This window comes from Podarcis gaigeae, assembly GCF_964106915.1.
Source record: "Podarcis gaigeae genome assembly, chromosome: 3".
NCBI lineage: Eukaryota > Metazoa > Chordata > Lepidosauria > Squamata > Lacertidae > Podarcis > Podarcis gaigeae.
The window spans coordinates 6612463-6684551 of record NC_139680.1 but is presented as its reverse complement, the minus strand read 5'-3'; positions in this window follow the sequence as shown (position 1 = coordinate 6684551).

Sequence of the window (72089 nt, the reverse complement as noted above, 5' to 3'; positions counted from 1 at the left end):
CAAGTTTCCATCAATTAATCTACCTTAATTTTCTTGTTTTGATGTGAGAATCTCTGTACTGGAGTCATTACATGAAAGTAAGGTTGCAATCTTTTGCACACTTCCTTGGGAGTCTATCTAATTAAATTAAGTGGGAGTTACTTCTGAATAACTCTACCTTGCTTAAATAATTCAATTCATATCAGACTTAAGCACTTATAGGTTTCATCAATGGGTCCAATGCAGTTAAATTATGCAAACTTAAAGCTGCAATCCAATACACACTTACTTGGAAGTAAATCCTACTGAAATCAGTGACATTTACCTCAGAGTAGACATGCGTTGGCTGGCATGTTATTTATTTCAGTGTAAGGCAGAGTTGTGTTTGTAAATGAGCAATTTTCTTCAACAAAGGTTAGAAGGAAACTGTGATCTCCTATCTAGCCCTTCTAAGCTCTACCTCCCCTCATTCCAAGAATGGCCGTGAAATAGACACTTCTCTCTGTAGCACACCCCCCCCCCCAATATTTGATGTGTTTCCTATTTTATTAGGTAGGTGTAGTGACAGCATCTTAAAAAGCAGAGACATCACCTTGCCAACAAAGGTCCGTATAGTTAAAGCTATGGTTTTCCCAGTAGTGATGTATGGAAGTGAGAGCTGGACCATAAAGAAGGCTGATCGCCGAAGAATTGATGCTTTTGAATTCTGGTGCTGGAGGAGACTCTGGAGAGTCCCATGGACTGCAAGAAGATCAAACCTCTCCATTCTGAAGGAAATCAGCCCTGAGCGCTCACTGGAAGGACAGATCCTGAAGCTGAGGCTCCAATACTTTGGCCACCTCATGAGAAGAGAAGACTCCCTGGAAAAGACCCTGATGTTGGGAAAGATGGAGGGCACAAGGAGAAGGGGACAACAGAGGACGAGATGGCGGGACAGTGTTCTTGAAGCTACCAGCATGACTTTGACCAAACTGCGGGAGGCAGTGGAAGACAGGAGTGCCTTGCGTGCTCTGGTCCAGTCGGACACGACTAAACGACTAAACAAAAACAGTGACATGGGACACAGTCCTTGACTCTGGTTTGGTGGGCTTCAGTTCAGAAGGCTCAGCATCAGTGTTCTGAGCTTGATCAAGTTTGATCAAGTACTAGTCAGTAATCACGTTGGAGTTAACTCTATATTAACAAAAACTCAATCTCTGCAGACTTGGTTGAGTGCCAGACCTAATGAACAGAGCAGCTCATTCTTGGTAATCTTACTCCATGAAACTCACTTGTCCAGACTGCAAGTCCGCATCTCCTCACAGCTGTCTGTGTCCCCCTCCCCTCCAGGGCTTTCCCCAAACAATCAGAGATAGCTCTTCTGTGTGCAGCTCTTCTGGATCTGGATCCTCTTCTGGATCTGGAAGACCAGGGGGAGAGGAGCTTGTCTCAGCAGGAGGGGAGACACAACTGACTCTTCACCAGCCTGACTTATCTCTGCCTCTTGGCCTTTCTCCACCCACCTTTCCGCTTCAGCGTCTGTCTCTGATTCTGGACTTCTCTCTGCCACAAACTCTCCCAGCTCACTAAGCCCTGTTACCTCTTCAGCCTCCAACACCTCCTTCCCCCAGTCTTCTCCCTTGGACCACTCATCATTGTCACACCACCACTCCCCTGGCTGGCAACTCCCACTAGTCCATAACACTGAGGCTGGAGCCATGAGAGTTAGTTCAGGTCACAGCCTCTGGAACAATGGAAACCAAAATATGCTCTGTCATCTATGTGAAAGGCAGTCCTCCAAATATTTGAAGACAGCTGTTTGCTGTTTGTTTCTTGTTATCCTTTTAAAATTTCAGAACTCAGAACTGGACACAGTACTCTCTCTCTCTCTCTCTCTCTCTCTCTCTCTCTCTCTCTCTGTGTGTGTGTGTGTGTGTGTGTCTGTGTGTGCACATGTATGCCTAGGGACTATACCATGGGTAGGCAAACTAAGGCCCGGGGGTCAGATCCAGCCCAATCGCCTACTAAATCTGGCCCACGGACAGTCCGGGAATCAGCATGTTTTTACATGAGTAGAATGTGTGCTTTTATTTACAATGCATCTCTGGGTTATTTGTGGGGCATAGGAATTTGTTCATCCCCCCCAAAAAAATATAGTCCAGCCCCCCACAAGGTCTGAGGGACAGTGGACCAGCCCCCTGCTGAAAATGTTTGCTGACCCCTGGACTATACTGAAGTTGACACAAACTAGAATTTCATTGGCATTTTTAGCATTGCACTAATGACTCATGTTTAGATTGTGGTTTACTCAAACCCCAAAATCCTTTTCACATAGATTGCTGTCAAACCAGGTGTTACTCATCCTATGTTTGTGTATTTGATTTTTCCTACCTAAATGCAGAATTTTACATTTATCTCTGCTGAAATTCTTTTCATTTGTTTCGCTAAGTTCTCCATCCTGTCAAGATAATATGGAATCCTGTTTATGACTTCGAAGGTATTATCTACCTTGCCCAGTTTGGCATCATCTAATGAGCATCCTCATTTCTTCTCCATTTGAGTTATCTATAAAGATGTTGAACAACACTGGGCTCAGGACAAAACCCTGTGGCATCCCACTTTTTGCATCACTCTGGAATGATAAAGCACCATTGATAACATTTTAGATTGAGCTGGCTACAGAAAACTTCACAACCTTTGCCGCTTCATGTTGTGGTGCAGTGTTAAGGCCCTTCTTATGGCTGCTGCTAACCAAGACTGTGGCACAACTCAGAGACTCTCCTCAGCTGAGCAAAATGCTCAGGCAGGGCAGCAAGAAGAAAGGCACTCCCCACAGCTATGCTGTTCCAAAGTTGTTTGGGGCTTTATAGCTTAAATCCAGAAGCCATCTTTATTAAAGCCTTGCCCAGTAACTTATTGGCAGCTAGTGTAGCTCCTTCAGAAGTGGTGTAACATGCGAATGGCAGGGCATTCTGCTAAGAAACTTGTTGCAGCTTCCAGGGACAAGGAAATGAAGGCACACTACCAAGCTGCTCTTTTAAGGGGAGGGCAACCCCTCCAGAACAGAACAGGCAGAGGAGAAGAAGAGTGTGGACTTGATATGCCGCCTTTCATTCCCCTTAAGGAATCTCAAAGTGGCTAACAATCTCCTTTCCCTTCCTCCCCCACAACAAACACTCTGTGAGGTGAGTGGGGCTGAGAGACTTCAGAGAAGTGTGACTAGCCCAAGGTCACCCAGCAGCTGCATGTGGAGGAGCGGGGAAGCGAACCCGGTTCACCAGATTATGAATCTTTGCTGCTCTTAACCACTACACCACACTGGCTCTCAGAACACCCACCTCCCACACATGGGAACTCTTGCTCAGAGGACCCCCGTCTAGTCGGGATTAAATTTCAATTGCTCATCCTTTTTAAAAAAACATTTAAGGCTGAAATGCTATGCTGACATGTGCACCTGGGAGTAAACATGAAGAGGGCAGGCTGAAATTCTAAATGTATGCTCTAAGGTTGTGCTTGATTCCCCCCTCCCAAATCACTAAACAGGATATTGTAGTGAATGCCAGACCTCAACCGCCCAAAACAGTGGTTTCAGATACTGTACTATTAAAAAAAAGCACAGAGAGGTGGCACAATTAAGTTCTACTTTTGCTCAGCAGAGTGCCAATGAATTTCATTTAGGGGAAATGTTTCAAGCTACTTCTACATCCAGAGTTTGTTTATTTCTCATCTCAAGTTACTTTTTAAACATGACATCACAAGTACTTCAAGAGTTAAGTACAATCTATTTGCACTTCTTCACCCACTGAGTCTTTAGTCCCAAGACACTCAAAAGCTTGGAACTGATACAGAGCTTCAAGATTCTTATATTCTAATAACTGGTATATTATCTCAGAAGAGACTCGCTATGTATGAACTATGCTAGCGTCACTCCAATTTTCATGTATCATTTACTTAGCTTCGCTCCTGATGGAGTCAGGTATCAATCTGTATTGAATACTACCCTTAATGTATATTTAAGCATTAAAAATGAATGTGTGTGCATTATAAAATTCATAAGATTATTCATAAAGGTTATAGAAGAAACAGAGAGCTTGCTGGTTTGCCTGCGAAATATGGGCAAATGTTGGGGCAACACTGTTTGGTTTCTTTGGTTTTATGTGGCTTTGAGTTTGTTGAAAGTTTGATGGCATCTTAGCATGCCAGGGTCTGATGAGCTTTTAAAATTTATTAACTGCCTTTCGGCTTTTAATTTTTTGGTTGCCGCTCTTTCTGATACAACAGCACCATCTCTGAGCTCCTCAAGCAGTTTATAGCAGTTAAGCTGTTAAAAATTGCAATAAAGAAATTGATTGTTTGTTTATTAGGTTCTTATGGCCAAAGATTTCAAAGACCTGGGTTTCCTGGTACATGTCTCCCCCCCCCCCCTCTCTCTCTCTCTCATTTTGATACATTGCAGTTCTGTCTGCTGAAAAGGTTTATCGTTGGGGCAAAAAGCCACTGCAAGCAATATTAATAATAATAGCCCTGAGTTAAAGTGCACTTAATTACTCTGGACATGTTTTAAAGTGAAGGCAGGGAGAATAATGCTTATGTAGATCTATATATGGATACATAGTTGTAATGTCAGATACTCTGTAATCCTTTGCACCTTTTTTTAGACCTGTCGATGGTGGTGTAAAATGCAGCTTCTGTACCATTTGATCATCCAAAAGACATAAAAATAGTTCTGAACAACGTGCAGATTAGTAAAGCACGCAGAGGCACCTTCCAGGTCTCCTCCTTGATTTCTGTCACCCTTGTAGCAAGTTTAGTGCAAAGAGCAAATTTAGCCTAATTTCATTCAGTTTTTCTTAACAGCAACTGATTTTTCCTGGTGTTCTCTATGCATGTGTCCCAGTACAACAGCATCCGGGGAGATTTCTCCCAATATCCATGCTAATCCTAGGTAACCAATATTACTTTGATTCTCTGGCTAAAATCTTAACGATCTATTGTTCTCTTTCAGGTGTACTGAGTAATGTCAGTGCAGAACATAGCACTGTTCAATATTTCAGGCCAGGGTACTGCAGCAGGCTCTGTAGGTCAAAGGGTTGGACAAATTACATCCTTGAGAATTGTAACTGAACTCTTCCTTGACAACACCCCAGTTTTCCTTTGTGTGCTTCAAGCTATAATCAAAACAGGTGGGGCTTGGACCATGCACACGAAACCAAGGTGCAATGCCCTATTTCTATTTATTCTGCCATTCCACTTCCATTTTACCTAAGCTGTCTATTGAAGAAGTGTAAGAGAAGGAAGAAAGACTTCACAATATGGACTTTTCCCTGCTTGCCAGATTCTGGCTGCCTTTTTGCTTTTTAGTTTTTCTATAAGGTAAGATGGAGGCAGAAGTGGGAGAGGCTGAGCACTGATTCAGCTGGGTGTCTTGGGGGGACTTAGGAGAAGGCGCCTCTCTTTACTAATTGACAGGAGAGCAAAATGGAGAGCTGACTTCCCACCTTGTTGTGTTGTAGTTGTTTAGTCGTTTAGTCGTGTCCGAGTCTTCGTGACCCCGTGGACCAGAGCACACCAGGCACTGCCTCCTGCAGTTTGGTCAAACTCATGCTGGTAGCTTCAAGAACACTATCCAACCATCTCGTCCTCTGTCGTCCCCTTCTCCTTGTGCCCTCCATCTTTCCCAACATCAGGGTCTTTTCCAGGGAGTCTTCTCTTCTCATGAGGTGGCTAAAGTATTGGAATCTCAGCTTCAGGATCTGTCCTTCCAGTGAGCACTCAGGGCTGATTTCCTTCAGAATGGATACGTTTGATCTTCTTGCAGTCCATGGGACTCTCTAGAGTCTCCTCCAGCACCATAATTCAAAAGCACCAATTCTTCAGCGATCAGCCTTCTTTATGGTCCAGCTCTCACTTCCATACATCACTACTGGGAAAACCATAGCTTTTACTACAAGGACCTTTGTTGGCAAGGTGATGTGTCTACTTTTGAAGATGCTGTCTACCCACCTTGTTGTAGGTATGCTGAATCCAAGTGGTTTGTGGCTGTACTTTCATGTAGACAGTTTTCTATGTTCAGAGTCTCTGGCTTAAAATAAGGTTGTGTGTTTGGTACCAGAGTAATGGAGCAAAGCGAAGGAGACACAATGAAATGGGTAACAGCAGTTGTCTTAACTTTCAGACTATGCTCATGCATATGTCCGCAGAAGCTGAGGCTAAACTGTTCACAGGATATCCTTATACTCTACCTTTTCACATGCAGTTCAAGAGGGCTAGTGATGGCAATAATAAAATACATTTTAAAAAATCCAATGTAAGAACCAACAAGCTTCCTGTCTCACCATGGGTTGCACAGAAACAATAGTGAGAAGAAAAATAATATCTTAGTGGTGGGCATCAGACCATTATTTATCTTGAAGCACGTGCCATCTATCTGCACCAGGCTAAGATAGGGGAACATCAAAAGAGGATTCAGTACATGGTCCATTTATTTTCATCTTTCATTCCCTAATTGTGTCTGCTCAGTGAACAAGCGGCAAGCTTGGGTACCCTTTTAACAAATGTGGCTCATTGAAGGAACAAAAATTGTCTATGAATTAAACGCTGTGGGATTTTGTCACCAAGATGAACAACCATGATGCGAATACTTACTGTACTTTTCCACAACGACTGTTCGTCATTTACATGGCCATGTAGAAACAGGTGAGAAGTGAGTGCTGCTGAATGTGACGATTGGTTTTCCTCACAAGAAAAAATGCAACAACACTGGACCCCAAATCTGCAGTGCAATTTCCCTAGCAAGGCAAACTTTGATGCAGTGTATAGTGACTAATAAACAGCTACTAACCAAATGAGAGCACGAAACAAAGAACATGTACTCACAAGAAGATCCACAACTAAGCCATCTGGCCCACCTACCTTGAATGGCAGGTAAGTCAAGTTATGGTGCTGGAAGGTGTCATTACTCCCTGTGGGTGAATCAGTAACTGGTGACCAGCAAGACTGGCTTAAAATGCCTTTTCAGGTGGTTGGTTTGTATTTTTAAGTATTACTCAATACATTTATTTAATTTATCAGAGTAGTCTATTTTACTATTTTGATGAGTAGGGCTGGAAGAATATCAATCATTAAAGTACTTCTCTGCCCCATGTCTCTGTTCTACTGGTTGTGCAAGACATAATCATGCATGTAATCATGCCTATGACGGCATGGAGAAATTTTAGTGTGAACTGATATATGGGGAGGACATAGTAATTGAGATCAGATATGTCTGTTTGTTTGGGGCACATTGAACTACTCCAGGAAGACAACAGGAAGCTAGAACAGAACTCTGTTATAAATCCAGAAAATAAGGCAAAATGAAGCAGTCACAAGCTTTACTTGAACGGTATTTAAAGCAAAATGGCAAATCAGTCTCATTAGGAATTTTGCTTTAAGCTTTGTAAATATTCAGCATGAACATATTCTGCAATAAGTCAATGAACGAAATATTAATTACAGGAGATTAGTTAGGAGTTGGTTTTTTTTGGTGTACTACACACACGTACACAGCCCTCCTATTTAATCAAAACTCTTGGAATTATTTCTAATCCATCATAAAATGTTTTAAAGGACATGATTAATTCCATTGTTTAAATTGTGTTTTATTGCCATAAGAAACTCTCATAAATGACACCGCACCTTTCTCACCCATCATTTCCTTCTAAAGTAATATACTAATTAATTTCAATTAAATATATGTAAAAGAAGATATATTTTGAAAAATGCTTCTTCCTTGTCATTTGTTAATATATTGAAAAAGTGTAAACCTTGAAACATTTAGCATAGAAAATATTCATTTTTGGTAATTTCTCAAGGGGACAATTTATTAAATGAAAGGCTTTTAACATTAGCTAAAAGCAGCCCTGTAAATCTTGGGTGTCATCAAACTGCTTCATCACTTCATTAATTTAAAAGATTATTATATGCGTAACTGACATAATTTTGAACAATGTTACATGGTTAATTTATTAACGGAGAAAAGCAGAAATGACACACTGAATTGATTTATTATTATAATTGCATAATTTTAGGATTTTTCTCTGTGACTTTCACCACCAGTGTAAGTAATTCAGGGTAATTGTTTTTTTTAAGGAAAGTCACCCATTTGATTTCTAGGAAATTTATAAAGGAGGGTGTGGTAATTTATCCTCCCTGACTTTCAAGGATATAGGGAAAAGGTTGCAGAATGGACAACATGATGCTTGTGATTCTATTAATTATTTAACGCTTCTGAAAAAGTTCAAATGGATATTTCAGATTCATTTTCTGTCCTTCGTTTTCTTATTTTGACAATGATCAAGCCACAAGTACACACCAAGAGTACATACCATATAAACACAGATCAGCTGGCAATGTAAATTTCCACCAAGGGGGTGGGGGCTTGAAAACAGTAACTTCACCCTGCCAATGGTAGGTGTCTGCCAGATGGACTTCATTCATTGATTTTCATAGGATTGCTGTCAAGTATTTTCCTTTCTAAGGATTGCTGAAAGTTAGTGTCAAATTTACATTTTTTGCATGCTACTTTTTTGTTTGTTTGTTTTTTGGAGGAAATATTTGCATGGTTTCAGATCCTCCAAACAGCCTAGCCAGAACCATAAAGGTAAAGGACCCCTGACCATTAAGTCCAGTCGCGAACGACTCTGGGGTTGCGGTGCTCATCTTGCTTTACTGGCCGAGGGAGCTGACATTTGCCACAGACCGTTTTTCTGGGTCATGTGGCCAGCATGACTAAGCCGCTTCTTGTGAAACCAGAGCAGTGCACGGAAACGCCGTTTACCTTCCCACCGGAGTGGTACCTATTTATCTACTAGCAGTTTGACGTGCTTTCAAACTGCTAGGTTGGCAGGAGCAGGGACCGAGCAATGGGAGCTCACGGCGTTGTGTGGATTTGAACCGCCGACCTTTCAATTGGCAAGCCCAAGAGGCTCAGTGGTTTAACCAACAGCGCCACCCACGTCCCTCAGCCAGAACCATAACTACTCATATATTGCACAGTATAGAAGGAACTAAAGGCAAGAGTATGCAGCACTTATATTTTTATTTTATTTTATTTAAAATATTACTTAACATCATGAAAAGATTCCAGGGAAGTGCACTAAACTGTGAGTTAAAAACAAATTCTTTCAACTTTTTGTGCTGGCGCTGTGTGTGACACAGCCTTGGTTTTTGTAATATAAAGTTATTTTGCGTAATCCAGCCAGAGCAAATCCATGCAGGCGTGTTCTGGGCCCATGAAAGACATTTTCTTAATGTTTGCATAGGCTAATTTATATTATGCTTAGCAGTACAGTATGCTGCCCTATAACTTACTGTATTTTTATTTTTTTAAAGTTTTTAAAAAGAACAAAAGAAAGAGGAGATTCAGCCTGGTTGTTTTATCAGAAATTAAAGGGATTGCATATTCCCAAATCAGGAATATGGTAGCATTTCTGTTATTATTGTTGTTTTGGCATTGGCTGACTTGACTGCTCGCGGGGCCCTTTCAGTTTCACATGCTGAAATGACAGCATGGAGTATTGTATTGGTCCGGATATAAGCTGCACCCGAATATAAGCCACACCTTTAAAATTCAATGGGAAAAAAGAGAAAAAGACAATACCTGAATATTCTATGCTATCATTTCAAAAAACTGGCTAGGATTTATAATAATCAGCATTTAATTAAGTAATGAAGCACTAAGTAAGATAAAGTGATGAAGCTTGCACCTTAATTTAATTTAACTTTTAAAAAAATTAAAAATTGAGTTGGAGATGAATGATAGTAGTTTCCCCCCCACCTCCCAGAAACATACATCCCTCTAATGTATTCTTTTGAAAACCTACCAAACCAGTTTGACCAGAAAATATAAGGGGGCCTGAAGATACGTCCCTATAGTGCACATGAAGGACAACAATGCGACTGCCATATCATTTTCATCTCCTCAAGAACATCCACCTCCATCACTGGCAGACTTGATCCGTGCCAAGATAATAATGTATTAAGGATATACTCGATTTTTGCAAAAAGTCTGTTCACAGTTGTTTTGATTCCTAAAATCTCTGTTGACAAAGTTCTCATATTTTGCTTTCCAAGAACACTGAAATAAAATTGTGAAGAACTCTGAAATATGTATTTATTTATGCAAATATAATGATACCACTTTGAAAGACAAACAAATGTTGAAAGCCGTGAGGAATTAAAATTTCTTCGTGGCCAACCTAAACACTTAAACACTCCCTCCTGCTTTGGAAAAGGATGCCACAACTGGGGTGCTTCCACAAAAAAATCTGTTTTGGTGGGTGGGACATACATAACAGGGGCCTCGTCATATGATTTCAGACTCCAGGAGGTGGTCATAAACTGTTTAGAGTTTTATAGGTAGGCAACAGGCCTTGAAATGGGCCCAGAAACACATTGGTAGATCAGTGTAAAGTGTCTCAAAAGTATACTCCAGAAATCAATCTGGCTGCTGCATATTTCAGCAGTTTCTGAAACAGTCCCAAATACTGCTGGGCACCTGGTGGTGGTAGCGGCAACTGAGCAAAGCTGGGCACCTCGTGTGAGCAGCGTGTGCTGGGCGAGCCTCTCGATGGCCTACCAATGCCAGGCGTGCAGGAGGGTGGAGCTGGCTGGCTGCCTCAGTGCCTCGTTTGCCCACAGCAGAAGAGCTGTGGTGCTGCAGCGGCTGTTGGCTCTTCCCAATCCCTGGACTCCAAATCTTGGCCCCGGACTCTTGGTCTGGTGCCCCTGAGAGCCCGGCGCCCGGGTGCCCCGCACCCCTAGTGCCTATGGGTAAGACGGCCCTGAGTACAGCTAGATCTGCCCTTTCCAAGTTAGGAGGTACAGTTCATGCAGAAGCCGAAGTTGGGCCTGCAGCAGCCCTGAGCGTCCAAGAACAAGGCTAGATCCATCCAAGAGCACTTCCAAGCTGTGAACCTGATGCCACTCCCACAAGCTCTACTGCCAATCCCAGATGAGCTCTGCCCACCGACCAACAGTACCTCTGCCTTGTCTAGATTGGGCTTTGACAGGTTAGGCTACATCCGATAGGTCATTGCTGCTGCCATGCAACCATTCAGAACTTCTCCCTCTCATAAGAAATAACTGAATCCTATAAAGCCTTACATGGATTTTGTGGCAAACGATTTACAGTTCTTTCAAGGGGGAATTCTCTTCCTCAAAACTGTGCAGTATATTCCTCGTGAGTGACATTCTTTTGGTGCTGAAATAAGTGCTATGTGCATACCAGAGGCATTTCCCTGCTGAAGCATCTCTGGTGTGCCGAGTGGTGTCCAGATGTTGGGCAACATGCTGCATACTACACAACATGAGAAGCAGAGCCGTCTTTCCCATTGGTGTTAGTGGTTCGTTGTGCCAGGGTGCTGGCCTTTCAGGGGCGCCCTAGTGAGTGGGGGAGATGCCCAGCTTTGCCAGCAACCTCCCCTTTCCCTGCGCGCCCACCAGCTGTGCCCCGCCAGCTATATGGCTGGCAGGCGTGCAGCTTTGTTCCCAAGTCTCCGCAGGAGGAGAACGATCCCCGCAGAGGCTTAGGATGGAAGCTGTGTGCAGTTTCCCTCCCATGCCTCTGCATCTGCTAAAGACAGCCCTGGTCCTGGTCGTTGTCCTTCTCCTGCTTCCTGGCGAAAGGCAGTGCACAGCCTTCCTGGGCTGCCTTCTTGGGTGCCTCAGCTCCGGAGAGCATGTCTGCTACGCAGGGGATCTGGGCCGTGGGGGATCCAGAGGACATTTTCCACTGCCCACTCCCTTGTTTTGGAGTTGCTGGGGGGGGGGCACTGGAGGGATCTTTGCACCACAGTGCCGGATATGCTTAAGACGGCCCTGATCAAAAGGGACGGAAAACTTTGGCTAAGAATGCCCTAAATATTATGGGGGGTGGGGTGGGGAGCTTGTGTATGTATGTTGTGTACGCAAGGAAAGTTTTAGCTCATGGGTAGGCAAACTAAGGCCCAGGCGCCAGATCTGGCCCAATCACCTTCTCAATCTGGCCCATGGACCATCCGGGAATCAGCGTGCTTTTACATGAGTAGACTGTGTCCTTTAAAATGCATCTCTGGGTTATTTGTGAGGCCTGCCTGGTGTTTTTACACAAATAGAATGTGTGCTTTTATTTAAAATGCATCTCTGGGTTATTTGTGGTTGATTGGAATTTGTTAATTCCCCCCCCCAAATATAGTCCAGCCCCCCACAAGGTCTGAGGGACAGTGGACCGGCCCCCTGCTGAAAAATTTTGCTGACCCCTGCTTTAGCTTGTAAAATATCTTGCTCCTAGAACGTAAATCATCCCGATGGGCAACCTTCATGCTTTTATCTGCATATTTAAACATTCAGAAGCGAAATGATATATCTAGTAAATCTTCAATTATCTCTGGCTTGTGTGTACAATTGCCCTCTTTCCTCCTCCCTCCATTTTTTTTTGGGGGGGGGGATTGTTTAAGAGGCTCATTCTTCACGGGGGGAACAATGTAAAGGGGTTCCTTTCCTTTTACAGGAAACATTTGTGGAAGACTGACTCATTTCCAAAAGTTCCGTTGTCTTTTTCCAAAACAGACTTATCTGCATTAGCATTTTAAGAAACGAATGCTATTGTTGAACCCTCCTCAGAGAATCTGTCACAAGGAAGACTGATAGCTCCTACCAGATCTCCCCTCTCACAGGTGCAAATGCCTGTCTTCCAATTCATCACAGAGATTTGAGTCAAATGCAGTTTGCTATTCTCATGCTGCCTTTACAGATCTTCAGTGAGATCTGTAACGGAGCTGCTTTTCTGTGAAAAAAGCAATGGCAAACCTTCAAATTCATCTCCAAAGTGGGGAAAAATTTCTAAGTAAATTGAAATGTTGTGATTTTACTTGAAAACTACACAAAAACATGTTTACAAACGCTGGACTTGGAAGACTGTGACTAAAAAAAAAATGGGGTGGGAAGAGATTGTGTGTGTGTGTGTGGTTTGCATGACACAGTATGCCAAAGCAGACCATATGAACATGCTGTAGAGGACTCTGTGATCTTCTTTTACTTGGTGTTATGTGTGCAAATGTGGAGAGGGAGGTAGAAGGAGGGAGACAGAGAAATTAACCTGTTGGTTTAAGATCCCAATCAAATTCCCCATGGAGTAATCTTATTTTATAAAACCATCTGTATGCCACCTTTTACTCCAGAGAGTACCAGGGCAGCTTACAAGCAAAACAGCAACATAACTATGAATCTTAAACGGTATCAGTACAACTCCATAAAAGCATTATCAGTAAAATATTCACACCAGGCAGTTAAAAACTGGCATTAACAGCCTAGGAATGCCTGAGCAAATAGATTATGTTTTTAAAGCGTGCAGAGAGTATCCAACAGTTGGTGCCTGTCTAGGTTTCATATTGATAATTTTCATAGATGACAATTGCATCTACAATTGCACAAACAGAGGTGAGCTATTTTGACCTTTCCAAAACAATGAAATAATCAATTGCCATTGCAAAATGGGGGGGGGATTTCCAGTGAGTGGCTATTCATAAGCAGACACCTGGATACATGTTTGGTTCAGATATGAGCACACTTAACATCACACTGACTTCTAGTGAGCAGAAATGTATGACTTATTATATGAGTCTCTAGGAATTGCAATGGAAGTTGGATATAACAACAAACACCCAACCATATGTAGGCTTGCCATTAACACAGTGCTACAAATTGCTTTGAAACTATGTCTTAGAAACATCATATCTGGAATAGGGTCATTTACTCATTTCAGTTTGTTTGCAATAACATATAGTAGACTTTTTATTTCATTTTTGCCTGCTCAAAATTGATGTAAAATTAACTGAAGAATTATTTGAAGTCCACATTACGCCATAGCACTCTTTGGTGGGCTAGTGCTGAGGTTCTCCAGGACTTTAGAGAAAGCAAGTAGACTTACATTAGCAATTAAATCTCTTCTGGCACAGATTCAGTAAACTTACACCATGCTTCCTCTCTGGTTGTTCACAAAAATGTGGGGGATTAAAGAACAATAGGATAATTCCCAAAACCCAATTTTGGTATTTTATTAAACAGCTGGCTATTCAAGAACATGCAAACAGAAGCAGAGACTGGGAAAACCAGGACCATAGATAGCCTTTTACAGAGATAATCCTGTAGCCTAGCCATTAAATAAGCTCAAAGCTTATTAATTACATGTGCAGACGAATCTCTAATATGGTTCTGAATGTAACCAAAAGCCTGAATTCTAATACTCTAACAAGTAATCTGATATCTGTTTAATGGCATTATTCAACTGTCATGCTAATATCCAGGAACCACCTTGGAAAGACATCTCAGCAGCTGGGTTACCAGATGATGGTTTTTAATTTTTTTCAATATAAGAATTATTGAGCCATGGTTGAAATGCTCTCATGGGACTTTGCCATCTCAGAATGCATGTTGTGGAAGGATTCACTCCCTCAAAAAATTTCCACCCCTTTCAGACTCATTGAAGCTCGATTCATGCAGGGAATGTCTTTATATGGGGGGAGATGAAGGTGATGATGATGATCGTCATCATCAGTAGCAGCAGAATTTATGAATCACCTTTCACACACGTTTTGAGACCTATGAACGATTTCTCTAAAAACATAGAGCCATATGGGAGTGTCAGTCCCACTTTCCTTCCTGAATTGTCAATCAGCACTAATCTTTTGTAAACCTCTTGGTGAACCCAGGCATTAAAAAGGGAATACTTAGGCCCCATCTGCACTATGCATTTAAAGCTGTATCATACTACTTTAAACAATCATGGCATCTCCCAAAGAATCCTGGGAACTGTAGTTTGTTGTGGGCGCTGAGAGTTGTTAGGAGACCCCTATTCCCCTTGGGACACGGGTGGCGCTGTGGGTTAAACCACAGAGCCTAGGACTTGCCGATCAGAAGGTTGGCGGTTTGAATCCCCACAACGGGGTGAGCTCCCATTGCTCGGTCCCTGCTCCTGCCAACCTAGCAGTTCGAAAGCACGTCAAAGTGCAAGTAGATAAATAGGTACCACTCCAGCGGGAAGGTAAACGGCGTTTCCGTGCGCAGCTCTGGTTCACCAGAAGCGGCTTAGTCATGCTGGCCACATGACCCGGAAGCTGTACGCCAGCTCCCTCGGGCAATAAAGCGAGATGAGCACTGCAACCCCAGAGTCGGCCACGACTGGAGCTAATGGTCGGGGTCCCTTTCCCTTATTCCCCTTACCCCCTTCATGGATCACTGCCTTGTCGTGGCGAAGGGGCTTGAATAACTCAGAGAAGCTATGAGCTCCGCTGTGCAGGGCCACCCAAGATGGAGAGGTCATAGCCGAGAGTTTAGACTAAATGTGATCCACGTGGAGAAGGAACTGGCAATCCACTCCAGTAATTCGCCAGGAAAACTCCACGGACATAAAAAAGGAGAAGCTTTGAGAAGAAAGTGAGAGTTTCCAAGGCATCTTCTGGTTCATGGGGTCCCGGAGAGTCGAACGCGACTAAGACGACTAAACAAAAAAATTCCCCTTACAGTTCCCAGAGTTTCCTAGGAAGGGGGATTAGTGATTGTTAAACCGCTTTGAGAATTGTAGCTCTGCATGAGGAACAGGGTCCTCTAACAACTCTTTGCACCTTTAACAACCAAAGCAGATGCACACTTCTAGAGATCTATGGGAATAAGAGCGGTATACTAATTTAATAAACAACAACAACAACATTTATGGATGACAGTTGCAGTCATGTTCCTGCAACACAAGTGTCTCACAATAATATTTGACCGTGTTGTTGTGTATCTGAGTATACAGCTTGCATTTCAATGTATCCTTATTCATGCATTCATTCATTCATTCATTTATTTTTAATACATATTTATACTAAGCCTTGTCTGTGCTGATTTCTGGTTGCATTTTAAAAAAACAGCACAAAAACAGTCACATAAAAATACAAATAAAAGATGAGGGTAATGAGGAGGGAAAGGTGAGAGAAGAAAATATTTAAAGGGTGTGCTAGTTTTTTTGCCCAGTGCCTTAAAGGAAGCAGAGTTGGGCCAAGGTGAAAATTAGCACCTTCCTAGTTGCAACCATGTCACTTTGGAGAGGGAAGGCAGATGAAAAGGGCAGCAGCAGATAGATATCCTTTGAAATGATGCATGTTTATATTTAGTGCATTTCAAGCAAAAGTGCTTGCAATGTTGTGAGAAGGGGGTGGTAGGTTTGGTGTTGTTTTCAAAGTTAAGTGACCATTTTTATCCTTACTGAAATCTTCTGAGTTCCCTAAAGAAAGGAATATGGCAAGCCAGTGGCAAAAGAAGTAGAAGCAGAGAGACATTTTTTAAACAACGCACAAGCGTAACTTCTTCTGCCAGTGGTAGACATGCAGTGGAATTTGCAAAGGAGCCCCCTGCGCCAAATTGCAGAAATCTTTTTCTGTTTACAAATGAATGCCTTGGCTTTCATTTGGAGATGAGTCACTTTGTTCTGATTTATTCAGTTTGCAAGTGGAGATGCCTTTTGTTTTCTTGGGAAGATTGAAAGGTTTTCATTCAGGCAAGTGATAGTCTGGATAAAATAAGAGGAAGGAAAACCAGAATGTAATGCTTAATGAAAAATCATTTGCCACGTGTAATAACTTTTTTTGGGGGGGGGCGGGCGGGTGGAAACTAAAGAGAAGAAGTGAAATCATATGGATGAATTTGTGTTGTTTTCAAGATTTTATTGTTCTGCTGTTTATTCTTCCCTGCTGTGTTTTACAGACATCAGGTTTGGTGATTTTATGCCATTTTAATATTGTTTTTATGCTTTTTTTCTTTGGAAGCTGCCTTTTTTCATTTAAAAAGGCAGCATATGAATGTTTTAACAAACAGAAACAGAGAGATATGGAACCGCTGAGTGGGACAGCAGGAGCCCTGAAGTTCTCCATCAACAGTCAGCAGGACCTGGGCAGAAAACTAAGTATGTATCCAGGTCAACAGATGTCTTCCCATCTCTGGTAGGATGCATTCATTTCTATTTAAATTATGGTAATTAATTCTGAGTTACTGCCCATGCAATTGCCCCATGCAAATTTTATGCAAACTGGTGCAAACTTAGACACTTTTTGGGGCAAAGCATCAGTGGCCACCTCAAGCAACATGCAGGCGAAATGCCCTGTACTGACCCATCTGATGCCATTATGTTACCTTTGTAAAGGTAAAGGGACCCCTGACAGTAAAGTCCAGTTGTGAATGGCTCTGGGCTTGTGGTGCTCATCTTGCTTTATTGGCCGAGGGAGCCGGTGTTTGTCCGCAGACAGTTTTTCCGGGTCATGTTGCCAGCACGACTAAGCTGCTTCTGGTGAAACCAGAGCAGTGCACGGAAACACCGTTTACCTTCCCGCCGTTTACCTTACCTTACCTATTTATCTACTTGTACTTTGAGGTGCTTTTGAACTGCTAGGTTGGCAGGAGCAGGGACCGAGCAACGGGAGCCCACCCCGTCGCGGGGATTCAAACCGCCGACCTTCTGATTGACAAGCCCAAGGCTCAGTGTGTCAGGTGCTGGTGGTGGTTGCTCCCGAGTAACCAGGCAGGACTCCGACCTGTCTTTTACAGGTTTTATTGATGCAAACTATATACAGTGCAGAAACACAAAGTTCATGTCCGTCCTAGTCGCTTGCAGATTCCAGGAGTGGCCCCTTCTGGTTTCTCCAAACTTAGACCCCCAAATCTCCTCCTCCCCTGCTTACGTTTCACCCCCATGCGCAAGCTGGGTGACAGAAATGGCGTGTCTGTCTCCTGGCCAGCCAGGCTAGATGAGGCGCTTGGGCTCTCAGTAGCATCTTCAAGCCCTCCCCTCGCTCAGCTGCCCCCTTCCCCCTCTGCTCCCCTGGAGGTCTGGCTTTCCCCACCGCTCAACGAGGGGCTGCTCCTCAGCAGCTTCGGAGGCTCACTGTATCCCCCTACCTCCCTTCCCTGTTCCGATGGCAGTCCCCTGACACAGTGGTTTAGACCACGGTGCCACCCGCGTCCCTCCCCATTTGCCCAGCTTTTATCCTTTTACCATTGTGTTTGTCATGTTTCTGCCATTGTCATTTTATTTGACTGTTCATGTATTTTTTATTTTTACAGACCATTTTTATGATCTTAAAGTCCATTGTGCTGACAAGTACTTTTATATGCAAATATTTATTATGTAAATAATCTTGTCTTTTTTATTTCTTTGTTTCTTTGTTACTTCTTTGTTACTTCTTTATTTATATTTTTTTTTGTTATTGGTTAAGAGATAGTATACGTTTGTATAGACATGCATTTTTTTTTAATCAATAAAGAACAATTAAAAAAATGAAGTCCACTGTGAGGTTTTTTATTGCACTGGACAGCGTATGAATTCTTTCATCAACTGATCTGTTAGGCAATTGAATGATTAATCATTTTTTTGTCTTCCCCTGTGATACGTTGCTTGGGGCAAGACCATGGGTGTAGCTGGGATTTTTGTTAGGGGGGGCAGGCTTTTGTTGGGGGGCAGAGCCTCAGACTTGTATTCATTTGTATTGATATGGGGGGAATAGAGGCCCCCTGCCCCCCTTGGCAACACCCATGCGCCAACCTAGATGCGACGTTCAGTGTGCCACTGACTTTCCAAAGGCATCTGAAGGCAGCTCTTGCATAGGGAAGTTTTTAATATGAGATGTTTGACTGTGATTATATAATTTGCGTGTTGAGGTCCCCAGGTCCACCCCAATAACTCACACATCACACAGAATTTTTGTTTAAGGTTTTTGGCATAATTTTGGCCACAACTTTATTAAAATACAAATTTGTGAGTGGTTGCGTAGGCATTGGTTACGACTATCTGCCCCCACCATGGGGGACAGACTGACATTCCGCACGATGCAAAAGTCAGAATGGGGGAATACACTTGGGGGTTACGCGGAGCAGGGAACCTGCCCTCACCCCAAATGCAACCAGGAGCTCATTGCTATGGCCCGAGCCCCCTTGACAGAGTGGACAAGCAATAGTTAGCCCCCAATTCCTTTAACGGAATCCCTTGCAGCAGCAGCATTAGAGGGGCAGGAACAGCCAATCCATGCCCCTCAACCAACCAAACCATAAACCAATGCCTAACCGCGAACCTTACAAGTTGTGACGATTTGCTATGCGGTAGGCAAAAACCAAATGGCCCCAGCCAATCATCCAGATGGACAAAATTCCTACCAGGCCCCCGCTCCAAAGCAGACGACCCCATGACAGGCATAGCAAGGTCAAAGCGAACAACCCTATTCTAGGGAGGGAGGGACGGGCAGTCCAATGCACGGGCGAAAAGAGGAAGCCCTAGCCTCGTGCAAGGAGTTTTAGTATTTCTGGCTGTCAATCAATAAATGGCAACATTAATTTCTTCCCAACAACAAGGGAAGCCCCAATCGCATCAGTGGCCAACGATCAGTTAGCCCGCCCCCAACTTTGGAGTGTCCTGGCAGCCCCCACCGCAACCCGTGCTCTCCATGAAGGAGAACACGCTTTGTTGGAAGCCGCCCAGAGGGCAAGCCAGTCAGATGGGCAGCATATAATATTATCTTTCAGGTATTGCAGTCCTGAGGTTTCCCTCTCTTCCCTGGCATCAAGCTTTCTATGAGGAAATTGTTTTTTTATTTGTTTTGTATAGAGAAGCATCCTGACATGTGAGCCTGTACCTGAAGTGGTATAGTCCTTACTAGGGTTGTGGACAAAAAAATGGTTGAGCTGCTTTGAAGGGGGGGCGGGGGAGAGACATCAACACTACCATATGCTCGATTTCCCTCGATTTTCAGAAATGCCACCCAGACACCATTTCCAACGGATGACTCCTGGATGTATCTGAGAAATTCCGGACGTACGGCAATGGAGTACTTCATATTAATATTAAAGGTAAAGGTATAGGGACCCCTGACCACTGGTCCAGTTGTGACCGACTCTGGGGTTGCGGCGCTCATCTCGCTTTACTGGCCGAGGGAGCCGGCATACAGCTTCCTGGTCATGTGGCCAGCATGACTAAGCTACCTCAGGCGAATCAGAGCAGCACACGGAAACACCATTTACCTTCCTGCTGGAGTGGTACCTATTTATCTACTTGCACTTTGACGTGCTTTTGAACTGCTAGGTTGGTAGGAGCAGTGACCGAGCAACGGAAGCTCACCCCATCGCGGGGATTCGAACCGCCAACCTTCTGATTGGCAAGCCCTAGGTTCTGTGGTTTAACCCACAGCGCCACCCGCGTCCCCATATTAATATTGCTAGCAGGCAATTAATTGTAAGCAAAACCTAATTTGCTCAGACTGAATGAGAATCAACTTCCCGCACATTGATAGGCAACAAGTGCAAACAGCCTCTTTTATCACCGCCATGAATGTGGGTTGACTTCTTACCAGTGAAGAATTTATTAAACTCATTCATTTGTCTACCTCACTTGGCAGCTCCAAAAAGCATTTTAACAAGTGGAGTGCCTACTAATATTTAGAAAGAAAGGTACCACTTACACGACAAGTTGGACAGAGTTTAGAACATGGTTGGTTGGGTTTACTGAGCCATGTTTCCTCTCTTAGGATTTGTTGGGGGGGACGAGGACCCTGCACTGTTGCTTCTTAGTTTGTTGTCTTTTGTCAGTCACAAAGGACAGATTTTCTTTTTGTAAATCCTCAGTAATTAAATGAGTCCTTCAGTAGTGATGACCTTCAATGGGCCTGTTTCCTAGGTTTTGCCTTTGACAGTCATATATATATATATATATTTTGGTTGCAAAAAGACTACTAAGATGACTAGCCACCTAACCCTTCTTAACACTAAACCAATTGATGCCCATGGACACTGCATGAAGGAGGAAAAGATTCATTAATGGCACTTCATTAAAGAGTTGCAAAGGGAAGCTCTAATGTGACTGAAGCAACTGAAATTCAGAGCAAGCTGTCTATTAGGGAGGCAACAAAGACAGTTTCGGAAACTGAACTCTGGCTCCAGTGCAGAGGATTAGGAAGAGTGATGGGATTAGTGTTTAATGACTTGGGGCAAGAGACAAAGGGAATTTCTACAAAGAGGCTTAGATATGGAAGAATTAACACTCTCTGTTCCAGCCAGCTCTCTGATGAGTTCCAACATTCTATTTGGCCTCTGAGGCTGAAGCTGTTTGTGTGTGTGTGTGTGTGTGTGTGTGTGTGTGTGCTGGTCGAGGGCAGCAAAGCTTTGCAACTTCCTTAACCTTTTCTTTTCCATAGCTTTTAAAAGACAGAGAGAAAAGAAAGAAAGAAAGAAAGAAAGAAAGAAAGGAAGGGAGAAAGAAAGGAAGGAAGAGAAAAGAATTTTAAAATTCTCAAAGAGACATGCTATTTAAGACAAAAGTGTCCCAGTACCACAACACATTTAAAGGAGTTATATATACAACCCAGCTTACATTCATCATGACACTTGCTATAGTTTAACCAGATAAAATACACATTTTAAAAAAATGACTAAGGACAAAACGGTAGATCCAATGAAATCAGGATTTTACCCACAGGGCAACGGTGAACAATTACTACCAATTAGTACTGCTGCTACTGAAGATAAGGGATAGTGGTTTGTCTAGCAGGCATGTCTAAAGTCCATTTTGGGGGCCTAATCAAGCTCAACAACTTTGGGGTAAACTTGTAAAAAAAAAAAGCCTCAAAAACCTCAATCCTAAAAAGAACTCAACAACTTTGGTCGGCCTTCATGAATATTCACTTCATCAAATCTGGCCCTCTTCGAAAAAAGTTTGGGCACCTCTGGTAGGGCTATCTTTCTAGTAAGTTCATAGCCAAGGTGAGATTTCAAAAGACCCACAATCAGCTCTCCCAAAGGGCTGAAATGTTGCAAACCCACCGGCAATGGTGTTCCAGATTTAGTTCCCTTGCCACACATGCAGACATTCATCGTTTCTTAATGTGTGGGAGTGCTAACCTGTCCAAAACTGGGATTCTAGTCTGCTGGGAAATGATTCCCAATGAATCATTATGTCATGAGTGGAACATACAAGTAAATCAGTTCAGTTCTAACAAAGGCGGGGGGGGGGGCAAGACTGGGAAGAACATTTAAGTAACACAGTGTGGGGAGATGAGCTTCAAGACAAACTCTTGTTCTTCCACATAGCATGGCTAAGTAGGGTATCCAGGGATCTTGCACTTTTCACAGCTGTGTAGAAGCTACACCTGAAATTCCCTCTTCTGTGCAGCTCTTAAAAGTGCAGGATTCCAGTCCTTTTTGTCTCTAACCATTCTGCTTCCAAACACCCACTAAGTAGTAGGCAACAATTTTAAGCATTGTCAGGATATACCTACAATAACATGTAATGAGTGGGGATGGGGAACTTTGCACTCAGATGGAAGGGACCAAAAAAACTTGTTACAGATAGGTAGCCGTGTTGGTCTGCCATAGTCAAAACAAAAAAAATTCCTTCCAGTAGCACCTTAAAGACCAACTAAGTCAGTTCTTGGTATGAGCTTTCGTGTGCATGCACGTATCTGAAGAAGTGTGCATGCACACGAAAGCTCATACCAAGAACTAACTTAGTTGGTCTTTAAGGTGCTACTGGAAGGAAATTTTTTTGTTTTCAAAAAAACTTGATTAGTGAGAAATTTAGAAAATGCCAATGCATTTTAGTTCCAAATAAGATGCTTAGAGTCACAACTTTCTTGACTGCCATTTTGGGGTGTATCATTTTGTGATCAGATTGACTTTTAAAAAATATAACAGAGTTCTGGAATTTATGGGGGAATGGTCAACCTTTCCTGAGATGGATTCATGAGCAAGAGCCAAAAGAACCGAAGGGTGCTGCCCACAGACCCATCTGGAAACACCTATAAACGTAATATTTCAAAACACTCACGAGTCCTTCTGAAAATCTTGTCTGTGAATGTTCCTGTCTCTTTTGTTTCCTTAGACAGCCTAGTCAGTAATATCCTTGGACCATGCCACACAGTTAATGACAAGAAATTCCATTTTTAGGTTTTATTGGAGTAGTAAAATGCTATCAGTTCCATTAAGCTATTTTAGGTTGTGGTTTGGGGAAATCCGCCACTGCTTTTTTCTACAGCACTTCACGTTCAAAGCACTACAGAAGAGTTAAAAGGAGGCCATGCAGCCTCGCAATCTCTTACAGATCAACAATAAGGAAGGAGATGAAAGAAACAAAAGGAAAAGGGGAAAGCTGGAGGTCAAAGGATCTTAACTTCCGAGGTCAGTTCTAAAAAGATGGGTTTTCAGGTGCAGCTTAGACTTGCGTTCTTTGAAAATCTGTATAACACCATATTATATCTATCTATCTATCTATCTATCTATCTATCTATCTCTCTATCATCTATCATCATCTATCTATCATCTATCATCTATCTATCTATCTATCTATCTATCTATCTATCTATCATCTATCTATCATCTATCTATATCATCTATCTATCTATCATCTATCATCTATCATCTATCATCTATCATCTATCTATCTATCATCTATCTATCTATCTATCTATCTATCTATCTATCTATCTATCTATCATCTATCTATATCTATCTATCTATCTATCTATCTATCTATATCTATCTATCTATCTATCTATCTATCTATCTATCTATCTATCTATCTATATCTATCTATCATCTATCTATCATCTATCATCTATCTATCCTCTATCTATCATCTATCTCTATCTATCTATCTATCTATCTATCTATCTATCTATCTCTATCTATCTATCTATCTATCTATCTATCTATCTATCTATCATCTATCTATCTATCTATCTATCTATCTATCATCTATATCTATCTATCTATCTATCTATCTATCTATCTATCTATCTATCTATCTATCTATCTATCTATCTATCTATCATCTATCTATATCTATCTATCATCTATCTCTATCTATCTATCATCTATCTATCTATCTATCTATCTATCTATCTATCTATCTATCTATCATCTATCTATCTATCTATCTATCTATCTATCTATCTATCTATATCTATCTATCATCTATCTATCTCTATCCATATCTATCTATCTATCTATCTATCTATCTATCTATCTATCTATCATCTATCTATCATCTATCTATCTATCTATCTATCTATCTATCTATCTATCTATCATCTATCTATATCTCTATCTATCTATCTATCTATCTATCTATCTATCTATCATCTATCTATCTATCTATCTATCTATCTATCTATCTATCTATCATCTATGAAGTAAACTTAACTGATAAATTTGACTATGATGTTATGTTGGAACATGAATCATGTTTTAGTTCCCTCCCGACCTTTCTTTCTGTTTCATCTTCTCCCTAGAGTCATATGGTGTTATATGTTGCAACACCATATTTTGTGGGAATTTGGCCTGGTGTTGCTAGCCAGACAGATGCTGAGCCAGTAACCTTCAAATTGCGCTGAAGCCAAAAGTATCCTCTTAAGCTTTCTGGAGGCCCAAGAGCTATTGTTCTTGGAACCGAAGAGCAAGCTGCAAGGAGAGTCTGAAGGCCAACCCCCATAAATGTGTAAATATATTTTGCACTATACGCCAGTGCACCGCGAATTTCTGAACCAAGCCCTAAAAGTGCTTCCAGAGAAAAGCTGAGTATTCATGTCATGTGTTAGCCAACACAAAATGCCCCCAGAGCAGACTTAGACTGAAGTATTATTTAGCCTGTGTGGTGGTTTAGTGGGACAATGGCAGCCCCCTGCTGTAATCCATTCAGGGGCAATATCATCAGTCAGTGTGAAATTAAATACATTACAGGGCAAGAGCTTAGTGCGTTTTATAGGCAGTTGTTCATCCACATCAAACTTTAGCTTTTAAAATCCTAACGTTTGATCCCACCACAGGAGCCATGCCTTGAGACGGCAATGGGCACATTTGCACTGCCAGCGGGACAGTAAACATGTAGCACAATCGGCTCACAGATTATCTTAACTATTTGGAAGGAAACACAGATATACTTAATATTACCTTTTACCTTTGCTAGAAGGCACACCATATGTTCAAAGCGCATGGAAAATCACATGGTCCCCCCCCCAATAATTCTGAGAACTGTAGTTTACTCACCACAGACCTACAGTTCCCAGCACCCTCAAAAACTACAGTCCCCAGTATTCTTTGGAGAAGTCATTCCTTTAAATGTGCTTTAAATGGGTGGCCTGTGATCTTCGGATGAAAGGTGATATAGAAATTTAATTAATAATAATAATAACAACAATAAGATTGAATCCCTGACTTCATCTGCTGAGCAGGGAGTGTCAAACCCTTGACAGACCTGTAGCAATGTTCTGGCTGAAATATGCCCCCCTGAGAAAGATTGGGGAGAGTCGGTTTTGAAGATTCAAATTGGCTGCATGGGCTAAATTCAGGGCGATGGCAGCCACCAACACATAAGGCAGAGGCGAATTTAAGGGAGTGTGACTGGTTTGGTCAGGGAAATCTGCAACTAGAGAATTGAGTGTGAGAGGTTGGTGAGGTGCAAATTGTGGGGTCACACAGGGCACAACTGAAATTTGAGACCCCAAGATCCACCGCTGCACTAGGCTTGGTTTTGTTAGTTATTCACCTCATGCTTATTCATGATGGCCTGCACTTGCCATGCCATAGTGCTGTCAAGAGCTTATGTGTGGTTTAGAGAGTGATGAATGCGAAAGCAGAGCTTCATTCTTCTCCTTTAGAACTTGAATGGCTATCACATTTGGTACAGATAAGGCCACAAACGCAGGATTAGTCTCCCTTCCCCTTAACCTTGATGAGTGCAAACTGAGAATTTTCTTACGTTGGCGCTGCCTTTCTTGCATGCACCATGCAAAGTGAGACTTGGGGGGGTCACACTCAGTGAAAGTGGTGACTGAGAATATGACCCCAAATAAATTCTGGGTCTACACGATGTATTGCCATTGAAAACAGCATTGGGCAGATCTATCCCAGTAATAAAAGTGATTGTTCCGTATATCTTCATTGTTCTCAGTGGCTATATACTGTGGCTTTTTAACTGTTGAAAGAACATCAAGCTGTTCTCAGCAGTGGAATTCACTGCCAAGATACTAGTCAGCTGTATGTTTTGGGATCATATGTCACAGCGGATTATCTGATACTCCATGAACATTGACTGTTTCCTTCAGTTGAGGCCAGAAAACACGTTCTCAGGCATGCCACCGGACACTATAGCTTCCCCTAAGCAAATCCTGCGGTTACAGTGGTGGCATTGTGTCTTGGGTTGCCTGCAAGTGAAACGAAGCTGTGCATCTTGACGCAGAGCCTACTTATCGGGAATGCGCTTTCAAAAGTCATCGTTACGCCACGTTGTCCTTCAGTGGGATGAATTTGATACAAAACCACTCCGAGGAATATTAAGTCATCTCTCCAGGAGCCTAATGAGTTTGTAGGCAGGGAGCAGGCACTGGGGCTCCACACACCTCAAATAATGTTTTGGTATCGAGGCCTTGGGTGGTTGTCAGGGGGTACAGGGAGAGGATAGAAGACTGCTTCGTTTTGGCTATTGCCAGCTAAAATATAGGCAAGAACTGCAGTTGACAGTCAGCGAGGAGTGGCCAGAGAAGCAGAAAGGATGAAGGGAATGCTGGAGCAATGGCTGATTCATCAGGCCAAAAAACTGAACCTCAAAGTTAGGAAATAATGGGAAAACCAAACCAAACCAAACCAAACCAAACCAAACCAAACCAAACCAAACCAAACCAAACCAGTGGCGTAGCGTGGGGGGTGCAGGGGGAGCCGGCTGTACCGGGCGCAACATCTGGGGGGGGCGCTCGCTGCTCCCAGAGTCGCCGAAGAGCCTCAGGCGCAGGCTGTAGCAGAGCCCCATGTCTCGCGGAACTGACGAGCTGTGCGCACATCCAGGCTGAAGGCTTCCGGCAGGCAGCGGCTCTCAGCGCTCGTCCACGTGCGTCAGGGCCGTGGAGGGCGCGCCAGGCAGCCCCTCCTCACAGCCCCGCTGCCGCCGCCGCCGCTGCAGCTGCTGGGCCATGTTGCATTTTCCTCGCCTCTCTGCCCTCCTCCTCCTCCGGGCAAGCGGCGGCGTTTGGGCGGCAATACCCCAGCCCAGGCAGCAGGAAGAAGAAGCTGGCAGCGGCGGCAGGTTGGGGTTAGGGGGCGCAAATTACTTGCCTTGCCCCGAGTGCTGACAACCCACGCTACGCCGCTGAACCAAACTAAACCAAACAAAACATGGTATTAGAAGCAGGGAATTCTTACTTTCATGCAAAACATGACGGTCCCTGCAAATCTCTGTTAATTCTGTTCCTTCTCTTGGAGATGATCTTTACGCAATGTATAGGTCACCTGCCTGCTCTCCATTTAGTCTTCGCATTTGACAGTTGATGCCACATACTGGAGGTGTCCTATTGCATACTGAGCAAACTAACAAACAACTCAGCAAAATACATAGTGGATATTTTATTTTTAGAGTGGAGCCCATTGGGTAACTGTGCATATAATTAAGTGGCTATGTAGAAGCCATCTTCAGTAGTAAACTTTCAAGGTTTATTTCTTGCTTATTATGGCTATTTATACACTACCTTATAATAAAATACTTGAGGTGCTTTGTGATACAATTCAATGGGGGGATACAATTTAGGTAAAATAGCTATACTTCTAAAATAACTAATAAGACATGTGGTTCTTCCGGTATAGCACGTCCTCCCTCAAAGAGGGCACATGTTGCGGTGAGACCTGGAGACTGACCTCCTGGTTGTGGGTGGGTATATTGGACAGTGGGTATATTGGACAGCTACCTATCCGATTGGAAGGTCCCTCATTGCTGGGTTGAATCTGGCCAATGGGGTGCCGTCTAAATGGATCAAGGGACCTATATATACCTATGCACGTGACCCAGAGCTTCATCTTTTGGCCTGTGCATCGGAACACCCACACACCTCTCCCTACATTTAAGGCATTTTGCACTTGACCTTGCTATGCCATCGTGTGTCGTCTGTCGTTGGGACAGGGGCACGGCAGGAATTTTCCCCACTTGGCTGATTGGCTGTTGCCATTTGGGTTTTGCCTGCCGCGTAGCAAATCATCACAACTTGTAAGGTTGTGATTAGGCTCTGGTTCAGGTGATAGGGATGGGAGAACGCTCTCGCCATCCCTATGTGAAGGGTATTCCGTTAAAGGAATCCAGGGACTCAACTTGGTTTGCTCAACCCCCGAGAGGGGGCTGTGCCCGTGTCTGAGTCCAGGGGAGCATCTGGGGGGTGAACAGAGTCTGCCCCCAGCTTTTTGCCTAGCTCAGGTGTTCATCCTTAGCTGACCAATGGTGCCCTGGGTCAGCGCTGCCAGGAAGGGTGTAGGGAGCTAGTCAAACCAAAGCCTATGCAACCACTCACTTTTCTGTAATCGATAAAGTTGTGCCCTAAATTCTGCCAAAAACCAAAACTAAAATTGGAGCTGCATAGAATCCTAGCGTGCCAGAGTATGTATTTGTCTTTCTTGGAGACGTAGATGTGTGTACAAATGGAGAATTTTAAGGAATTGGCATTCTTGATTAATATTTTATTGGCTCATCCATGTGCAATCACACGGCGACAAACGTTTCAGGTAATATGTATATAAATGGACCTGGAGAGTCACTGTCATTTCAAGGAACACCTTAGTGATGGATACAAAACTAGATCACTGCCAGGTCTGAAGGCCAGAGGCAGGGCCTGTGCTATAAATTCTAACAACACTGACTTGCTACTTCTAAATGAGGTAAGTGTTGACACTAGACAATCTGAAAAGGAGCATTTGGTGCATTTATTTCTGTACTTATTCTAAAGTGTCAGTAATAGCAACACCTTTTCAAAGGCTTGCAGGTGCCTGCCCCCTAAAAACCAAAGATAATTAAACCTATATATTCTCTGAAAGAAAAAAGAAAGTCTCTTCAGAGTAGTAGATTATTCAAACGCTATAATCCTAAACACATGCACATGTAAATAGTTTCCGCTGAAATCATTAGGACACAGCAGTGGTGATTCACCTGTGTGCCCATTGCTTGACTACAACATCAAGTTGCGTTTCTAATCCCCTAGACCAGGGGTGAGGAACCTCCAGGTGTTGTTGGACTACAAATCCCATCATTCCTCACCAGTTGCTGATGCCAAAGCTTGTGTGCTATCTGCTTTTCAGTAAGGTCAATTCACACATTAACTTGCTAATCATCAAGGGCAGGTCAGTGGTGGACTTTGGGGTCTCAAATTTCAGTGGCGCCCTGTGCTATGCAAAAATTTGGTGCCCTCTCCCTCTCACACTTCCACTATACACCATAGTTGTGGCGCCCCCTGTGGTGGTTGAGGTGCTCCATGCCCAGTGCGACTGAACCAGTTGGGCTCCCCTAAATCCGACTCTGGGCAGATTGAGCAAGTTGAAAAGTGAGGTGATGTACAAGGGAGTGTGTGAAACCAGCTCTTTTGTTCACCTAACATCTGGGATCCAAGCACTGGACAATTGCACTTGAACTGCCTTGAACTTTTTGTGACGAAAGGGGGGGGGCGGTCTAAATAATAAACGACAACAGCAGAAATTGGTTTTATTTGTTAGCCATCCAATTTCTTTGTTGTTGTTTAGTCGTTTAATTGTGTCTGACTCTTCATGACCCCATGGACCAGAGCACGCCAGGCACTCCTGTCTTCCACTGCCTCCCGCAGTTTGGTCAAACTCATGTAGGTAGCTTCGAGAACACTGTCCAACCATCTCGTCCTCTGTTGTCCCCTTCTCTTTCTGCCCTCCATCCTTCCCAACATTGGGGTCTTTTCCAGGGAGTCTTCTCTTCCATTGAGGTGGCCAAAGTATTGGAGCCTCACCTTCAGGATCTGTCCTTCCAGTGAGCACTCAGGGCTGATTTCCTTCAGAATGGATAGGTTTGATCTTCTTGCAGTCCATGGGACTCTCAATAGTCTCCTCCAGCACCAGAATTCAAAAGCATCAGTTCTTCGTTGATCAGCCTTCTTTATGGTCCAGCTTTCACTACCATACATCACTACTGGGAAAACCATAGCTTTAACTATACAGGCTTTTGTCGGCAAGGTGATGTCTATGCTTTTTAAGATGCTGTCTAGGTTTGTCATTACTTTTCTCCCAAGAAGCAGGCATCTTTTAATTTCGTGACTGCTGTCACCATCTGCAGTGATCATGGAACCCAAGAAAGTAAAATCTCTCACTGCCTCCATTTCTTCCCCTTCTATTTGCCAGGAGGTGATGGGACCAGTGGCCATGATCTTTGTTTGTTTTTTATGTTGAGCTTCAAACCATATTTTGCACTCTCCTCTTTCACCCTCATTAAGAGGTTCTTTAATTCCAAGCCCAGAATAAAACTTAAGATTTTAACTGATGCAAAGGAAAGGGGGGGATTTGCCCTGCCAGACTTTAAACTTTACTATGAATCAGCAGCATTCTGCTGGTTGAAAGACTGGCTGCTTCTTGAGAACACAGACATTTTGGACTTAGAAGGTTTTAACAATATTTTTGGGTGGCATGCATATTTGTGGTATGACAAGGTTAAAGCTCACAAAGCATTTAAAAACCATATTGTCAGGAAAGCATTGTTTAATGTCTGGATCAAATATAAAGACTTGCTGGAAAACAAAACCCCAAGGTGGTTGTCGCCAATGGAGGCAAAGGCTGTGAAAAGACTCAATATGGAGTCCAAATGGCCGAAATATAGGGAAATATTGGAACAAGAAGGAGACAAATTGAAATTGCAGAGTTTTGAGAAATTAAAAGATAAAGTGCGAGACTGGCTTCATTATTACCAAATAATGGAGGCTTATAAATTGGATAGGAAAATTGGCTTCCAGGTGGAAAAATCAAAATTGGAAACAGAATTGTTAGAACAAAAAACTAAGAATTTGTCAAAGATGTATAACTTGCTGTTGAAATGGAATACACAAGATGAAACGGTTAAATCAGCTATGATTAAGTGGGCACAAGATATTGGTCATAACATTATGTTTGCTGACTGGGAACAGTTGTGGACCACCGGTATGAAATTTACGGCATGTAATGCCTTAAGAGAGAATATTATGAAAATGATTTACAGGTGGTACATGACCCCAGTCAAGCTTGCAAAAATTTATCATTTGCCCGATAATAAATGTTGGAAATGTAAAGAAAATGAAGGCACATTCTTTCACCTTTGGTGGACGTGCCCAAGGATTAAGGCTTTCTGGGAAATGATATATAATGAAATGAAAAAGGTATTTAAATATATCTTCCTGAAGAAACCAGAGGCCTTTCTCCTGGGCATGGTCGGCCAATTGGTGCCAAAGAAGGACAGAACTTTCTTTATGTATGCAACAACAGCAGCAAGAATACTCATCGCAAAGTATTGGAAGACACAAGATCTACCCACTCTGGAAGAATGGCAGATGAAGGTGATAGATTATATGGGACTGGCAGAAATGACTGGCAGAATCCGAGACCAGGGAAGAGAGACGGCGGAAGAAGATTGGAAGAAATTTAAGGACTATCTTGGGAAATATTGCAAAATTAATGAATGTTAGAATGATGTTGGTTTAGAAATTAAGTGGTTTTCAGCTGTAATGATTAAGAAAATTGGAGAGAAAAAAAGAAAGAAAGGTTGAAAATTAAATGAAAATCAATGGTGAGGATTTGCTGAAATAATAATTAGAATTGGAATACAAAAAGGGGAGGTATGAGGAGGTCTGGGAAGTAAGTTATAAGAAAATAAGTGAATGAAATTTTATTTGTTTTTAAATTGTTTTCAGTTTTGTATTTTTCTATTTTTGTTATTTTTTCTGTTTGTGTTTTGTTTTTATTATTGTTTTTTGTATAACCTTTGAAATGTTAATAAATATCTTTTTTTTTTTTTAAAAAAGAGGTTCTTTAATTCCTCCTCACTTTCTGCCATGAAGGTTGTGTCATCTGCATACCTGAGGTTGTTGATATTTCTTCCAGCAATCTTAATTCCGGTTTGGGATTCATCCAGTCGAGTCTTTCGCATGATGAATTTCTTACTCATCCAGTATTAGTTTACTTTTTAATTCTCGTGTTTATGTTTTATGATCTGCACAGTGCTTTATATTCTGTTTCTGCACACTGCTCTGATATCCCCTGAATGCTGAATGGTTTAAGAATCCTGAAACAAAGAAAGAAAACAAAATAACATCAAAATGAAAACTGGTTCCACAATATGATTTTGGTCCTATGTTTCCTGAACATGAAGTCTCTATGCTGTGTGGCACTCCCTTAAGGGGAGTTTCAAAAGCAGCTTGTGATTTAGCAGGAGGGATGTTTAAGGAGGGGGGGAGTCAAAATCCCACCAGGCAGGATGCCCAGAACTTTAGACACACCTGAAGTAGCACTTTGGATCCTAGCCAATGCACTTAGACTGGGGAGTGAGTGGCAGTTTTCCCCCTTTCTCTCCCCAATATTTTCAGTGTTCTTAGCATTCTACTCTACTCAAAGGTCCCATTGACTTCAGTGAGACTTACTCCCATTTATAAGTGTGTTCAAACCCTACTCTAGGCATACAGTATAAGCACGATACAGTTTAGTTATGAATACATTTATTTAATCTGATGGCACTACATGTTCAAACAGAGGAATCTTCCAGCAATCTTCAAGGATCTGTTAGTTTGGGTAACCAAGAGCTAAAACACTGTGTTTTTCAGAGATGTCATATATTTATCTTGCAAATGCATAATTTCTCCTGTGGCAACAATAGTGTGGCAGGTTTTTGATGAGGACATTTTGACCCGTACAAAGCTGAAACCACAAGACACATCCTGAATCATCACAATTCACATAAAAGTGGATGGAAATTGATAAGCACTGTGGCAGTTCTATGTTCCTTTCTGCAATAACTTAGATGATTTGAAATTAGGTTTCAGAGATCTGAAATAGCTATAGAAATAGTTGCAAAATTACGTATTGTTCTAGAATTCTGCATGGTGACCCCAAAGTAAGATGGTAAGAATTTTTTACAGGTGCCATGTTACTTGGGCTTTACTTTATGGACTGATAACAGCACTGTGGCCTTTATTATTATTATTATTATTATTATTATTAGTAGTAGTAGTAGTAGTAGTATATCACTTTTTACCATGACAACTAAAGCAAATCATAAGCAAACACATACATATATTAAAAACAACATAAAAAAATATTTCTCACCTATTTTTAAAAAGACTGAATTAAAACATCCCACCCATGCAAAAAGGCCATTAATAATAATAATAATAATAATAATAATAATAATAATAATTTATTATTTGTACCCCGCCCATCTGGTTGGGTTTCCCCAGCCACTCTGGGCGGTTTCCAACAAAGATAAAAGATACACTGAAATGTCACATATTAAAAACTTCCCTAAACAGGGCGGGTGCCACTACCGATTCAAAGGCCTGATGAAAAAAAGGATGGTTTTGCCTGGCATCTATTACTTGATGCTGTAAGACTTATATCATACTTCTAATTCTGCCAGGGTCACAGGGGCAGGGGCTGCTGTAAGGGCATGGCCCCTTCAGGATGTTCCAGGCCTCTTGCCTGAATTTTCATATTTCAGTAAAAAGTGTAGTCACTCTGCTGCTTGATACCCCACAAAGTTAGGTGTGCACTGAAGCGGGTGTGTTTGTGTGTGTGTGTGTGTGTGTGTGTGTGTGTGTGCGTGTGCTCAAGATTGTTGCTCACCCCCTTTCTTGACCCAAACAGCCCGGCAGTGCTGCCAGTTGGGGCTTACGCTTTGGTAGTTATCCCTCTCTTTTGACCGCCTACAGCCCCAGAAAACTGGGATGTAATATTAATGGTCAAATCCTGCGATCCCAGACTAGTGCACCTTGTGCCTCCAGCCAATCCCTTGCCATTTATGCAGTGCATAAAGCCAGCTCCTAAGCCTTCTGCTTCTCCCCAAGAATAGAACGATTCCTGGCTTTACCAACCTTGGTCTTCCAATAGTGTGAAACCCAAAGGTGCTTCTGAGCCTGTTGCAGTCAGTGGGCTTGAGCGCACCTCACCAAGCACAGGATTAGGCTGTTACTTGTATTCTGTACAGGAATGACTGCCAAGCACAAAGCAATTAATTTTATCATCTATTAGGTATTTTTCAAAAAGTTAGTAGGCCTATATTTTGATTCTGTCTTTTGTGTCACCGATTCCACCCACCCACCCATTGTGTCCTAAATCCTTAGCACAACTTGTATGGCCGCACACCCAATTCTGTGCAAGAAACAGACACACTGAAAAGCAGATACACTGTGGAACAGCACCATGTCATGGCCAAATGCTTGCTTTGTACTACTAGCAGCAGAGCTTGGTGAGTCAAGTTCTCTTCAGTGCAATAGCATTGGCTGAACTGAAGTCCAACCACCAGGAGATAGTAAGGTTAGAACTCCCTTCAAGACTAGGCATAATAATAATAATAATAATAATAATAATAATAATAATATATTTATACCCTCCCCATCTGGCTGGGTTTCCCCAGCCACTCTGGGTGGCTTCCAACAAACACTAAAATACAATAACCTATTAAACATTAAAAGCTTCCCTAAATAGGGCTGCCTTCAGATGTCTTCTAAACGTCAGATAGTTGTTTATTCCTTTGACACCTGATGGGAGGGTGTTATGTACTGAAGTTCTCACCCTGGGCCAGCAGGGGGATACTGTAGATAGTTATGCAAATGAAGGATCGAAAAGTGACGTTCAGTGATTGGATAGTTTTGTATGCAAATGAAGGATCGAAAAGTGACGTTCAGTGATTGGATAGTTTTAGAAAATGGCAACAGTTGCATTGTTCTGGAGCTCTACATAAGCAGGCTGACTGAGCTCCTCAGCTAGTTCTGTTCTGGCATCTGAATAAAGAAGATCTGTTTAAAGAATCGCTGTGTCATCTGACATGTTCGCCCACAATGTAACAGAGGGCATTTCACAGGGCGGGTGCCACTACCAAAAAGGCCCTCTGCCTAGTTCCCTGTAACTTTGCTTCTCACAGTGAGGAAACCACCAGAAGGCCCTTGGCGCTGGACCTCAGTGTCCGGGCAAAACAATGGGGGTGGAGATGCTCCTTCAGGTATACTGGACCGAGGCTGTTCAGGGCTTTAAAGGTCAGGACCAACACTTTTAATTGTGCTCGGAAATTTACTGGGAGCCAGTGTAGGTCTTTCAAGACCAGTGTTATATGGTCTCGGCTGCCGCTCCCAGTCACCAGTCTAGCTGCCGCATTCTGGATTAGTTGTAGTTTCTGGGTCACCTTCAAAGGTAGCCTCACATAGAAGAAGAAGAAGAGAAGAGTTTGGATTTGATATCCCGCCTTTCACCCCCCTTCAGGAGTCTCAAAGCGACTAACATTCTCCTTTCCCTTCCTCCCCCACAACAAACACTCTGTGAGGTGAGTGAGGCTGAGAGACTTCAAGGAAGTGTGACTGGCCCAAGGTCACCCAGCAGCTGCATGTGGAGGAGCGGAGACACGAACCCGGTTCCCCAGATTAGGAGACTACCGCTCTTAACCACTACACCACACTGGCTCATAGAGCGCATTGCAGCAGTCCAAGCGGGAGATAACCATACTGGGCTGCAATCAGAGCACCTCCTCCACATACTATGTTATTTTCTCAACATTAACCCTCAGCTGAAGCCATCTACTAGGCTTGATAGGCCTTTGATCTGACCTAGGCAAGGCTCTTCTTGTATTCTTAGACAGTTCTGCCTGGTCTGGATTGGTTAAGAGTCTTGAGCACCACGAGGGTGTACATGGGTGGGTGGTTTGGAGAGATAATTTTGTACTAAGTGCATCCATTCCTGACCCCCCCCCCAAGTCCCTCTGCCCAGATGCATCATGAAAGCTCCCTCTATCAAGATAAGTTGTGGCATCAAATCCATTCTGACTACCCATATGCATAAAGTTAAACATGTGCATAAAAGTCTAGGGTTACAGCCTGAAAGAAATATACTGTATGGAGTTGGAAATGCTCTCTAAATAACATGCTTTATTTATTCAAGGGCTACATTTTAAACATGCTCATGCTGAGGAGAGCAGTACCTGAGAAACTTTTAAGTACTTTGGTAGAAATGAGAAGTGGATGAAAAATATATTAGTCAAAATACACTGAATTCACAATTGCTGCCTGCCAGACTGCAGCAGTCTCGAAGAGTGGAGGAACTTCATCATGATTTCAAATTAACTAATAAGAATAAAAATGATATTGCAGTCTTCTGTTTGTTAGCCTCTCTAAAGGGTCCTTGCAGTTTAGGTGTGTCTAATTTTCCCTGGCCCTTAAAGGAGAAAAAAAAAATACATATACAGACTAAGATGCTGGCTTAGTCACATCACAGGGAAATATAAACTGAGGTCAAAAGAAACCGCAACATCTGGAATGTGAGAAAAGGATTTACTGCTCAAGGCTTAATGAACCCTGAAAGTAAAGTTCTCAACTCTGCTAATTTGTTTGGGCTTCAAAGAGGAACAGAATGCAAAGCTGGAAGAAAAGTTTTGTTTCAATAGTTCTACAACATAAACACATACACAAAATCCAAAGAGTATATCTGAGCTAAAAGGAGTATTGCATAATAGCCAAATGGAGAGCATCTCTATTATTCATCCAATATGGTGCAGGCAAAAATGTTAAACAGTCAGCGTTAGAGAGCTATAGTCACATTATTAAAGGGAAAATTATGTGTTCACTTGTTTTAGCATTTCAGGACTACACAGTAGGGAGGAGGAGGAGAATTTCTCTGATATTATAAGAGAGGAATCCACACCCAGGAGTAATTTTCTCCCCATTGAGACCTCAACCTGGACCATGATAAGTCTATTTGTGTAGGAGTGAAAATCACTAATGCAAGCGCACATAAAATAGATTTTTGGGTCAGTGTGTGTGCTGTTCTTAACTCAGCTAGGTACACCCATCAAGGAGAATCACTCACAGAATTCTCTGCAGCCACACAGAGAGTTAGAGCAGAAAAGAATTTGGGGAGAGACGAGGAGAACAGGTGCTTTCATCCCTCCCTACTCACAGCTGAGGTCTGAGCAAAGATGGCAGCAGCACCAGGCAGGTGTGCAAGCCTTTTCTGCCACATTCGGCTACAGCCTGATTCTTCCCTTTGTCCCCAAGGTTCAGGGCTCAGTGAGCAACCTAGCTGCTCCGATGGAACTCTTGGTGCCTTTGCCCTGCCCTTTCCCAGCCCTGATTGCTTTCTCCAGCCAGGATTTCAGAAGTCCAACGCTCCATGTTTGTGCTCTTTCACACTGCCACTTCTATGTGTAGTAAATTACTGTTGTTCTTTCTTGGTTTGCTCCTAGGCTTAGGGGGAAAAAACAACAACAAATTAGCTGCTTTCTTACTTTGCAAAGTAAAGGAGGAGTGCATCTTTCAAAAAAGGTGCCCAGATCAATTATTTCTGCTCAGGAAGGCAAAATACATCACTCTCTAATCCTGAATCCTCGCTGTCTCTTTCAAGCATCCCAGGGGACACAGTAGTAAATTACAGCTGGATCTTATAGCAGTAATTTAACACCAAACTGTCGCTCATCAAGTTCAAATCATACAGCGGTAGGAGCATATCCAGCTGTAAGCTCAACAGTATGGCAATACCCACTGTGTCTACATATAGGATAGAGTTTCTGGCCCAGGTCCCTCTAACAGTAGTGAACTTCTCAAGGAGAGCTAAAACTTGATCAGAGAGGTATCTTGGAACAGTATGGACCAGATGTTGGGTGGGCTTAGCTGCACTCCATGACCCTGACCACTTTTCCTTCTACCAGAACTTAAAAATCACTGTTTATAATATGCTGAGAAAAGCACGCAAAGAAATATATATATGTGAACACATGCATGTACGTATATGTATGTATGTGTGTGTGTGAATTCTAACTTTATGATAAGATGGACATGGGTTATTGAATGTTGTAATAGAAATAAGCTAATATGAAATACAAGTTATGGGTAGGCAATTTTCTGAACAGTGGGGTTAAAGTGCCCATAGAAACACCCTTATGTTACATTTTATGCAATATTGTATTTGAAGTTGAGAGCTTGTTAAGTTGGATATAAATTGTTTTGCTTAAATTGTGTTATGCTGAGATTATAACAATAAAAAACCTGTAAGAAAAAAGAAATATAAATTTTAAAAATGAATACACAAGTTGAGTTGTTGGCAGCAGAAACACTCTTCTGCACTTTACAGCCAGGAGGAGATTCTGACCAGCAAGGAGGCTGTGCAGTTTTAAAGGACCCAGATCCTGAACTGCAAGTAATTGTAAGAACCTGGAAAGGAAGATCAAGCGACTCGATTGGTACACTCGCTGTACTGCAGTGATTGAAAACACTGGCAGCCGCTCAGGCTGAATTGCCAGTAAACCCACCACTCGCAAAATTCAATTGTAAACGCTTAATGAAGTTAAAGAAACAGACTTTTACAGGCATGAGGGCACCTTGCCAAATGCTTAGCCTACACATACGCAAACAGAAACAAATGTTCCTTAGACACAATCCTAATAGACAAGAACTTGGGGTTTTGTGTATGTGTGTGTGTGTGTGTGTGTGTGTGTATGTGTGTGTGTGTGTTAGGAACAGAAGAATACAAAGAAGATCTTATTCTGGCAGAGGCAGCCAGTCCAAGTCATGTGCTCTACTTGGTCTCATGTGTGCGCATACCACAGCAAAGGTGGCCTTTTTCCATCTCTGCCGTATCAAGCAGTTGGTCCCTTACCTTTCTCGCCCTGATCTGGCCACAGTGATCCATGAGACGGTCACCTCCAGGCTTGATTATTGTAACTTGCTCTATGCAGGGCTGCCCTTGAAGCTGACCCAGAAACTCCAGCAGGTGCAGAATGCTGCAGCGAGGCTCCTTACAGGGTCCTTGCAGTGGGATCACATTCATCCAGTGCTTTACCAGCTGCACTGGCTCCCGGTGGAGTACAGGATCAGGTTTAAGGTGCTGGTTTTGACCTTTAAAGCCTAGGACCCTCGTGCCTATTGGTATGCCCCGTGGAGGACCTTAATGTCCACAAATAACAACACTTTGGAGGTCCTGAGCCGCAAGGTAGTTAAATTGGTCTCAACTAGGGCCAGGGGCTTTTCAGTACTGGCCCTGACTTGGTGGAACGCTCTGTCACAAGAGACCAGGGCTCTGCAGGATTTGACATCTTTCCGCAGGGCCTGCAAGACAGAGCTGTTCCACCTGGCCTTTGGTTTGGACTCAGTCTGACCCTTATGTTTCCCCCCCCCCCCCTTATGGTTTTGATTTATGGGCTACTACTAAAATGAGGCTGCATTTTAAATTGTATTTTAACCTGTATTTTAACCCATATTTTAATTAACTCTTTCCCCCCCTATTACGTTTTATTGTAATTTTATTGGTGTTAGCCGCCCTGAGTTCCGGCTGGGGAGGGCAGGGTAAAAATAAAAAAATATTATTATTTTATTATTATTACCTTGCTCTGCTTATGTGACCCCCACTGACACACCATTGCTAGTGAATTAAAGAAGAAGAAGAAGAAGAAGAGTTTGGATTTGATATCCCACCTTTCACTCCCCTTCAGGAGTCTCAAAGCGGCTAACATTCTCCTTTCCCTTCCTCCCCCACAACAAACACTCTGTGAGGTGAGTGGGGCTGAGAGACTTCAGAGAAGCGTGACTGGCCCAAGGTCACCCAGCAGCTGCATGTGGAGGAGCGGGGAATCAAACCCGGTTCACCAGATTACATGACTACCGCTCTTAACCACTACACCAAACTGGCTCTTGTCTGAGCAAGTGAGCAGCTGCCAGATGGATCAGTGAGTGACTGGTGGTGAGGTGTACATCTTGTTGGCTCCTCTGAGATCCCTAAACTCACCTAGTGCCCTCTGGTGAAATAGAGGACACAGTTCCATCACCAGGGTTTAGGTAAGATTGTGACCGGCTTCTGTGTGTGAGGGAGAAGGGGATGGAGGGAGAGACGTTTTGGCTCAAGGAGGAAAATGTCATGAGCGCCAGCCCTGTGGCTGAGAACAAGAAATTCGCCCTTAATTTTCATTTCTGCTCCTCATTTTGCAATGCATCCTAGAAAAGCCAGGAAAAAAACCATCTTAAAGAAAATATAGATTGCCTTGCATTGTGGGCACAAGTTTATTATACAAGGGCTTGTGGAGTGAAGGAGCTGCTACAGCACCCACTCACTAATGAGCTTCTGAAAGCATAACTATGGCTGGAGGAAAACCAACTGACAAGAGTTGAGCCTAAGGGCTTAATAAATAATCTTGGAGTCTTTTTGCATGCAGCAATAAGAACATGCAAATCTAGCTGCAAACGATACTCATTGCCACTGAGCTGGCTGAAAAGAATAGGTTTCTGGGCCGTAACACTACAATGACTTATTTTAGGAAATGAACAATTTGACATTCCCTGTTTTGGGGGTTTGAACTGAGAAATAAGAAGCAAGCTTTGGGCAAGTCCCTACACCGGGGGCGGGGAACCCGGGTGAAGGCATCGTAACCAGTGGTGGATGAGCTCACCTGCATTCCGAAAAAGTGAACCCTCCCATTGAACTGTTATCATTCCCAATCTAAACAGCTGGTGAACATGAGTGCTGCTTCACAATCAGAAAATTCTCTTTTGTTAAAAAAAATGCTGCTCTCTTAGGCTGAATGTATTCTATGCATGCCTGTAAATTCACCACAAATCCCTGGCCCTTTTGCAACTTTCATCCCTATGGACAGCATATCATAAGGCTGTTTGCAAGTGACTATGGTTCATTTAGGGGATAAAGTGTAATAAGGTCTGCCAAGCTGTGGTATAATGAGGCTGGGAAGATGTTGGTTGACCAGAAATCATAGAAAACCCATCATATAAGATGTACCAAGGAAGCCTCTCAAATTCAGTATAACCAGTGTATATGCAATTATATATTTTGAAGTTCTTACATGCTGTAAGTCATGTATTGTGCTGAACAGAAAGGCAGCTTATGAAAAAAGCTAACAAATATGCAATCTAAGAAAACTATACAGGATTATAATGGCATAAAGAGAAACATGGGATGCCAGATTCAGAGAATGTGGATAATTAGGGAAGGTGTTGGTTTTAAAAAAGAAAATGGCAAAGAACAGTCTGTCCTCTAGTTCACAGTTTACAAAAATTAACTGGAACGTTTTATGTAGTGAAACGTTAATGTTTTTCAAAGACAGAATTTTTAAGGCAAATCCTTCAGGCTGATATTTTACACCCATCTGTTTGCAGTAAATATTTCTAAGAGATTTGTGGTGGAAAAAAGAAAGACACAACGTGTCCAATGTGGATGATGCTCCCAAGCATATGGATATATATGATGATCTTGGGAAGATTAATCAAAGTGCTGATCAAACTGTATTCGCTCCAAATGCCAATATTATGGGCCTTTACTACTGGATTGTTAAAGCACCCGTTTCTACTCCAGTTGGAAGAGGTAATTATTTCTGAACAGAGGATTTGTGAAGATATCCCTCCCTTTTTTCTGGAATATAATGGCTAAAACTGACCATTAATTTAGGATTAGCTCATACATTAAGCCATGCAGTAAAATATTTTTATGATGCTGCTTTCAATGGTTTAAAAGACTGCAGCTCAAAAATCTCAAAATCTGAAGGAGGAATAAAGGTGGAAATGTTGACATTTTGTTAAACATTGTGAAAAATTGCAATAGATTGCCAAAATGCCAAAACATGACATTTACAGTGAAATTATGCCCTTCTTTGAATATGAAATATTGAAAGTGATTACTTTGCCGTAATTACCTAATCCTTATTATTTTGCTTTCGGGCTATTTGCCTAAGATTAAGTTACTGCAATTCCAAATAATAGTAAGGGTCCTGCTGTCATGGCTCTTTAGCCAAATGAATCGTAGTCTCTTGTAAACAGTCTTATGATCTGATTTCCATAGGGACAAAAGTTGTAAAAGGCCAGGGATTTGCGATGGATTTACACATATACTGTTTCAGTTAAGTTACCAAGGTTGACTTAACAACCTTTTTCCTCAGAGCCTAAAATGTTCTTGCCACCCAGTCACTTACACTGCATGCTAGGATGTAGGCAGTGGCATTGCGAAGGGATACTTGGACTTCAGTGGGATTCTAGTGTTTCCTTGTTTTTAAGAGATGTGAGGACTGCTTTAATGAGCCACATGGAATTACTAGGAAGCTTGTTTCTACTAAAATGTGTGACGCACAAGCAAGACAGAGCTGGCACTTCAATATACAACTTATTTCCTTGAATTTCCCACTGGTTTCAGTGGAATATACTGAGAAGTGAGTGTGGTTAAAGTTGATGCGCACGTTTCATTGTCTTTTCACTTCGGAGTGCCATTAAAAACCTTTACCTGCCCACCTAACCGCAGGTACCTGTAGCTCTTAGAACAACTGCTGCTCATATTTTGTTAGCTAAAAAGTGGAAAACCCAAGAATTACCAACGATAGAAAAATGGCAAGTGAAGATGATGGATTTTTCGGAGCTAGCTGACCTAACTGGAAGAGTCCGCGACCAGAAGGAGGAGGAGTATCAGGATTAAATTTAATGATTACTCAGTTAAACATGTTAAGTTAAATTAACTGAAAATAGCTTGCTGATACTTAATTGGCTTAGGATTTTATTTATGTTAAGTGATGAATTAATATGTTTAATTTCATAATGTGAAGATCTAAGGATGTTAATGTTTAAGTTAAATTTTATAAGAACTGTGATTTAGAAAACCGTTAAAAGGATATGCAATGAAATTCAACCAAGGGGAAGCAAGGAAGTCACTTAACAATGTTAACAAGTGTAATTTTCAATAAGGCTATGATTTATGTTTGTTTGTCTTATGTGTTTGTTTGTTTATAATGTTGTGAAAACCAATAAAAATGTTTTGGGGAAAAAATAGAACAATTTCGCAAGGTAGGTCAGGTGAGCTGCTCTCTCAGAACAAACTGTTATCTGGTGAGCAGCCACCCTGTGACAAATCGGCAAGCACTTTTATAGCAGAGACACTCACATATCCTCTGATCTGCAGTTGATACAGGTCTAGAGGCGATGCCCAATGTCAAGGTGGGTGGGGTCAGATTTAGTTCTGATGGGGACTTAATGATGTGAACAAGACACTCGAAGGAATTTGTATTTAAATATACCTTTCTGAAGAAACCAGAGGCCTTTCTCCTGGGCGTGGTCGGCCAATTGGTGCCAAAGAAGGATAGAACTTTTTTAATGTACGCTACAACAGCAGCAAGAATACTTATAGCGAAGTATTGGAAGACACAAGATTTACCCACCCGGGAAGAATGGCAGATGAAGGTGATGGACTACATGGAACTGGCGGAAATGACTGGCAGAATCCGAGACCAGGGAGAAGAGTCGGTGGAAGAAGACTGGAAGAAATTTAAAGACTATCTACAGAAGCATTGTAAAATTAAGGAATGTTAGAAGGATGCTGGAATGAAGTTATGTGGTTTTAACAGTAATGTTATAAAGGATTAAGTAATAATGGATTGTCAACAGGTCAGAATGTAAAGTTACAATATATTAAGATAAATTAGTAAGATAAAAACAAAGATAATAATAATAATAATAATAATAATAATAATAATAATAATTTATTATTTGTACCCCGCCCATCTGGCTGGGTTTCCCCAGCCACTCTGGGCGGCTTCCAACAGAGATAAAAAATACACTAAAATGTCAACTTCCAACCCACAGAGCCGCTACATGGAAAGATGGATTTGTTTTTAATTGTTTTTATTCTTTTTCTGTATTTTGTATTTTCTGTTTTTCTTTTTCTTTTTTTACTTTTGTGATCTTTTGAAACTTCAATATTTATTTATTTTTAAAAAGACACTCGAAGGAATTTGGCCCACCTCATGCACCCTTGATCCTTGCCCATATGGCCCTGTAGCTGGAAAGAGGTTGACTGAGTGTTTCATGCTTCTTTGCAGGAAGGAGTGGTCCTGCCTGGCTGCCTTGAAAGTTAGGCTGGCTGTCAGGGAGAGGTGCCACCATGCAGCAGAGGGGAGAAGGTGGGGAAGTTAGCAAGGTGTGGATGCAGTGGTAGAGCCAATCTGGTGTTCCTGCTGCTGTTCCTACACAAAGAAGACTTCCCAGATGCCTTGCCTCCCTCCCCAGATAAGGTGCTCTCTCTGCCGGCTTCACTGCTTAAAAGAGTGATGGTGCAACAAAGCGTGTTCTCCTTCATGTGTTCTCCACGTGTTGCGGTGGGGTCTGCTGAGCTACCCCTCTGTTACCAGGCAGGGTCTCTAAAGATGGCCTGGGGCAGTGATTGGTTCACTGGGTTGCTGGGGTAAAAGTTATGTTGCAATTTTGGTGGGAGGGGTAAAATGTTTAAATACTCTGCATGCAGCTTGGAGCTTTCTCTTTGCTGCGTGCAACTGATCACCCGCCCACCCGCCCTTGAGTAAGGGGTTGTTGCATTGACCTTGCTATGCCTGTCATGGGGTCATCTGCCGTTGGGGCAGGGGCTTGGTAGGAATTTTGTCCATCTGGCTGATTGGCTGGGCCATTTGGGTTTTGCCTACTGCGTAGCAAATCGTTACGACTTGTAAGGTTGCGGTTAGGCATTGGTTATAAATTGGTGGAGGAGGGGTTAGGATAGGCTGGGCCTGCCCCTCCATGGTTGCTGCGGAAAGGGAATTCCGTTAAAGGAATCCTGGGGCTTGCCATCTTTTCGTCCAATCCCTGGAATGGGACTAGGGCCGGCAAACCTTCGGGGAGCATGCGGATGAGAATTGAGGGTCTGTGGCTCAGCTCCATTTCTCCCCGACTTGCTTTCCCCCGCACTGTCTTTCGGTGGTGCCCGGAAGTCAGTTCTGTCCCCAGGCGGGGGGACAGATAGTCTTAACCAATGCCTAAACAACCACTCATGGTTTTGTATTTAAATAAACTTGTGGCCAAAATTATGCCAAAAACCTTAAACAAAAATTAAGTGTGCGTTGTGAGTTATTTGGGGGGGTGGCTTGGGGACCTCGACACGCAACTACAACCTGGTTGCAAAGATCCTGTTTTGGGACAAGGTAGTCAGCCAACTTTAGGTGTGCTTTAAGTAAATGGATTATCTGGACCATTTCAATCTTATTTCAGGCCTGGATTTGGTACTGAAATGACCTTAGCTGCCCTGGTTGATCTTTTGATAGCGCCAACTGTGGTATACTTCTGGAGCGGCTCTGTGGGTTGGAAGTTGGAAGTATGGTGACCCAAGGATACCAGTCCTACCTTCAGGTAGAAGGGCTATTTCCAATGAGTAGCACCAAAGGAACTTCTTGGCAGTTGTGCAGTAGGGTTCCACAAGGCTCAACCTTATATCCCATTAAATATGAAGGCACTGAGAAAGGTCGCCAGGAGCAAGGGAGAAGGGTGTCACCCATATATCAGTGGCATGCATCTCTAGTTCTCCATGATGCCACAATCTGGTGAGGCTTTGGTGGTGATGGGACACTGTCTGGAGGTGGCAATGGGCTGGATGAGGACCAATAAACTGAATCCAGGCAAGAATGAAGCTGTGCAATTGGGTCTTCTCATCAGGGTGAGTAATCAGGGTGGTGGCGGCTTTTTCTTGAGGTGGCCACGCTCCTCCTAAAGGATCAGGCATGTAGTCTGGGGGTACTTCTGAATCTAGCATTGTCACTAGATCCAGGAATAGCCAGAAGTGCCTGCTGCCAGCTGCATTTGCTATTGAAAGGAGGGATTACTTAGAATCATTTCTGTATTGGATGCTGTTTGTGATAAGTGACTCCCATTTGCTTTGGGCTAACTAACAATACTGGGGTTTCTTCTTTCACTGGATTTCATTGGCAGAGTTAAAAACTGTCCCATGCTACATCTGAAGCCTTTCACAAAAATGACTTTCCCCATGTGTAAGATATTCACTTGATTTCCAGCTCCTGTTGCAACCACATTCTGAAGGTCATGCTGGAAACAGGCCTCCCCACCAATATTCTAGGACTATATTATTTTCTAGTTAACATTAAATAACCTGAGCTATGATAGTTACAATATGCTGATAATAAAGGAAAATGAGATTCACAGTTAATCCAAAACTCCCAGTAACTGGTTTGATTGTCTCAGTAACTTGGCAAACAATTTCTTTGTGAAATGCTATTCCTGTTACTGCTATAATATCTTTTAACACAGCAGAAAGAATCAGATTAAAATATGACCCAGAAGCTGCACTTACCTCAGACTGATTAATATGCTTATGCTGTTACCATGCCACCATGCTTAAAAGCACAAAGATATGCTTTTCTCAACCAGTCCTCTATATATTCATACCTCCCGTGTGCCAGGAAAACCTCTTTGATTAGTCACACTAAACCGCTGCTTAAGTGGTATGCATTTTTCTCAGGCTCGCATTTTTCATAATCAAGTAATAAATTCTGGGACTAATCATAAGTGGTATCTTTTCTATGCATGTGCAAAGAGATTCTTCAGGACTTTCCTCCAGCCTTATTAAAAATAAAATACCTGAGAAATTAAAGATGCATGCATTCGACTCAAAAAGTTCAATTCATAGGGTCAAAACGTGGACTCTGAAACCTACATTGAGTTTTGTTTTATGGACTTCTCTTGTTGTTAAGTGATTTCTGATAAAAAATGAAGGAGGGTATGATTTAGCTCTCATTATGATGGGCTATTTATTCAAAGGAGGAAGAAATCTTTCTTCCCCACCTTGCTTTGGCAACCAAGCTGGGACTGTCTAAAGAAGAGAGTACATTATGATGGTTACACTATCAAAAATATTACCTTTCTCAATGTGTCATGCTTCAGAGCCAGAACATCATTAGATGTGGCGATGTGTGATGATTGAGCCAAGTTTGAAACTATGTTATATATGACTATATGAAACTAGAGAATGCTGTGGAGCATTATTCTTCTAGCTGCTTGGTGTTCCTGCAATGGTACATTATTTAAAATTGCGGCACAGGCGTAACCTAATTCTCCCGTATTTGTATTTTTATATATGTGGCTTTAACAGAGAGGCAAAGTGCAGTGCTAATCTATCCATAATGCTTCTCCAGGTGAGATCAGTTATAGAGCCTTTTCTAAAAGCATTTCATTCTTTTACATACATGATTACCACATTGATCTTACTATTATCCAGCTTTTTAATCCCAGCAAGTGCAGTTTCTTCAGATACTGTAGCAGGCATGGCAACAGAATATGACACTTATGCTAATCTGCACCCCGCTGTGGAAATTTATACACAAGGATTCCATTACCACATTCATTAGGCTGCAGTACACTTCATCTTGAATAGGGATTATGAACTATAATAGGCTGAAAACAGTTGATTGAACCCATTTAGCCAAATCTCTATGACACTAGCCAAATATTCCAGGAGGCTGGAAGAGCTGGAAGGAATTAAAATGTTTTGAATGGTTGTTGATGCCTTAAAAGAGAAGAAGCTTCTGAGTGTTATGTTTAAGGATAGGGAAGATCAGGATAATGCGTAGCATCGACATTTCCAGAGTCTGCACAGAAATCCATCAAGACCAGACTTTATCAGGGGGGTGAGAGTTTGGGATGCATGTGCTTGATGCATTTTCAGGTTTGGAAAGACTGTGTGTAACGAGTTATCAAATTCTCTGCGCTCTGATTAGAAAGCTTTCTTTGGCATCCAGAAGAGGATATTTCTTTGTAGATCACACATGTTGAGGGATCGTGCAGTGACCTCATTATGTAGTTTAAATGATAATTAAAATCAGACGGTTGGGGTGGGGGTGGGGTGGGGAACACATTGTCCAGTACCATGTTCAGGTTTCCTAAGTAGGAATACATTGAGGTTTGAGATATAGCCTGCTTTTGTTAGCAAATGCAAACAAACTCAAATCAGATACAGTGGTACCTCAGGTTACATACGCTTCAGGTTACATACACTTCAGGTTACAAACTCCGCTAACCCAGAAATAGTGCTTCAGGTTAAGAACTTTGCTTCAGGATGAGAACAGAAATTGTGCTCCGGCGGCGCAGCAGCAGCGGGAGGCCCCATTAGCTAAAGTGGTGCTTCAGGTTAAGAACAGTTTCAGGTTAAGAACGGACCTCCGGAATGAATTAAGTACTTAACCTGAGGTACCACTGTATTGCCAGACATACCAAAGGAAGGAGATGGCACAAGCGGCTGGGTGGGTTGTATCCTGGATGTTATTCTGCGTGGTGTTTTTATATCATGTACCCCACTTGGGGAATTCTTTCAATGAATAGTGGTTTAGAAGTGCCTTAAATTAATAAACAGAAAACCTCAATAAAATAATATTATTGTATTGGCCAGTGCCAGTTAACATCCTAGTCTTACCCATAGAGGCTAGTGGCGCAGGGCGCCAGGGCGCCAAGTTCTGGAGGGTGCCAGGGAAGAGGCGGAGGCTGGATGCAGCCCCTCCCAGCATCAGCTTGCAGCCCTCATCCACTTCTGCCATGCCGCGCCAAAGCAGCGCCGCTCCCGGAGCCTCCGTCTGCCGTGGCCACCATGGCATGAAGCAGCCAGCTGAGTCGGGAGGCGCCGTGCCCAGCCTCCACCTCTACCCTGCCAGAGGAGCCGTCCTCCAGCCTCTGCCCGCCTCCTCCAGCCCTTCTAGCAGCACCATCCTCCCAAAAAACTCTGGGAGGGAGCTTTGCACCATGGCGCTGGATATGCTTAAGATGGCCCTGATCCTAGCTGGAGTTTTTTTATGTGTTTTTTTTTTGGGGGGGGAACCAGCCCCATGTATAATGCATTGCAGTAATCGAAACAAGGGGTTACCAGAGCATGGATAACTGTAGCTAGGCTATTTCCATCCCAATAGGGCCATAGGTGGAATGTCAGTCGAAACTGATAAAATACACACTGAGCCACTTGAAGCCACCTGTGACTCCAGCAACTATGCTGGGTTTAAGAGTGCCCATCAACGATGAACCAGATCCTTGAATGGGAATGCAACCTCCTTCAAAACAGGTTGAACAGCATCCAGTTGGGCAGATGGGCCACCCACTAGCACCCATGTTGTGCCTCCAGTTCAGATTGCATGCACCCGCTCTCCTTGTTCAGATTGCAAAAGCCCACCAACCACTTTGGAAATGCCTTGGTGATGGAACAGAACCCTTTCTTTGCTGTGGAATAGGCTTGATAATGAAGCCTGTGCTTGACTGGTCTTGACACAAGTCTTCCTCCATCTGCATTCAAGCTGTCTCTTGCTTCCTTCTCTCGGCTCAGAGGGAGAGGGAAGCGTTGGGTGTCAGCGTTACCAACCGCCTGAGTCATCTCTGCATTACCCATTGTGACCAGAATGCTTGAAACACCGGCAGGGGAATCCTCAAGAGCCCTTTGGAATTCCCTGAAATCCATTCACCTCTGGGGATGGACCATTTTAATGGGTTCACCATACCCTCGCGGAGGGGGAAGTGCTGCTGGAAGTCTCAACTTCAATAGGAAGTGATCCAACCACTTCTCATTTTACAAATTAAGCCTCTACCTCTGAAGTGTGTTTTGCTCTATAAAGAAGCGCCACATTTCCCAGTGAATATTGGGGGCAGGAGATCAAGTTTCAAGAGTGAGTTGACCTTGCTGCTTGCTTTTAAAGCCACCTCTCCCTTTCTTGTGCTCCAGCCTTTGCTTTCTGCTTGAATTTGTGGGGTGGGGGGGTGGGTGGGGAGGAAAGTGGAAGGATCAAACAGGTTGAAGGAGGTACTGTTTTCTTGCTGCAGGAACATGGCCCTTTACACTGCGATTGTAATACAATCCATCCTCTCTGGGACTGCGAATGCTACAGTGCAAAACTGTGTTTGAAAACCTCTTTTATCATTCATCGTCTCCAGACCGAAATCATTTTTGACAACCTCTGCAGAAAACAAGCAGCTTTCTGGCTACTGGCGAGCCGATTAAAGGGGGGAAACACATGTTCACTGTCAGACGGAGCCCCTGGAGAAAGCAATGACAACCTTTTAACCTCCTTTCCCAGCAAAAGTGCCCAAATGTTTCTCGGGAACAAAATCCCGGCATTGTTTTAAGGAGCTTTCCATTTAATGTGCCATATTTTCTTTAAGATATGTTAAAAACCAATTTTTGAGAAATATTTGATTCCAGCCAGCTTAAGAGAGTTGGATAGGCAGGGAGTATCTTTCTGAGAACTAACCTTTCCCTTTTTCTTTTTGAACCGTCGGACCACAGTTTAAATACCAGCACACTGAAAGGTTCACTAACCTCAACAGCGATTTCTTGCTGGAAGCCAAGACACTGCAGGAGTGAACTTTTCTGAACAGTAGGGAAGGCTGCCTAGCAGACATTATTAGCACTCTGAGCATTGTAATCTGGCCATGGAAACTTTTGTGAAGGATGAGATGCTGAGCCAAAAAATCCCACACATTTACTTATGCATTTGTTATCAAGGAAAGCATTCTCACTCCTCTGTATTTGCTAGTCAGCAGTCAAGGAAATGAAATGTGCACATTTTTCTAAGAAGCATTTGCGTTTGTGTATTTGTGCACAACTCCTTTATTTAGATGGCATTAATCTGTATTGCAAAACAATGGAGGAGTGCTCCTTTGGGGGTGAAGTCAAACCGTTGGAGAGTTACAGTGCCTGCTGTGGCTGTAGAGACAGATACGGGAGCCTTTTAGCATGGTGCTTGTCAATTGCTTGTCAATTGATACTCTGAGCTCCAAGCACCCATTGAAGCAGGCAGACAGTGACAGGTGAGCACTATATTAACTGAGGCAGTGGTAGCTGACCAGCAGGACAGGATGATCTGTCCTACTGGTGAAGGAAACCTGTAGCACTCATAAAAGTAAAGGTAAAGGTAAAGGTACCCTTGACCATTAGGTCCAGTCACAGGCGACTCTGGGATTGTGGCGCTCATCTTGCTCTATAGGCTGAGGGAGCTGGTGTTTGTCTGCAGACAGTTTTTCCAGGACATGTGGCCAGCATGACTAAGCCGCTTCTGGCAAACCAGAACAGTGCACGGAAATGCTATTTACCTTCCCACTGGAGCAGTACCTATTTATCTACTTGGACTTTGATGTGCTCTCGAACTGCTAGGTGGGCAGGAGCAGGGACCGAGCAACAGGAGCTCACCCTGTTGTGGGGATTTGACCTTCTGATCGGCAAGCCCTAGGCTCTGTTTTTAGACCACAGCACCACCCATACCACTCATACCATACACCAATCAGGTTGATCTCATAATTCGTAACTGCAGCTTCCTGCATTAGCAGCACCAAAATGACCCCCCCCCCCAGGTGCAAGCCTGGGCAGTATGTATGGAGGTCCTGGGCAGTGCAAACGGCCAGATCCCCCCTTCTCAACCTTGCTGATGTGATCCAAAGGAAAGGAAAGCAATACATTTGGCACCAGCTTGGCTGCAGGAGATGTAGAAGGTAGCCTTTTCCTCTCCTGAAGTTTTAACCTTACTATTTTATACCTAAGACTGGGAAGGTTCCTTTTTGTTGCTGTTCTGAAAATGGTAGCTCAAAATTTATAAATGATCCTACAGCTGAAAAGGAGAACCCCCCAGTTACACAGCATGAACACTGTAACAGGTTTTGGGGTGAGCAACGTAGTCCATTGCATGTTTATTGAGTTTAATGGGAGCTTACTCTCAAGTAAGTGTGTTTTATGATGACAGCTTTGGAACATCTTGACTATATAGCAAGAAACGGAAGCATGAGGCAGGATGCCACAAATCCTTGACTTTCCACTCCACCTGTAGCACTGGCTTGATAGGTAGGAATCTGCTTAAGGTAAACACTATCACCTTCTGATGTCTGAATATTGAATTGTTGTTAGAGGCTCAGGGGCACAGTTGGTAAGATGGTTTGCTGCCATATATTGATCAAGAGAGAAAAAATAATGTATATCCTTGCTGGAGGTGGTGAAGGAAAGAATGTGAAGGGGCTGAGATCGTAGTGAGCAAGAATAGCCCCATGGATGGATATGGGCTGTTGACATCAGCATGGGCTCTGATTGGTAGACATGAAAGACACTTCTCCTCCTCCTCCTTCCTTGATTGGCCTTCAATCCTTGCATGATATTCACCAGTGAATCATCTCACCAGCTCTTGCTGCAGGGTGTAGGAAAAGGATACTCAACTCTACTCCAGTAATTGAGCAACATCTTGTAGAATATCCAGAAACTGGGCCTTTCTATTTCTGGAGCAGGGCAGGGTCGACCATTACAGACATAGAATACCATTGCAAGCTCCTTGGGCCTCTGTATAGTACATCCATGGGCTCTTGCTTCCGCTTCCACCTTGCCAACTGCTTGCCTGGCACACTGGCTAGGACTGCAAATAATCATATTAGTGAATGATAATAGCACATAGCCATTGGGCTTGACAAATGCCAACTTGAAATTGATCCCAGTTCAAAACTCTGATTCAAAGTAAAACAAGCCCAATTCCTCCTCCTGTACGCTCTTCTGGGGGGCTCTTCCAACCCTCCCCGAGCCAACTGGAGGGGCATGGAGGGAAGAGGGACGGAAGCCCCATTGTGCAAGCAGAAGTTCTTCCTCAGGGCTTTTGCTGATTGGGGCTCATTTGATGAATCCCCCCGCAGTTCAATTCAATGGGTCGTTACACTATTTGCTCCAGAACTACTATATGTCTTTGTGAAGGCAACTGCAGAGAGATTTGCTCTCTCTTTTACTGACCCAGAACAGCTTCACAACCAGTTTGTATTTTGACACATGTACGTAAGCCTAATATGAGAAGGGAAATTGGAGTCCTTGAGATCAGAATTCTATTGAATCTCAGCCAACACTTAGTCGCACTTGAAGTCCTACAAAACAGGTGTGAATCTGTGCAAACTGACACGATCCCATAACCCAAAATCTCAAAGGGCTCATGGAAAAAGTCCAGACCATGGGAAAAAGTCATACTTTATAACTCCCACCCACCCAACTGATCCAAGACTGCACATAGACATACAGAGATATATGCAAATTGAATCTAAAACAAACCTCTAAACTGTTCTTGGTAGTGATAGACACAGTCACGGGGGAATAAGATAAATTACAGGAGTCAGATAGTACTTTTTATTTATAGACGTAAAGCACATCACATCCCACTCCCTCCAACAAATGGAAGCAGGAGTTTGATTGGCCCAAGACCACTGAGGTAATAGCAGAGACAGACAATGGTTGATGTCCACACAGGTTCACACATGCAAACAACCTGCAAGAATCATAGGAAGAATATTGTGTAAAACAGCACCCAACAGAAATTACCTGCAAATCCAAATGAACCCTATGCTTGTTCACAGAGTCATAGAATCACAGAATCACAGAATTATAGCTTTGGAAGGGATCCTGAGGGTCATCTAGTCAAACCCCCTGCAATGCAGGAATCTCAACTGAAGCATAAATGACAGCTAGACATCCAACCTCTGCTTAAAAACCACCAATGAAGGAAGAGTTCACCTTCTTATGGAGTCTGTTCCACTGTCAAACAACTCGCATTTGTAAATATTGTTGCAAATAAAAGAGCAGCAGAAATGGCAGCATTTGCCATGGATTTCATTTAAAGGTTTTCTGGGCTGATGGGTCTTGCTGTTTCCCAGAACCAAATTCCATATTTCTGCCAAGGATGCTCAGAAGATAGCCCTCAGTCAGTAGCTGCCCCGATGACAGAAAATGAATGAGTTATTCTGGATTGTTCTCCCTAAGTAGGGAAAGCAATGCTCACAATCCCATTTTTTCATGAGTGAATTGGTTTTAAGTTGCTATGGAGCAAAATATTAATCCCCTGCCAACAAACCTGTTTAAAGTTGGTCATAAAGGTAAAGGGACCCCTGACCATCAAGTCCAGTCGCGGATGACTCTGGGGTTGCGGCGCTCATCTCGCTTTATTGGCTGAGGGAGCGGGCGTACAGCTTCCGGGTCATGTGGCCAGCATGACTAAGCTGCTTCTGGCGAACCAGAGCAGAGTACGGAAACGCCATTTACCTTCCCACCAGAGTGGTACCTATTTATCTACTTGCACTTTGACGTGCTTTTGAACTGCTAGGTTGGCAGGAGCAGGGACCGAGCAACGGGAGCTCACCCCGTCGCGGGGATTCAAACTGCCGACCTTCTGATCAGCAAGCCCTAGGCTCTGGTTTAACCCACAGCGCCAAACAGGACCGTGCAGTTCTGAATGTGAAGATCACTGGCAATGTACAGAATGTTATGTAAGACAGAAAAAGTAAACCCAAAGCATTGCTTTGCTTGCCATATAGCAACATTCATGTTGTACTTCACAAAGTACCAGCAGGCACATAGTGTAAAAAAAGCACAAAAAAGAAGAGGAAAGGGCTGAATTGACATACAGTAGTATCTTAGAGAAGGCAGTATCAGACACAGAAATGCTTGCAACCCTCTCCTCCCTGCTTCCCAAATTGCCAGTCGGTCGTGGTTCTTTTATCTTTTTTACAGCAGCACAGAAATAAACACATGAAAAATCATCAGGGAGTAAATTGTGACTTCAGTTGTTATAGCTTATTTGGGTATAATAAAATGGACCAAGCATATTCTAGACACTGGTTGGATCCAGATTTGCTGGAAAATCCCATCAGAGGGAGAGGGAGAGATGCTTTTTGCTCATCTCTTCTTCCCTCTGCAGCCTCTTGAACCCTTGAAAATATTGTTTTGCACCACCTCCAATCTCTGTCAAATGGTAGCAAGATTCCAGGTGCTCACCCAGGCTTGGAAAATCAAGGCAAAGTGGAGTCTGCAGTATCTTAGAAATATGGTTTCTTCACACATATTTAACCTGAAGCCTTCTGCCTAATTTCCTCCTCCTTGTTCCCAGAACACCTTGCCAAAAACCTCTGTGTAAAGGTTTTTTTCTGTGTGACATCACATCCATGTTGCCCTGGCAACCTGCCCCTTGGTTACTAGTAGGGTCTCTTGTCTTGTAAATGGCGTTTCCAATGGGTTAGTAGCAGGGCCATCATTGCAGAAAAACCAGCCAGTCCACTCACCTTAATTATCAAAGCTCTGGTGAAACCCCAGCACCTGGGAATCTGGTGAGGGAAACCTGGCACTCAGAGTTCTGGGGGGTGCCTGCTCCCCCACTAACCTATAACACTATGCTACAGAGGATGGGGAGCGAGAGTGTGGGAGCAGGCTGTAAAGGGAAGGTGGAATTGGCCAAAATTGCCTTGACCTATGTTAAGTGGGAAACTCCCCCAGACTGGAGTCCCTTCCACTTGTGTTGCTGCAGGGGACTTTCTTCTGTGTGTGCGCGCAACTCTGCACAATGCAGTTGATATGTTTTCGCACATCTTGCAGGATACTTTACTACAATACACTCATACCTTGGGTTACAGATGCTTCAGGTTGCGTTTTTTTGGGTTATGGTCCACCAAAACCTGGAAGTACTGGAATGGGTTACTTCCGGGTTTCAGCGGTCATGCATGCGCAGAAGCGCTAGATTGCGCTTGCGCATGCGCAGACGTGCCGAATCGCAACCCGTGTGTGTACAGATGCACCACTGAGGATTCCGAATGCTGCAGGTTGTGAACATGCATCCTGCATGGATCCCGTTCGCAACCCAAGCATCCACTGTAGTCATAATGAAGAGGGAGAAACAAAAAATTAAGTTAAATGGGTTTCAGAGACTGGGTTTTGCCTTAGCAACTTTTTTTTTTTTTTTTAGTACCACAGCACAGACTTTAACTAGGTGAAGTAATATTGAATGACATTTTCTGTTTGTGTGCTTGTGTACAGAGTATTTTTCCCTCTCCACTGAAATCAGGACTGTCCGGCTTGAAAGAAAAAGGTGGCCCAGTCTCAGAAACCTGCCTAACTATAGCAATACTTCCCCTCCCTGCCACCATTCCGCTGTGGGTGTTGTGGCAAAGGAAGCTGGAAGACATCCTTCAAAGTCATGAACACACAGGGCACTTCTGCACAAGAAACAGAAATGTCTTCACCTCATTACTGCGACATAGTGGCCTGGAGTTATCTACTCTGGAAGTCATCAATGCATGGAGTGCCAGGTCTCTGTTGCCACCTTCTAAGCACAAGAGGGTGGGACGTGGGTGGCGCTGTGGGTTAAACCACAGAGCCTAGGGCTTGCTGATCAAAAGGTTGGCGGTTCGAATCCCCTCGATGGGGTGAGCTCCCGTTGCTCGGTCCCTGCTCCTGCCAACCTAGCAGTTAGAAAGCACCTCAAAGTGCAAGTAGATAAATAGGTACCACTCCGGCAGGAAGGTAAATGGCATTTCTGTGCGCTGCTCTGGTTTGCCAGAAGCAGCCTAATCATGCTGGCCACATGACCCGGAAGCTGTATGCCGGCTCCCTCGGCCAATAAAGCGAGATGAGTGTCGCAACCCCAGAGTCGGTCACAATTGGACCTAATGGTCAGGGGTCCCTTTACCTTTAAGCACAAGATATGACAGCTATACATTTCTCTTCTTCCCCAGCTTCCTGCTTTGACTTCATCTCAGAGTAATATTATATGGATTCCCTGGGACAGTTGGAAAACTGATAGGAAACCACTTAATAAAGGGGGGGGGGGAAGAGAAAATCATCTATGGAAGTACCTTAAGTGTGGCTGATTTAGGCTTGGGGAGTGTCAGGACTAAAGAAAGTCTGTTACTATAGGCTGATTGGATGGGACCATGTGGTACACACTGAGTTCCTTGGATGAAGAACAAGTTAATTGGTAACAAAATGATTTGGGAGTTCTGTTCTAGAGATTTTGAACGACTGTGAAATACTGAATCTCTTGGAAAGCTGGCAAGAGAGTGTGGAGGTAAAGAAGGTCCCCACCAAGAGCTATTTTTGGGCTCTCTTTGCCTAATAAAAAGCATCTCTTTCTTTAAGTGAACAATCACTAGCTGTTTTATCATTTGACATTGTTCCAATTCGGTTCGACATGCTATTTACATTCCCATGCTGGGTGAAAATCTGAACATCAAGGCCCCATTGCAGATGAAGAATATAATACTCAAAGTGCTTGTGGGGGGGGGGGGGCGGATCAGGAAGTGTAAGTTTCACTCATGTCTGCTTAATCTCCCAGTGTTCTGCAAGCCAGTTACACCAAATGCCGACAACATTTAATATTTAATTGTCGGGTTCTTCTCATTGCATACCAAAAGCTGGGCCTAATCCTTTCCTTCTCATTTTATCTGACGATTATGAAAACCCAACACAGATTGGTATTAGTGACACATTCCCTCCAGTGGCGTAGCGTGGGTTGTCAGCACCCGGGGCAAGGCAAGTAATTTGCGCCCCCTAACCCGTGGATTTGTGCCCCCTAACCCGTGGATTTGCGCGCCCTAACCCTAACCCCCAGATGTTGCGCCCGGTGCGGCCGGCCCCCCCACACTACGCCACTGATTCCCTCCTTTCCTCCTCATTAGTATGGCCAAATGGTACTTAGCCTAAAGTAGAGTCCGTTGGCTTGCCTTTTGCCTGTTAAGGGTTGAAAGCAGGAGCAGCCAAAATGCTGCCTTCCAGACAGAAGCAGCTGGCATGGCGAGTTGGTATCATGGAACTGCAGCAATGCAGCTCTGCAGCACTGACCTCCTGGGCTGACCATTTATGACTCCAGATATTGTTGGATTACAACTCCCTACAGACCTGGCCGCATATAGCATACTATTAGAATGGGAGACAAAAGATGAAGAGGTAAAATCAGTCATGATTAAACGGGCACAAGATGTAGGCCACAACATTATGATGGAAGATTGGGGAAAGTTATGGAAAACTGATCTAAAATTTACAGACTGTTCCCTGTTGAAGAAGAACTATATGAAGATGATGTATTGATAGTATATGACACCAGTTCGGTTAGGGAAAATGTACAAAACTAGTTCAAATATATGTTGGAAGTATAAGGAAAAGGATAGCATATGTGGTGGGATTGTAATGTAATTAATTTTTTGGGAGAAATGATATACAATGAATTGAAGAAAATGTTCCACCTAACGTTTGTTAAAAAACCTAAAACAGTTCGGTTAGGGAAAATGTACAAAACTAGTTCAAATATATGTTGGAAGTATAAGGAAAAGGATAGCATATGTGGTGGGATTGTAATGTAATTAATTTTTGGGGGGAAATGATATACAATGAATTGAAGAAAATGTTCCACCTAACGTTTGTTAAAAAACCTAAAACAGGGAAAGACCTGCCAAAAAAGCTAAAAATCATCTTCATGTATGTGACAACGGCCACAAGAGTCTTAATAGCACAAGGATGGAAGACTGAAGAAATTCCAACCAAAGAATCATGGCAAGAAAAACTGATGGACTATGCAGAACTGACAAAATTTACACATAAGCTACGGGACAAGGACAACTGTGACTTCAAAGATGAATGGGAACCCTTTACAAAGTACTTGAAGACGCATCAAAGTGAATTGGACTCCTTGGCAGGTTTTGAATAAACACTCACTAACTCTTGATTGACAATAATCAGTTAGATAATTTAAGGATTTATACAACTTTGTAACATGCTGAGAATAGCTTCATAGAGAAACCAAAGATTGGAACTGAGGGAAGTCAAGGGGGTGGGGTGGGGGGCTCTTTATGGGAGGGTGGGGGGAGGGATGAAAATGGGAAAAAAATTAAGGATGACATGCTTTTGGATAATATGTTTTGTTTAAAGTTCTAATAAAAATATATATTAAAAAAACCAACTCCCTACAGACCCAGAAGTATGACCAATAGTGAAGGATGATGGGAGGATTCAAATGACTTCTGTAGGACACCACAATGGTTGCCATGATTTAAAGCAGACATAGGCAAAGTCGGCCCTCCAGATGTTTTGGGACTACAACTCCCATCATCCCTGACCACTGGTCCTGTTAGCTAGGGATGATGGGAGTTGTAGTCCCAAAACATCTGGAGGGCTGACTTTGCCTATGCATGATTTAAAGGTTATTGTGCAGGTTTTTATTCTGTTCAGTTTTTGCCCATCTGTTAAAGATTGCCAGTGGCTTTTTTCCTGAGCACAGAAACTTCCCTTTATCTGCCTTTTTTATGCTCAGTCAGTTGTTACTACTACTACTACTACTACTACTAATTTACATGCTGCTCATCAAACTGGGTTGCTCCAGTCACTCTGGGTGGCTCTCAACAATACAGCATCAAAGACTTCCCTGAACAGAGATGCCTTCAGATGTATGGATATTTCTATGTATCCATCCATTACGCCCTTGAGTTTTGCGCAAAGAAATGAAAAGGTTTCCAGAAATCCTACTTCCGTGATGTTCAGCTAGAACATTGTCGTTTTTAAAGAGCCAAGTCCTGTATGTCTTCACTTCAGAGTACATCCTACTAAATTTGATAGGATTTATTTCTTAGGAAGTGGGCTAAGGGTGGCAGATGTACAGCAGCATATTGGTTCAGAAATAAATCACATTGTGTTCAGTAGGACTTATTTCCAAGTGTGCACAACTAGCAAGTTGTGAGGCAGTAATCTCCAATATTCTGAGTAAGCATGCCTAGGACTGGGCTGTGCTAATGGATTTGCATTTTAACTTCATTAACCATATACTGATGACTCACAGCTCTAAAGAGAAAGCTCAAACCACACAGTTTCTCTGTTTTCCCATCAGTATCCAAGAGGTCACTGTTAGTTACCATTTTAATGTCCCTTGATTAAATACTAAGTGATTGTCTTGTAATTATGTGTATTCAGTGGAAAAAACAATAGACATGTTCAATCAGGAATATGGCTTTTTACTGCATTGGGTTTAATGAAGTTGCTGCAGCACTGCAAGTTATAAAGAATAATGAATAAAGCTGTTTTCCTAAAAAAAAAAAAAGAACCCCTCAAAATAGCAAAATAAGTATTCTTGGAGAACCAGTGGGTATGGACGGCATATGTAACCTGATGAACTTACTTGGAGAGTTTGATGGGTGATCTAAGAAGTAAACGGCACTTTGCTTGAACAGCTCAACTGTTGATCAAAAAGAGTAAATTATTTAAGTGGATGTTGCAGTCCTGGAACATGTGGAACCAGCTGGAATGTCATGTGTCACAGCCTCTGTGTGCTGCCAGCTGGAAGCAGTGCAAAGGCAGAGCAAGCCAAACAATTACTGTTATTCATAACAGGGAACGAGCATTCAAAACACGCAGGCTTGGCTTTAGGGAAGAGGTTTGCACTCAGAAGGTACCCAGCACTGAACTTGCCTTTGAATTGCATATCCGTGTGTGCCAGGCAAATTATGCTAAATCGTCCCCACAGCAACAACTGCAGAGTGGAGTGGGTTGAATGGAGTGCTGGGCTTGGGCTAAGGCAGGGCTGGTGAATGTCCCAGGAGCGGCATTCCTTCAAGGGCAGTGTTCTGGGGGGCCACATGCTAGGACTGGATGGGGCCAGAGTCAAAGTGGGCACAACAAAGGTGGTTACGTTGCAGCCATGCAAAGGTCAGAGTTCTCTATCCCCTCCTCCATCCTCTCTACAGGCAAACAAGAGGCATAGCAACTGTTAAGCATTCAATAAGGGATATGAGCTAGGAAGTGAGGGCCGTGGTCTAGGGAGAAAGAGATGCCCAGAGGGCCATGCTTGACTCTGGGCCTGAGATTTCCACCCCTGGTCCTGGGAGGTAAAGGTAAAGGTACCCCTGCCCGTACGGGCCAGTCTTGACAGACTCTGGGGTTGTCCGCCCATCTCACTTAAGAGGCCAGGGGCCAGTGCTGTCCGGAGACACTTCCGGGTCACGTGGCCAGCGTGACATCGCTGCTCTGGCGAGCCAGAGCCACACACGGAAACGCCGTTTACCTTCCCGCTGGTAAGCGGTCCCTATTTATCTACTTGCACCCGGAGGTGCTTTCGAACTGCTAGGTTGGCAGGCGCTGGGACCGAGCAGTGGGAGCGCACCCCGCCGCAGGGATTCGAACCGCCGACCTTTCGATCGGCAAGCCCTAGGCGCTGAGGCTTTAACCCACAGCGCCACCTGCGTCCCTCCTGGTCCTGGGAGACCTAAGTTCAAATTCCTGCTCAGCCACGATGCTCACCGGCCTTGGACTATATCCCAGGTGTAGCTAAACTGACAAGAGTTGTTGTGAAGATACAGTGGGATAATTCCACCATGCAAATTGCCCTGAAAGATGTGCAACAAATGTGGTATGATTTAGGCTACATGGGCTCATGTAGGATCCTACCAAAGGTAAGTGTTAAACGAGAGGGTTAAGCCTTTGTCCTATGGGTGCTAATAGGAGTATTTTGTGAATTGCTGTGCTATTACTCAGATGACAGTGGTATATAAATATTTTTAAATAAATAAAGTACTTAACTTTGACCTAAGAGTGACCACATGCACATGCATGTACACACACACACACACACACACACACACACACACACACACAAAATTGGGCAAACTAAGCATTGGGATACAGTGCATGCTGTTAACAACATTATTTCAAGCCATGTATTCAAAGGGGTTTGGGTTTTTATATCTGGCACAAGACAATTCCAGTTGAATGCATTTAAGCCTCATGATCATCAATAGGTGCTAAGTACATGTTCAAACATTTAAATCCTGGATTTAGCTGACTTATGCATGGTTAGCTTTCTCCAGCTTGCACTCTTACAGTCTTAGGGTCAAACTGAGTATTGCATTCAACAAACACTTAAAAAGAGGGTAATAATTACTGAGATAGTAACAGGCAGTCAGAGGAAGTTTATCTCTTTCCTCTCCTGCAATGGGCATCCATAGGGCATCTCCTGCCAATGCAAATGAAAGATTCAAAAGCGCAATTTTCAACAAGATTGTTGCAGGGCAAACTCCTTTTGCCTGTCTGCTGCTATCCCAGTAATTATTAGCTCCGTTCCAACAGCAGTTATTAGGATTTATTTATTTATTTATTTATTTATTTATTTATTTATTTATTTATTTATTTATAAAGATGCATTTAACAGCACATCTAGTTTGGTCTTCTGCCATGTGCACAAAACATTTAGCAAGCACTTTAGAGAGAGTTTCATGACTTGCATCCCAGAGGCTTATCTGCAGATTTGTACATGGGTGAAGTCTCACTGTAATCTAGATCAAGGATGGCCAATGGCCAACGCCTGTTTTCTTGGGGTCACTGACTGTTCGGGAACCCTTTTCAGACATTCGCATCTGAGCAACCTTCTGCCAGTGTGGCGTAGAAGCAAATGCAAAGTTCACCTTTGCACAGTAGGCCAGTACCCCCCTCGCCACCTTCTCTCTCCTCCATGTGTGGATCCAAGAGGCATGATCACTGTTCAAGATCACATTCCATTCAGGCAAGAGGGTATGAAGTAAGGCTGCTGAGGGTGTGGTCTGAAGAGAGGGGACTGGTCTGAGGAGAGGTTGTGACCGGAGGAAAGTCCTAGGGACCAGATGGAGGGGCCTGGAGATGCCACATAAGTCCACCAGACCTGAGGTTTTCCACCTCTAGCCTAGACAGCAGTCCAGGGGTTGGGTGTCAGGAGTTTCATTCTCTCTTGTGCGGCAGGATATGTGTCTACTAGATCACACGCTCTGTGTGTTGACATTCCGTTCTGTGGAAGTGTGGGAACGGAAGGAACTGTACGCCACTTCCGTCTTCTTTGTTCTGTTGTTGTGCTCTCTCGGAGGAGAAGAGACACACCATGATTGCTCTGTTCTTTATTTTGATCCTGTAAATAAATCACTAAACTCAGATGCTACATATCCTCGGTCTCAACTTCTGCAAAGCTGCTGCTTGTTTGGATTTGGAAGAGTTTGGATTTGATATCCCGCTTTATCACTACCCGAAGGAGTCTCAAAGTGGCTAACATTCTCCTTTCCCTTCCTCCCCCACAACAAACACTCTGTGAGGTGAGTGAGGCTGAGAGATTTCAGAGAAGTGTGACTAGCCCAAGGTCACCCAGCAGCTGCATGTGGAGGAGCAGGGAATCGAACCCGGTTCACCAGATTATGAGTCCACCACTCTTAACCACTACACCATGCTGGCTCTGAATGCTGTGCTATGCGTTCTGGACCAGTGCTGGTGCTGGGAGAAGGCCGCCTTGAACCCAGAAGCACCAACACTGGGAACATTCAGTTCCACAACAGTTGACATCATCTAGAAGTTATGAAGAAGATGTGAAAATCCAATATATATGTATATTTTGATTTTTTACACGGTACATTCATGGGACTTCCCTTGCATGTAAAGACAGGCACCGGTGGATTGAGTGGACGAAACCAATAGAGGGTCCAACAGTCAACAAGGCCGTTTCTGTATGCGCTGTAGAGGGAAGTGAGAGGCAGATGGGGCTCATCAACCTGGGAAGTTAACCCATCTTGTGGTTGGCATCTGTCTGTCTCAAGAAACAATGAAGGACGTCTTTGGGGGGTGAAGTCAAGCTGCTCCATTAGCAGCACCAAAGTGACTTCCTCAGGATGCAAGCCTGGCCAGTGTGTCTGGAGGTCCTGGGCTGCCCAGACAACAAGACCCCCATCTTGGCCTCGCTGATGTGGTCCAAAGGAAAGCAGACCAATATGTTTGGCACCAGTTTGGCTGCAGAAATTGCCAGAAGGAGGTGTACAAGGCACCTTCCAACTGCCTTACGGACTCAGCTCTGGATTTGTGTAGGATTTACTCTACGTAGCCTTTTCTTCTCCCGAAGATATTTCGCAAGGCAGCAGAAGTTTAGGATCAGAGTTTTCATTCTCATAGATGGGCTCCCTTCCCAGGCTGACAAACTCTGTTTTAAAGAGATAATACTGTTCTACTATTGTTATGGGAAACTGTAAAATTTGAAGCATTTTTATAAATACTTTATAGATTTAGTAATAGAGAATTGAACTAAATGTATACAGCTGCCTGAAAAAAATCTACATTTGAGATCTTTTATGTGGCAATCTTTACAATCTTCAGCTAGCTTAAATTGGCACAACTCCATTCTGGTTAACAGAGTTATGCTAAATTTCACCAGCCGGGGATCTGGCCTTAATGTTAAGAACCAACCAACCCACAGTCATTCAAAATTGAATCAATATTTGTATCAGTTCAAAATGCTCACTTTAATTTTTTTAATTCCTTCTTTTAGCTGTTACTTCTTTAAAAATAAAAAAGCTTGTATAGATGTTCTAAATCTAGGTACAATCAACATGTCAGGGCAGGATTGTGATCATACATGGGGCCTACACACATCTGCACAATTGAGTCCAACATCCAAGAAAATGGAGAGCCCTGTGTTATGCTTGCAGAAGTCTGCACAAATCTAGGTGCATGTGTCCTTTGGGCTTTGTATCCCAAATCAACTCATGACTACTGGGAAATCAAGGTCTGTCACTGCAATCTCGCTCCATGAACCCATCATTCTTGGATGCAGAATGTGCGTGTACAGTGCTTGTGTTTCCATATGGACAACATCATGGAGACAGGATCTTGAGAAAACTACTATACTATATGAACTCATGCCACTAAGGAGGTTTTTGCCAATTTTGTGCTGGGGTGGTGGATGGCTACCAGCTTAAGGGTTCACCTTTCCCTCTCTTTTTTTTTACTGCTAGTCTGAAAGAATTCTGGGGAAATTAAGATGGCATGCAGACACTCAAATGAAGCCTTGGCCTGGATTGGACTATTACATAACCTTAGAGGCAAAAGTCCGCAAGGCAAAGGCAAGGAGGAATCAGCCATGGCTTGCTTTTATCTACAGTAGCGCTGCTTAAATGATGTCTGCTATTATGAAATGTATGCTTCCAATTTCACTTTTGATGTGTAGATCAAGCAAAAGATACCCACACAATTTTCACGTCTTTTGTAAACAATCTTTCTGCAGAGCAGGATCTCTTCTGTATTCAGAAGCAGGCTACTCAATGTGTAACAGAATACCAGATGAGTTCAGTCTGCTTTTGGGTTAAATATATGAGCAGTAGCTAGAGCTCTGTAGAACACATTCACGGTGTGACACAACAAGTCCCAGGACTGGTAGTAACACAGCCAACTCGGAAGCCAAGGAAGAGAAAATTATTACTATCATTTGCCTCCACAAGGAGCTTTTAAAACCATTGGGATGTGCATCACAATCCAGCGAGAGCTATCTGCACATGCAGCTGTTACACAGATGCATATCTAGTTGCACATTGCGATGTTCCTCTAGTCCCCAGTGAATTTGATAGATGTGTCTAATGTGAAAGAGAATGCCTATCTCCATCTGGGATTCGCTAGTCAAATGCAACATAGCACAATTAGTGTTGGAACAGGGCTGTGAGGTTTCAAAGGTGGCAAACAGTTATTTAATTGTTTCTTTTTTTCTTTTGCAAAGTGGGCATATGTCAGGTTTATATTTCGTTATTAATTTTGCTCCGGTCATGTGGCCCAGTTTATCCTCAGGTTTTTCTTCTACCCCATTCATCTACCCCTGCTGAGGAATTAAAACAAATATTTTTTACAACTCATATTTTTGTCATTTTGTCACCCCCTTCAGTGATGACACACGGGGTGGTCCACCCCTCTTCCTCTGCCACTGGGCTTGAATCCATGTTCCTGAGATTAAGCGTCTCATGCTCTACCAACTGAGCTATCCCAGCTCACATTCCATTCCATGTTGCAGTCCTAAGAAACCCACAGCTTGCCTTTTCGCATTCTTGCTCCAGCTTGCATCCACTAGCCACCTGGTTCTTCAGGTCAGGCAGACTGCAGCTCAGATGAAGCTTCAGCAGTGAAGCAGCTCAAACTGAGAACTGAGAAGGTTACATGCCTTCTTGGCTCAAACCCTGATCCACACAGGCATAGCTGCCAACTTTTCCCTATTCTTGCGAGGAATCCTATTTGGAATAAGGGAATTTCCATTAAGGGAAACGTTGACAACTATGCACACAGGTGTTTCCAAGCCCTTTCACTTCCTCCCAAGTAGCCAGGCTACTTTCTGGGGAGAATGATCAAGGGGCATGGGCACTGCAACTCCGAAGGTGGAGACACCAGGGGAGAGATCGCGCCCATTGTATTTGCTCTGTATTATCTCACCTGTTGGATGATGGTGAGAAATGAAAAAAGCAGAATGTACAAAATGGCGTGTTGATCCAGTCTGCCGTTCTCAAAGTGCCACAGATCTCCAGCAAAGGAAAGTAGGTTCCGCCATAATTTTCTCCTCCAACTGCAGTTGAAACCCCTGCTGGGTCTGTTTATGACAGCGTAATCCTCTCCAAAATTTGTTATGACAAGTGCTATTTTTCTTTTTCCTTTTCTTTAAAAAAACCCCCTCAGAGTTCTACCCATGGTAGAGATATTTGATAGCAGAATTATCTGAAGTGTTACAAGTGGTCGCTATTTGAATAGTCATTTCATGAAAGCTTTTATATATCCCTCAGATTTTTCCTCCGCCACCCCACTTTTTGGGAGCTTTATTATTTTGGTTTTTCAATGACAACAGAAGGCAAAAAACAACAAAATGTAAACACTTTTACATAGGTTTATTTATCATTTACACAACACTTGCAACCTGTAAAGCACTTCAGCACTGATTCGTATTTTTGTTTGTTTCCTTTCCTCTTAAACAAGTGATGAAGGGCAGCCTATAAATTACAAAAATACAAATCTCATCACTATAAGCACTATTTTAGGTTCCAATTGTGTGGTTGGGGGAGGCTGAACTGTGTTGAGTGTGTTTGTGTGTATGCTGGAGAAAGATTAATCATGATTTCAAGAGTACATAAACCATTGTTATTATTTTTAAAGCGGTGTATTTTAAAAGCACAAGTTTGCTTATTTTCTATACTAACTATAGCAGGGTTACCAAAAAGAAAAAGAAACAAAACTCAGCAACCTGCCATCCATAAAATAAAGGCTCTATCATAATAGAGTACAGGGTCAGCTGAATGTTTGTAGCTATAGTCATCCTGTGCCAAATGGGACATGACACTGAATATTTTATGGCAATTAACATGTCTGGCTCCTCTCTGCTAACAAAAATGGTAGGGGGATCATGGCCTGCAGGGACAGGGCTTAATCCTCCCCCGAGCCACAGTCCTGCTGACACCCCACCATTGCCTAAGCTGTGGGTCAGCCCTCCCCCTGTAAGTGGAGGGCTCCAGATCAGGACTCCAACCAGTGGTGTTTGAAGCTTAGAGGGTGGGATGGAAGAAGGAACATAATAATAATAATAATAATAATAATAATAATAATAATAATAATAATTTATTTTTTTTATTGAGGTTTTTTTTAATACAAGAGGAAAGAAGAGCAAAGGAAATGTACATCCTACCCAAACAAAAGCACACAAAATTACACTATTATTTACACAAACATAAATCCTTCCCGCCCTAAAATCCTACTCCCCTACGGCAAGAATATTACTGGCCCAGAAATGGAAACAAGAACAAATACCAACGTTGGAGGAATGGAGAATGAAGCTGATGGACTATGCAGAACTTGATAAACTGACTGGGAAGATCAAATATCTATGAGATCAAAAGTTCATCGAGGACTGGGGAAAATTAGTTGAATACTGGGAATGTATAAGTGATAATGCAATAACGCTAGTGGCATTTAGAGAAGCTCTGTAATAGCATAAGAAATATTGTAAAAAGGCAAAATAGAAGTGGGGGATAGGTATAAAGGCAAGAGCAAAATGTGGAAATGTGTAATTAAAGAAGTTAGAATTTGGATGATTGTCAGAGAGGCCGAAGGAAGTCAAAAACGGAAAATTTAATAGAAATTGTAATGTGGTATGAATGTATGGAAAATTAATAAAATATATATTTTTTTAAAAAAATCCTACTCCCCTAAAACCTGTGCTATCTCATGGTTCCTCCAGACCATGGGTAGGCAACAGAAGGCCCGGGGGCTGGATCCGGCCCAATCGCCTTCTCAATCTAGCCCGCAGACAGTGCGGGAATCAGCGTGTTTTTACATGAGTAGAATGCGTGCTTTGATTTTAAATGCATCTCTGGGTTATTTGTGGGGCATAGGAATTCGTTCACCCCCCCAAAAAATAGTCCGCCCCCCCAAAGTTTGAGGGACAGTGGACCGGCCCCCTGCTGAAAAAAAATTCTGACCCCTGTTCCAGACGGTTTCTATTTCCTGGTAGGATTCAGTCAAACACAGGCAAATTCAGGGTTGCACAACTACAGTTGATTGGGAGGTCTTGAGCAAGAAGTCTGCTTAACCCCTTTTAAGGGTGTGCGGCAGCTTTGAGGGACGGCCAGTGCCTCCCCCCCCAATGATGCAGGCCAATGGCAGGTTGGCATGGAGGGTGGGGCTCTCTGGGGGCGGACTCGAAGGAACAGTCAGGCTTCCCTTCCTTGGGTCTGCTCTTGGTGGATTTAAATCAGCCTGTGCCAGCCTCCGACACCCAGCTCTTCTTTGTCAGATCAACCCACCCACTCCAGTAAGGTCATCAAATTAATAATAATAATAATAATAATATTTTTTTTATTTATACCCCGCCCTCCCCGGCCAAGAAATACAATAAAAACATTAAAAACCAAAAAACCCAAACAAACAGTTGATTAAAATATAAGTTAGAATACAGTTTAAAATGCCGCTTTAAATGCACCATCGTTTTAGTGGTAGCCTATAGATCAAATGAGCACTGCAACCCCAGAGTCGGTCACGACTGGACCTAATGGTCAGGGGTCCCTTTACCTTTATAGATCAAGGCCATAAGGGGAGAAAATGTCAAATATTCACTGGGGCCAACTATCCATGCTGGCCCTACATGGGCCAGCAAAAAGAGCCAAGGGAAAAATATATACAAAATCCCATCTAAGGGGTTCCATAAGAGAGAGAGAGAGAGGGAGAGAGAGAGAGGGAGAGAGAGAGAGGTTAGACTGAGTCCAGCCCAAAGGCCAGGTGGAACAGCTCCGTCTTGCAGGCCCTGCGGAAAGATGTCAAATCCTGCAGGCCCTGATCTCCTGCGGTAGGGCATTCCACCAGGCCAGGCCCAGAACTGAAAAGGCCCTGGCCCTGGTTGAGGCCAATCTAACCTCCTTGGGGCTCAGGACTTCCAAGGTGTTGTTATTTATGGACCTTAAGGTCCTCCGTGGGGCATACTAGGAGAGGCAGTCCCATAGGTACGAGGGTCCTTGACCTTGCTATGACTGCGGTGGTCACTGTATTTGGGGGGGGGGGTCGTGTAGGAATTTGCCTATCCAGTGAATTGGCTATGACTTAGAGGTTTTGCCTGCCTCGTAGCAATTATCACAACTTTGGCGGTTTAGGAGTTGGGTAACCTTAGCCTTAGCTTGTACTCTTGCTTTTCCTTCCAGAAATAGGGTATCCCATTAAAGGAGGGATTGGGCCTCAGCGCTCCTAGAGGCAGCGATCCCTACAGGGATCCCCCTATTTAGTGTAAGTCATAGGAATCCTTGCTGCCGGGTTGACCCTGATATCATTTCCGGTAGGCAGCCCGGAAATAAATGCTTACTCAATACCTATGCCAAACCACTTCATCTGAGTGCCAAACCACTCAATCTACTCCAGGGGAGGTAAAGAAAGGATATAAAATGGAAGTTCTCTATCAAGGGTGAGTTACTCCAAATTTCTCTGTAACTCTACATCTCTGTAAGCTTGACAGCTGTTAATAGGCTTATAACCTCAAGGGTCCTTGTTAGTCCATCTTGGGGTTTCGAAACAATTTCTTCCCATACCTATGGAGTCTCCTGTTTTGCTCCATTTCACTTACAAACTGTTATGCGTCCACTCCCCTGCTTCCACAACTTCACTGCTAGACGTTCTAATGATACTGCTTAAAGCCTGGACTATATGACCTTTTAGGACAAAGGTGGGGGAACTTTGGCCCTCCAGATGTTGCTGGACTCTAGATCCCAGCATGACCAACAGTCAGACATGATGGGAGCTGTTATACTCCAACAACCTACAGAAGACTACAGGTTCCCCATACCTTCTAAAGGAAATCTTCCAGAGCTAAAATTATAGGAAAAGGTTGAATAAGGTTACACTTTGCAGTTCTGTCATTAGACATTATATTTAATATGGCCCAACCCTTTCTACAAGGAGAGGAATTATGGTCAGACATGAGTGTGGATCCCTCCTGATGGATCTCCCTGTTTGCTCACCATGCACCGAGCTCATTCTAGCAGGCTCTTGCATCTTGAATGCTTATTCACCAAGCAAGTCAAGGGTTGACAGCAGCTAGTGAGGTCATTGAGAAGTCTAGCCAAGGCCTGTATGCCATTACAATGAAGTAATAATGTATTTATAACACACCTAACCACTGATGGCTTCTATTCCTGCTGGGTTTCCCTCCATCCCCTGCATTTGCACAGATGTTTTCTGAAAAACGGGAGAAACTGGCCTCCAGGAAGGACCGTGTGGAAAACAAGCCATGTCTGTTGATTCTGGCTGGCTTCTATAAGGATAGTTGTTAGCACACAGGATTTATGTTTCAAATATCATTTTAATTTCTCAGGCTGCCTTTCTTAACCAGAAAATGTTAATTCAACAGTGCAGTATAAACGCTGTAGCATATATATATATATATATATATATATATATATATATATATATATAACTGTTTCCAAGAAAATACATGAGGCAGCAAGTGTGCTTCCTCACCATGGAATTTGTGCTGAAACATATTAAAGAGACATCCTGAAAGAAATTATGTCATTGGGTTATTCATTAATTACTTTCCCCCTACCCTGCCATGCCTAAGAAGGATTGGCCAAGTTCATAGAGGATAATAGGTCAATAGCTATTCAATATAGCTGACAGCACATACGTGCTTACTAAGAAGGAAACCTGATTGAGTCCAATGGGACTTAGAATCACAAAATTGTAGAGTTGGAAGGGACCCCAAGGGTCATCTGGTCCAACCCCCTGCAATGCAAGAATCTCAACTGATGCATCCATGACCGATGGCCATCCAAACTCTGCTTAAAAACCTCCAGGAGAGGAGAGCCCACCAGCTCTCATGGGAGTCCATTCCACTGTCGAACAGCACTTACTGTCAGAAAGTCAGGGCCGGATTTATGTATAGGCTTCGTAGGCTGAAGCCTAGGACCTCTAGTTCTAGGGGCCCTCAACATCCTTCCCGCTCCCCAGACAGTCTTCCCTCTCCCAAAATTGCAAACCCAAGACTTCATGCAAGGGCATTTCTTCCTCATTTCAATGACATTTTGCTTCAAAAGGAAAGGCGGACTTGGACATCGTCTTCCTCCATAATCCTCTAAGGGAGAAGTCACATACTCAACTTGGATACCACCACCTCCCATAATCCTTGGGATATACAGTCAAGTACACAGCACCCCTCCCTTGAGGGGAACAATGAACATCCATTGATAGGTTTCCTGAGGCCAGGTGTTCCCACAGCCCATCCTTGGGAAGGCCAGAAGGCAAGGATATGCACTGATAGTTTTATTGTTCTTTAGGTGGTGGGTACTTAAGGTGGGACGCGGGTGGCGCTGTGGGTTAAAGCCTCAGCGCCTAGGACTTGCCGATCGAAAGGTCGGCGGTTCGAATCCCTGCGGCGGGGTGCGCTCCCGCTGCTCGGTCCCAGCGCCTGCCAACCTAGCAGTTCGAAAGCACCTCCGGGTGCAAGTAGATAAATAGGGACTGCTTACCAGCGGGAAGGTAAACGGCGTTTCCGTGTGCAGCTCTGGCTCGCCAGAGCAGCGATGTCACGCTGGCCACGTGACCCGGAAGTGTCTCCGGACAGCGCTGGCCCCTGGCCTCTTGAGTGAGATGGGCGCACAACCCCAGAGTCTGTCAAGACTGGCCCGTACGGGCAGGGGTACCTTTACCTTTACCTTTACTTAAGGTGTTGGGAACTTGATCTGATAACCAGGGCAAGTTGATGAACTTGGGTAACTCCCCTCCCTCCTTGTGACATGATGATGATGTATCAGTGATGTATCAAAGATGGTTCTGGATATGTATTCTGAGAAAGTTCTTCCCAATGTTTATTTGGAATCTCCTTTCTTGTAACTTGAAACCATTGGTTTGGGTCCTACTCTCCAGAGCAGGAGAAAACAAGCTTGCTCCATCTTCTATGAGACAGCCCTTGAGATATTGGAATATGGCTATCACAGCTCCTCTCACTCTCCTATTTTCCAGGCTAAACATTCTCATTTCCCTCAAGCATTCCTCATAAGACTTGGTTTCCATACCCTTGATCATCTTGGCTGCCCTCCTCCGCATATGTTCCAGCTTGTCAATATTCTTTTTAAATTGTGGTGCTCACCTAAGTGAGCACTCTTTGGGTTTGGTCATTCCCAAGCTGGTTGCATAAAGGACTGCAGCCTAGATGCTGCCCAAAGCCTTTAATATCTTTGAGGACATTCAATTCTAATAAATCCATTTCTTAAATAATAACAATAATTTAT